We start from the raw sequence: 72089 nt of genomic DNA, 5'->3' as shown, positions 1-72089 counted from the left end.
CTTGTCTCAGCACAAGGCATTTTGGAAGGGCCATTCCAGCTCTAGAGCTCACCGTTGGATTAGTGAGATTTGCTGTGACTGTGCTGGGGTGCGGCCCCTCACTCTTTCCTCCTTTCCCTCCCACCCGTGCTGGTCCTTGAGGACACTCCCCAGTCGGCTTCCTGCAGGCAAATCTTTATGTCAGAGTCTGTTTCTGAACTGTTGATGCCAAGAGTTACATGAGGATGCAGATCCTAAGATGGGCTTTTGGAGCTGGCAGTGAGACCCAATCACTGTTAGAAGAAGGGGCGTGGATACCTTCCCACACGCTGCAGTAACTTGGTTGTGAGAACGTTCACCACGCTGAACTGCAGTTGGATATGGATAGGAAAGTCTTGCCAGAGGCAGTATCTTAGATGTTAGGGAAGTTTGAGAGGGGAGAAAATGAAAGATCTTGAATTCAGGCCCAGCTGAAAACCATTCCATGATGGGTAGAACCCTCCAGCCTTAGTGATACAGGCCTGGTTCTAGAAATTTCAACCAATTCAGTATATAGTAGTAAGAAATGAACAAAGACCTAATTACTCCTTAAGAACTTATGGCTAATTTCTGGAGAACCTTGATTTAATGATAACAAATCTTAATTACCTGAAACCTACAGAATTATCTAATCCCTGGATGATTTAAGGCGACATGCTCTATACAGCTTTCCCAGCAATGAGTTAAAATTCATTTTTAAGAAAAGCTATGAAATAATATCATTTTAAAGCTGAGAATAGCATGTAGAACACTTGATGCAAAGCTCTATCACAACCGAGCTCCCAAAGGGCAGTGACTCTAACCCCCCAGGTGAACAGAATGCTGGGAACTTAGTTTGTTAACTCAGCGCTGAGCCCCTGATGAGTCCCGCAGGTGTTACTCAACGCCCCCAAGGTCGGGTGGTGAGTTTGTGGCAATGCAGACCTGAGCCCAGTGCTGTAGCCATTGCTTTTTGAAAGATCTTTCTTCCCCATTGACTATTCCCTTAGTTCACTGAGAGATCGGCCATAAAAAGTAAATAGCCCTGAGAGAAGGCCGGCACATCCCCATTACTCATGTGGAAGTAGGTCTGTTTTCACCTTGGGTTAATGGGGTTTCATGAGGCGAGTCGATGATTAGAGACATTTGGATGAGTGCAAGAAGGTCTTTTCAGGCACCTCTCGAACGCCACCTCACTGATACTTCCTTCATCTGCCTTATCTCGAAAATCTGTGGTGTGTTTTGGTGGTGCTGATGGTCTTGGGGGAAGAGGGAGGAAAACAAGGTCAAAACATGCCACTGAGATCTTTTGTTGGGCAGCATAATGGTGACCCCAGATGTCGCCCCTCTTGTTCCGCTGTCACATGTATGTCAAACCCACATTTCTGTGGGCTGCTCCGTGTTCGTATGCAGGGAGGACAGCAATGGTGTGAAGGCACGTTTATTTTGGCAACATCACAGGACTCTTCCAGTGGAGGACTTTGGCTTTGGGACATCCCCCAATGGTCTTTTTCATTATTTTATTATGAAACTTGTATTCAATACAATTTTGCTTTTGTACTTTTTTGGGCATAACGTAAATCTGTGAACTTGAAATTTTAATTTTGTGTTAGAATTTTTTTGTGGTTTGTTCAGTCTTGTCTCTGATTTTATTATGTAAATACCATCATTCAAAGTTGCCTAAGTCGATTTAGAAATCTTAAAAAAAAAAAAAAAAGGAGGATTCTTTAAGTGAATTTATTGGCTTTTCTGATCCAATTTTGTTTGGACCAAAACCTAGTATCGTACAAAGTACAAGCCCCTGACTTCCTCTTCCCTGGAACACTCTTGGTTTTATCTGAATCTGTGTCTCCCAAGTTGTGACTCTTCAGACCCTCAAATGCAGTCTTTGCTTCCTTGCAGGCATCATTGTTTTGAAAGCAGTGGAAAAGCAAGACCACTAGACAAAGAAATTAAAAAAAAAAAAATTCAGTCAATGGGTGGTGTTACCGTGCATGTGTGCCCTTCCTCCGACAAGGTCTCATTTCTCTGCCGGCTTCCCAGTCCCCCTGACTCCTCTGACTTCCCTCATTTTCCTTCCCCATTCCCATACCTTGTTAAAAACTTTTGAGTTATAAGTGCCCATTTTATATTTGCTTGTTAAATCGTTATATTTCTTATACTCTATATATTTATTTTAAAATTTTATTCATTATTGTATTACTTTATTATATATATATTTTTTTGGCGGGGGGACTTATTAGGTTTTATTATTTATTTTTAGAGGAGGTACTGGGGATTGAACTCAGGACCTCATGCATTGCTAAGCATGCGCTTTATCACTGAGCTTTATCCTCCCCACTGTATACTCTTTGAACAAGGGTCAGTAGCAGGCCAAGTCTGATCTGCAGCCCATTTTGTAAATAAATTTTATCAGAACATGGTCCTGCCATTCATTTAGTATTATCTGTGTTTTTTGGAGTTGAGTAGTTGCAACAGACATAACATGGCCCCCAAAGCTTAATATCTTACTATCTGATGTTTTATAGAAAAAGTTAACTCAATGCTGTTGTGGAAAGTCTCCTGCATTTCCTTTTGGCCCCCCTGCCACACCCCCCCCCCCCACTTGTTACAGAAACTAAGTAGTTTTCCTGTAAAGTGATCCACATTCTTAAGTTGTCTGATTGCTTTTTCACAGTGTTGTCTAACTTTTTTCTCTATCTCCTCTGTTTCTCCATAAACTGGAGTTAGGTTTAAAATCTTAATTATGTTAACCAGATATATGTTTTCCTCAAGTCTGTAAATGTCCTTGTTATCCCCAAAGCCCTTTCTTATTTAATCAGACATGGATTTCTTAGAAAATGAATGAAAATAAGAAAGGTTAATATTTATTGCATGCTTACCATTTGCCAAATGTAGCTGTCAGTGTTGACTAGACAGTCAGGATGTGCAGGGGAATCTATTACATAGATGAAGGGAGGCGTCAGGCTTATGTATGTAGTAGAAATAAAAGGACTTAAGAAATCCAGGAGAAGATAGCCATTCAGTAAGACCTTGAAGAAAAACAGGAAAAAAAAAAAAAAAAAAGGAGGCAATTGCAGAATCTTTATATTCTTGTTATTTCAAAGAAAGATGTGCCTCAAACGCAGTAGAAATTTAACCAAGATCAGTTAGGGTTTGAGGAGAGATCCAGAGTAGAAATTTGTGACTCTTGGTTGCCTTGACAAAGGAATTCTGTGCTAGTTATTCTTTGTTTAATTTCTACCTTCTTGAATCCATTCATTACTTTCCTGCCCTGCTCTTTGCTATGGGAGGCTGATTTCTGTGGCCTGAGTCACCCAGCTCTCTTGCCTTCTGGCTGCTGATTGGGTTAGACCAGAGGAAGTTATCCAGAGGGAATCTACGCAGGTAATAGAGGACCGGCTAGTTATTATAATCCTATGAGTTTAGGTTACAGATTTTTATCAACCAGGTGCCTGGTAGATTTTATCCAAAGAAGGGGTGATATTTAGAAGTGTGAGCAGGGATAAAGGAACTAAGATAAGACTCCTGGACTAGTAGAAATGTGAAGTGGTTCCAGCCCTGATGGGGTGAAGTATGGGGTGAGAGCTAGGGCTGTGGGAGAGTGAGGTGGAGGGACGGTATGGGCTGCTAGAATGATGTCACGAAATGAATGATTTTCTGATGATCAGAGGTTGTCTCCTAAGAATTTTTCTGCTACAAGAGATCTTAGACATCAGCTAGGACCATATGCCTGCCACCCGTGAGGACATTTCTCCCTCAGTATTGAATTTAACCATCTGTTTTGATGATCAGGTTTTTCTTTCTCTGAAATAGCTGTCTTGGGGGGAAACCAGTTCCCTTTTAGTTTATCTGTTCCCTCTTCTCTTCAGGAAAGCTAAGAAGATAATACAGTACGACCAGGTCTGCCAAGCTCCCTTCCCTGCTCTGAGATTTCAGCTTTCCAGGGAAAATCGTCATACCGGTGAGTGACTATTTGGAGTCTGCAGAAACACTTCAAGGATTTCTGATCAATTGAAGAAAAAAAAAAGGCTAATTATCTTGAACCCAGAGCAGAGGAGAAATTTGCTTTGGGAACAAATCCAGTAGAACTGTTGGTCAATAATTAGTCTGCTAATTACGGCTTTTCCAATTTTATCTAAAAATTATCAGTGATGTAATCTGATGTGTAAAGCTGGTGCTTGGCCTGGGCAGAGAGATGGTCACAAACAAATGTTTACGTGGTATCACGTTTCTACCACAAGGGAACTTTAAACGGGCAATTAATTCTCTTAAATAAGTAAATCACTGGAGGTAGGACACAAGACATCGTTTAAAAATGGTGAAGTGGCTCTTACTTTGGGTAAAATTCCAGATTTTCTTTTGGCGTTTATCTCTGTCAACCTTGTGCTCATCATAAACAATTGAATATTGGTGGTGGTAAGGAGCAGTAAGTATAATGAATTGACATTCACCCCTTTAAAAAATCAAAGAGAAAAAAATCATCTCATCTGTATTAGTTTTTCATGGCTGCTGTAATAAATTCTCACAGTTGCAGTGGCTTAACACAACACAAATTTACTGTCTTACAATTCTATAGGTTTGAAGTCCAACATGAGTTTTAACTGGGCCAAAATTAGATGTCATTGGAGCTCTGTTCCTTCCCAGAGGCTCCAGAGGAGAACTCACTTCCTTGCCTTTTCCAGTTTCCAGAGGACATCTGCATTCCTTGTTTTGTGGTCCTCTTCCTCTATATTCCAAGTCAGTAACAGCTGGTCAAGAATTTCTCACATGACATCACTGGTACCTCTGCTTCTATGTCTATAACCTCCTTCTCTGACTATGACCCCTCTTCTTCCTCTGTCTTCCCCTTTTAAAGACCTCTGTGATTACATTGGGCACATGGATAATCCAGGATAATCTGCCTATTTTAATGTCAACTTTAATTTGCCTTTGCCATGTAGCATAACATGTTCACAGGTTCTGGGGTTTAGAATATGGACATCTTTGGGAGGGACATTATTCTGCCTGTGACATTAACCAACAATTAGTAATTCTTGGTGAGCATTTAATGTACCTATCTCTCTGCTAGACACTATGAAGGCTATAAGAGATGGATAAGATTGTGATGCCTGTTTTCAAGAAACATAGATACTAATTAATTGCAGAACAAGACTGACACATACAGGACAATGAATGGATACTTTGAGATGTAGAGGTCACAAATTGGCAGCCAGTGCAGCAAGCTTGGGTTATTCATATGTTTGGTTCAGACATGCACCTTCTAATCCACCACAATTCTCAGTTTTTCCTATTGTCTGATATCTGGACCATTGCACTTGTCCATATTACAAGTCATACCTTAGAAAGTATCTGAGGTTTTCAGCATGATTAACATATCCATGTGTATTCCGTGTGTAAGCAAAGTTTTGAAAAGAAAAGAACAATAAGAGAAGGCATTGTAAGACACTCAAAAACAGATCTTTTTTAGTGCCGAATTATTGATCCAACACTCCTTGCCTACCTTGAGCCCTTCAATCTTTGTTTGGAAATTTTCAAATCATGTAAATGCAAGAGTTGGAATTACTATAACAATCAATTTATAAATTTACTTTTAAACTATTTTTAATAGCATTTCATTTAACCAATGTGTTAAATAGAATCATTTCACCATGCAATTATTGAGGTGGTTTACAATCTCTGTGTGTGTGTGTGTGTGTGTGTGTGTGTGTGTGTGTGTGTGAGTGAGTATTGAAGTTCTACTCTCTTAGCAAATTTCAGCTGTGTGCTCCAGTGTTATTAACTATAGTCACCATCTTATATGTTAGATCTGCAAACCTTATTCATCTTATAACTGAAAGTTTGTATCCGTTTACCAGCTGTCCCTATTTCCCCCACCCCCTATCCCCTGGCAACCAGTGAAGTTATTTTTTTGATGCTATATGAACTGTTTTTATCTTTTACCTATATTCTTCCTAAATAAACAATAATTAACTGTTTAAGTGAATTTCTAAGAAAAAGATTAAAACTCAAGTCTGGATCTTGATGATTCTAGAATTATCTGGAAGAATAACGGGCTTTCTTTTATTAGCAGTTGACTCTTGCAATAAGAAGTGCAAAGATCTGGAATATTTTCTGAGTATCGGTTACTCAAAGGGTATATAGATGGCACATTTCCCAAGGGGAGCAGCATAGACAATGCTCATGGATAATGAAACAGGGCATTCCCTGTGCTTCAATAAAAATCGTTCAAACAAGCTCTTGAAGTTGTCTCCTGGGCTAAAGGATTAAGCCATTAACCTTAACAGTGCCAGTGTGTTCTCACTTTCAAATCCCATTTAATTAGTATCCAAGGTAATGTTAAGAACAAACTTCATACAGAGGAATGTGTAAAAGCATTAGCTGCTCATAAACAGGATGGTCTTTTGAGACACAGTGAAGGAAAAAGATGACAGGCAGAACATAAACTGTTATCTGTATAAATTGCAATGGAATTTGAGCCAGGAGGATATGTTGTTAGAAGGGTTAGCAGCATACTAGAGTATAGCCCTGTCTAAAAGAACTTTCTATGGTGATAGAAATGTTGTATATCTATGCTGTCCCATAGGACAGCCACTAGCCACATGTGGCTGTTGAGGACCAGAAGCATGGCTAGTGCGACTGAAGAACTAAATGTTACATTTTATCTCATTTTAATTTACGTTGAAATTAAATAGTCGCATGTGGCTAGGGGCTACCATACTGGACAGTGCAGGACTAATGCTTTAGTTTGCTCACGTGGTCTCACCCATTACCTTGATCCTTGCGTCGCTCTTCTCCAGACAACAACAGCAAAAACAATAGCAATAAAAGCCTTCCAGTTCACGTAATAAACCTGCACACTTGCCCAGAAGGGGCAGCAAGATCTGGTGCCTGTGTCAGGGGCCCTGCAGGTCCTGGGTGCGATGAAGCAGGACTGGGGATTTGGTACTGAATTGTCAAGGTGGGCAGCAAGAGAGGGTCCACCTCGGAGCTTGTCTCGGAGGATTAGAGCTGCGGGCGCCGTGGTTCTGGTGGACGGAGCAGAGGTAGGATGAGCACACTTGGGTCTGTGAACGTTGCCATGTGGAAACACAGAGCCACCTGCACAGACTGGAGGAAGAACTCTGGGGCTCCTTGTCCGTTTTGTTAACTCTTGCATTCCCAACACTGAAAACGTTTCTTCCTACAGAGTGGGGCCCATCCGGTTTGCATTGTTAAATTGTGGGAAGTGATGGTGTCTGTGTCCCATTCAGGTTGCACGGACCTTCTGTTAGAGTAATACTCACTTATGACTTATGGGCTTGACCAAAATGTCTACTTTCTGATTTATAGTTTGTTTCCATGAAGTCTTGCCAAGGTAGACAAACAAAAGCCCCCTTGGCTGTATGGTTAATTTATTGAGTATATTGAAATGAATACAGTTGCATGAAATGCTGATTGTCTCTGGGTGAACGATCGCCGTATTAATAGTTCTTTGCCTCCCTCCTCAAAAACTTTGCCTTCAAGTATAGTTTGCTTGAAGGTGTACTGGCTGTGTTGACGAGTCTTGTGCCTCAGGAGAAGCCAGATCTCAGGGCTGCTGTTTAGTTCAGAGACTACGTTGCTGGGGCCAAAATGGAATGAAGAGATGAAGCTATGTCTTAATGAAAATCTTTAAAAAATTATCTTCCTTAGGAAGTCATTTTTTTCCTTAAAATTTCCAGATCCTAAGTGTTAGATTGATTAGTTTCAGCCTAACACTGTTCTCCCCGTATTTGCTGGGCGGAGCGGTGAGCTGATGTGTTGTTAGCTTTGTATTCTGAGGTTGTGGCTAATTTGTCAGGGAGTTTTCTTTATTGCACAGTCTCTCGAAGAGGTTTATAGATGTATTTGAGATCTCTTTACGACTCCTAGGACATGCATATCTGAATCACAGCGTCACCCAAATCCAGTTGGCATAAAGATGTGCAGAACCGTCTATAAAACGAAGGACGAAGACAGTATTCTGAATACCCAGGGGCCAGTTATCTTCATAGCATCTATGTAGGTTCAGCTATGGATCAAGGTGCTTTCCAGCAACTCTGCTTACTTTGTATCTAACAGCCGCCCATGTGCCTAATGCAGGGAGTGTCTTTACAAACAAGGAACACGTTTAGCTAACCCTCCTCTCTCCTTTCTGCTGTCTTCCTCCCAGTAACCTTGAAGAGTAATTACCACTGTGTGGAAAAGCCCTGTGCTCTGCCTCGCCAAAGGGCCTGAGATGAAGCACGTTTGGTTTTTGCTCTCAGGTAGCCTAGAATTTGTCAGAGTTCCAGGTGCAAAGAAACTATGCTGTAAATCCTGGTTACCAGAATTGCAAATTCCTGGGGAGTTAATAAATTAGAGAAGTACTTATTGAAGCCCTAATAGAGGGGTTTTTTAAGTTGAAATATAGTTGATTTACAGTGTTGTGTTAGTTTCTGGTGTACAGCAGTAGTGATTCAGTGATACATATATATATGTGTATATATTTATTCTTTTTCATTATAGGTTATTACAAGATATTGAATACAGTTCCCTGTGCTGTGCAGTAGGGCTTTGTTGTTTATTTTTTATATAGCAGTTAGTTTGAATAAATATCATATACATCCTCTGCCTTCAGGGAGCTTGTAGTTTAGGCAGGGAGGGAGAAACAGGAGCACACAGTAAATAACTGCTGAACACTGAAATCTGAGCTGTGTGATGGTGATTATTCTCAACACAGACATTTAAAAGGAGTGAAATGAGAAAAGGAGTCGTTGGAAAGCCTACCGTGTAGAGGGGAGGAGATAGAAGAGGTCTCTGTTCGTATTTGGCTTCTGTACACAGGCAATGGCTTTGGTCTGTGATTAGGGAATAAACTAAGCAGATCAAATCCACAACCGCTGATGTGTCCCTTAACCATAAATTTATGGATGTCTTAAGGATAATTCTTACAGGTTTAAGACAACTATGTTAATCATGAACGTTTCCATGGAGGCTGGGGAACAGGGCTAGGCAGGGTATAATTGTGATGTAGCTCTCAGAGACATCCAGGAGCCCAAGGCCTAGAAGTACTGAAATCTGAGATAAAGGAAGATGCCTGCAGATTCTTTGGCTCCAGGGAACCTGTACGGGATGTCTTTGGTTGGTCCTCCACCACTATGCTAAGCCCTGCCCTGTGCCTGGGAGGTTGATGAGTACAGCCAGACTGGAGAGATGGCCTGGGCCTTCTGCCTTCCAGCTGGGTTTGGTCGATGGGGGATGCTGGCAGGACATCAGAGGGAGAGGGAGGAATGAAATCAGAGTATTGATCCATCTGGCTTTCTCCTTGGGGGTCATGATGGGCTGGCTGCCTTCATCAGCTGAAAGGTCACAGCTCCTGTTAGGTGGTCCTCTTTGTATGGCTGTCTCTCCATGTTCTGTGAACTGACTGCATTGTCCTGTCCCTTCAGGTCTGGAGATTGCGGCACTCACTAGTCCTAAGGGACTACACATACCCTTGTTGACTTCCTGATCCCTGCCCACTTCTTTGTAAATCGCACCGTCATTACACTCTCCTCAAGTGCCCAGCTACAGTGTGCTGCCAACTTCCAGTTTAATGCAGATTCTAGGATGGCACCGACTTCCAGTTTAATGCAGATTCTAGGATGACACCGACTTCCGGTTTAATGCAGATTCTAAGATGACACAGGGGCTTTCAATAGTTACGTGCACCCAGCAGTGTAGCCCATTGGTCCATTTCTTCCAAGTCATGCCGAAGTGCTAACCTGGATGGCAGGTGGGAGTGAGCCTGGAGTAAACCTAGTGGATGTGAGGACAGTTGGCAGTGGTCAGCTGACCAGTAACTTGCTTGAAAGTACTGTGTATTCACCGCAGACAGTTTTCTACCCCACCTCTCAAGAGAGGTACGGCCATCCAGGGAGCTAGAGCCATCCAGTTGTGGGCAAACGGTGCTGCTGACTGCCAGCCACTCTCTTCCAGTTCTCTGTAGCTATACCACTATCACTTCCCCCTTGTGCTTGCAAAACACATTGAATTCCACGGCCTGCTCAATTAGCTAACGCTCTCACAGCCCCATTTGCATGTGAAAATGCTGTTTGCACGAGAAAATACAGAGTTTTGTACACACAAATGATTTGCTTATACATAACTGTCTCCAAAATTTTTGGTTTTCAAAAACTTATTACTTAAAGCTGATGGTCTTAGAGCACTTATTACAGACAGGAAAACAACCTAATGACAGTCTTTCTTTTTCCATGTGTGTTTTTATCTCAGGCCTTCAAATCCTATCTGCTTGTCTCCACTGCTTTCCCCTTGAATCTGCCCAGGAGGTTCCAGGAGGTGGGGGGAGGGAGGAGGAGCAGGCTGACATCCTGCTTCACTTCCCACTGACAGCTGTGCCCTCATCCGACTCTTGCAACCAACAATGATGTGCAAATCAAGATCTCGTATGGATTTGCAAGTCTCATAGCAAAAGCATTTAAAAAACAAAACTGTCTTTTGACGTGTGAACTGATTAAGTGTGATGAGGCCTTCCCTTTGAGGATAAGCTTGGAGAACTCTGAAGAGCCACCGGATGGCTGCTCAGATGCCAGTCGCTTATTTTGACGTGGTATTTGAACATCCCAGAGGCAAACTTGGGGCTTTACCCTGGAGCTTAGTGAAATTACGACACTGGAGAACTTTGGGACTGTCCATAGCCTGCACAGTTTTGTTTTAGCCATAAAGTGATATTTCCTAGTCAAGTAAGGGATGTCTGGTACTGCAACTGGTAACTTGTTTTGAAAGCTTTCGGTTCCTTTAAATCAATCCACCAACTCTGTCAGGTAAATATTTATTCCCTACGGTGGAATGGGTACCATCTAGACTGCCAAAGAAATACAGTAAGTCATGATCCCTGACCTCAAGGAAATTAAAATCTTACTGGAGTTAAAAGAAGTATATATGAAATGAAATAAGTAAGGGAAAATACAGCAGAGTGTCCTATTCTTTTCAATATTGATTGAACACCTATTAAGTGTTAGCCATGGTAGTAGGGATAAAATGGCAGGCCTTTGATTCTGAGATGCTTACATTCCAGTGGTGACTGATGTGGGCGCAGGTTGTATGTGTTATAGAATTTATAGAGGGAAGAAGGCATATTAGGTTGGGATAGCTGAGAAATGACATGGAATCGGAGTTGTGGATGGGTAGGATTTAGGTGGGTGAAGATGAGGAGTTGGCTGTAAGGTAGGAGGGGGAATGCAGGACTGGAAAATGAATACACAGGATGGGATAGGTTAGAAAAGGAGTTGACTGGCTTCTTTTTTAAAGATGGGAGTTTGTTTGGAGAGTGGTGGGGAAAGTGTCCTGGTGTCTTTGACTGTTGCCCTAGAAAGTTTAAAGACAGGGACTGTCACGGTAATGCAGGTAAAGCATGATGGGGACATCAGGTAGGTGGCAGGTCATGCTGCCAGCCGCTGTGTTCCCTTCCACTTTTCTCTCTTTAATTGCCAGATGTCTGTCTTTTACAATAGCGTGTCTTTTCTTCTGCAGATAAGCGCTTGGTGAGCTCTCGCTTTATATGTGGGAACATTTCAGCAGTGTCCTTAGCAAAAGTCGTGTCATCCATCACGCTTGACAAAGTCGGGGACGAGGGAGGAGGAGGAGGAGTTTGCTTTTCATTTAGGGAGGCATAAAGGTCAGAGCCAGCGTTGCTCTCAGTAGGGTTTTCAGTCCCAATATTTCGGTGTATGTACACCTTTTCCTTTTCTCCTTGTCAGGCTTGTAGCGTGGGTTTTTTTCTTTTTCCCCGCCCTTTTCAACTTCTTTCTTATATGAAATGTATTTTACAAGTCTCTGTCAAGTTCCCTATGAAATATCCTTGATGCATGAGGTCTAGAGGGCTTTTTAAAAATTTCCTCATCTTGTACTATTCAGGGAACATTGATCAATCCTTTCTTGTCTTTATGTCCCCCTCTCTCAGCTCTGTGGTGAGGACAGTGCTAGGAGAGCCAGGATGTTGGGAGGGGAGCAGGAGGGATGGATGGATGGATGGCAAATAGAAAGTACTTCTGTGTCAGCCAGCCACTGGCTCGCTGACAGTGTGGGGCAGGTAGGACAGAACAGAGTGGAATGGCAGAGAAGTCTTGGACTGGGTTGGTGGGATGGGAGTAGTCCAAATTGAATGAGAGAGCGGACCTACTGAGTAATTCAGATCAGACCTCAGTCTCACCTGGATGATCAACATAAGTTAGAGAGTTAGAACCTGACTGCGGGCAAACAAGAGGCTTAGCACATGTCTGTGATGGTGAGTTAGGGCCAGGGATGGGTCAGAAGTCAGATCAACAGACAAAACCAGGAGGACATTGCAGCAGGAGGAAGAAGGATGGGGGAGACACAAGATTCAGGTGTAGAGATTGAAACCAGCTGCCTCCTGAGACCCACAACAGAGAGGAAGATGTGCTCTCTCCTAGGAACAGGACTTGGCAACACGGGGGACTAAGTCAGCTGTCTACAGGGCCAGGCAGGTACCTAAAGAGTGAGGAGAGTGAGGTGTGGGAAGGCATAAGGGAGTGGCAGGGACTGTGGCCAGCTGGAAGTCGCACATCCTGTCTGTCTGAAGGGAGTAGTTGCTCCTCAGCTCCAACAGATAACTCATTACCCAGAGGTAAACAAGCCTGGGATTGTCAGTTCCTATGATTTTTTTTTTTTAAGAGAAAATGAAAAATTAGATTTTTAAAACAAATCTACCTTTTAAAAAAATCTTGGAAACGAATTCATATTTGTTGAAAAACAGCATAAGGCCAGGATTGTACAGCTCAACGAAGCAATCTGCGGGCTGCCATGTGCCGCTTCTCCAAGTAGAAGGAGTGGGATCCCTGCAGGTGGACAGCATTTGCTTCTGTGCTACCCACTGCCTGGCTGTCCAGCTCTTTGAGCCTGTGTTACCTGCCCTTTCTGTCTCAGCTTCCTCATGGGCAAGAGGGAGACACTGATAATTTAGTCACAGAGTGTTGTAATGATTACCAGTAATATGTATCAAGTAGCTTATCTATTTTATTATTTTAAGATAAGACCTTGATATCTGAGGCAGCTTAGGTGTATCCATCCGAGGCGGAGCAGGTGACCAGAAGTCCTAAGAAGCTGTAGAAAGCAGCAGTGTAGCAGGTTGGCCCTGAGTGGAACATTGGATTCCATAGCTAATGGAAGAACAAGGAGAAAACAAGAAAAGATAACTTGGGAGGAGTTGTGTTCCTTTGAGTAGAGCCATGTGACCTTAATAATTTGGATTTCAACAAGAAAAACCCAAGTAGAGAAGGAGGAAGTAGCTTTCCCTCCTGTGCCAGGCAGATTCCATGCCTTAATGCCTTTAGTCAGATTGCCCAACACACATCTCTAGTGGGCTATTTATCCAGGACAGAGTCAGAGAGAGAGGGAGAGAGAGAGACCCTGCTTCCTTGACTCCAGGTCTGTATTTCTTTTCCAGCCCTATAGCACAGAGGGGATATTGGTTGCTCAATGCTCAGATAATAATAGTATCTTCTGGATAATAATGATTTTAGTTTTACATTCTTAGGTTCCTCTCTAATTTCAAAAGACACATGCATCCCAGTGTTCATAGCAGCACTATATACAATAGCCAAGACATGGAAGCAACCTAAATGTCCATCGATAGATGACTGGATAAAGAAGTTGCAGTATATTTATACAACGGAATACTACTCAGCCATAAAAAAGAATAAATGATGCCATTTGCAGCAACATGGATGAACCTATAGATCATCATTCTAAGTGAAGTAAGCCAGAAAGAGAAAGAAAAATACCATATGAAATCCCTCATATGTGGAATCTAAAAACAGTAAAAAGAGAACACTAGTGAACTCATCTACAAAACAGAAATAGACTTGCAGACATAGTAAACAATCATAATTATTGAGGGAAAGTGGGTGGGAAGGGATAAATTTGGGAGTTTGAGATTTGCGAATGTTAGCCACTATATATACAAATAGGTTAAAAAAACAAGTTTCTGTTGTATAACACAGGGAACTATATTCAACATCTTATAATAACCTTCAATGAAAAAGAATATGAAAATGAATATATGTGTATATATATATGCATGACTGGGACACTGTGCTGTACACCAGAAATTGACACATTGTAACTGACTGTACTTCAATTAAAAAAAAATTCAAATTAAATTCTTAGGTTCCTGCTCCATGTCAGACAGCATGTGGGTATCTGATATCCATTAGGTACTCAACTCTGAAGGTAAAGGATCTTGTCTCCATGTTGACTATTAGAGAAGTGAGGTTTTGGTTCACACAAACCTCACTGGTAGAACTGAGATTTGAATCTGAGTCTTTTTGAAGTTTTATACTGTTTATCGCTGCCTCCCATCAATGGGGGAATTTAAGAGGGTTGCTGTCAGGGCCTCTTTTTCTCCTTGAAGAACATGTATAATGTAAGTTCAGAGGGAAGACTTAAGAGGAAGATGATATTTTATTTCAGTGAGGATTGAGTAAGGCATCAGATTGCCCCAAGTCTGATGTAACCTGGGGAATTAGCATTTAGAAAGCCTTCAGATCATCCCGCACAGTCTATTCCTGGGCTGCCTTCCACCGTGGTTTTCTTCACCCCACTCCTGCCCCCCTGCCCACTACTCCACTTGAAGCAGGGCAGACGATTGTTAGGTACTTGTTCCCAAACTTTGAGTTCATTTTTCTTTTGAGGACAGCAGAGCTTGATGCTAAAGTCATGTTCTGCTGAGGTCACAGAGCCTGTTTGTTGGTTTGCAGAAGAAAATTGGTGAGTCAATTTGGAATGCCAAAAGTGTTTAGTGTTACAGAAAGTGTGACAATAGAACAGTATTTTAAATTGGTAACAATAAGAACAGCTACCTCAATTAAACAAAAAGAAAGAAAGAAAGAAAAGCAATTTAGTTTGACACATCTGCTAATTCTGCTTGGCTCCAGGAAAGACATCTAGGGACCAAGGGGAGGCTGATATGATAGAGAGTTGGTGGAGGTGGGAGGAGGGGGAGTCTCAGAAGGAAGGTAAGTCAACCAAATAATCAATTAAATAATGGTTATTTTCAGAGCACCTGGCAGAAACTAGGAGCCATGCCCTTTTCTCTGAGGGATACAAATATCAACCATGCCTATAGATTACTTCATTTGTGGGAGCAAGCCCTAGACAAATAAAAAGTAAATAAATAACCACAGAACACAAAGGTGCAAATGGTACCAACAGGTCGTATCGGATTAGTGCCCAAATCCTCATCTAATGTCTCCAACACCAGCAACAAATGCTCATTGATCTGGCCATGAATGTGGCACAAGTAACTTACGAGGTCAAAGACTGAAGGGATTATCTCTCTTCCTGAGTCTAAGACTGGAGACTCTACCACACTTAGGGACTAGTCACTGAGTGCTTTGCTCCCTCTGTCTGTGGTCCTACTGCCCACCCCCCACCCCGACCCACACCAGCTCGTCACCAGCTCCCCTTCTCTCTCAAGCCTGTTTCTTTTTCTCTTCCTGTCTTCCATCTGCTGTCTCGTCCTCCTTTTTTCTTTCATCCAAGCAGCCCTTACGTCCTGTTGCTTCTTCCTCCTACACACCTGTTCCCTCCTTTATATTCCTGGTGCCTCTAAATTTCTTTTTCCAGCTCCCGTTACTTGATCTAGAATTATGTGTCACCTTGATGTAATGTTCCTCCCCCCAAAAGCTGATGTGACTCTGCTGTCTGTTGGATGAAGGTCAAACTCCTTGTCACACTGTTCAAGGCCCTTCACACAGTTTTCTTCGCCTAGCCCACGGACCCGTTTGTCTGCTGCTCCCTTCCTTCTGTAAACCCTGAAGTCTTCACTTTAGAGACTCTTTGTTGGGAAAGACCCCCCCCCCCTCCCCGCCATAGATTACATTTATTGTTGCAGGTTATCTTTATTCTGTGATTTTTCAGGGATCTTACACTCAACCTGATCTGAAACGCATATTACTTTCTGCTAAGGAATATATGTTCTCCCCTAAAACATTTCTCCCATCCCCCATAATGTTAATAACTTTAATACATCCCAATAACTTAATCCATCATTAGCTAAGGCCTGTGTGGTAGTTTTTCTAAGAGCCATGCGTGCTTGATGTATTGTCCTCTACTGAGTCATGACAGTCCTGTGATGCATTATGTCACTCAGTATTTTCACCCCAGAATAATAAATTGGAGAAATGAGACATCTGCCTACAATTTATTCTTGTTATGTCTTTTCCTTCCTGAAGAGGAAATGACAACACTTCTAAAATGAGAGAGCTAGGTCCGCTTAACCCTTTGAAAAGCCACCCACAGATCCGTGGGGCAGTCACATCATTTTTGTGTGCCTTAATACATTTGGTTGCAACACAAAAATGTTTATGCCTTTCCCTGGAAAGGTGTTAGATTAATGAATTCAGAGAGCAGTGCAAACTTATGTGTCAGGCTTGTGCGAGCCACCGTGGCCCACAGACATGGTGGACTGGGCTCTTAAGGGAGGTGGTTGACTGTGGTCAGTGGTTGAGAGCAGGGTCTTTGGACTCAAGTCCTGCTTCTCTTGTTTACTCAGTGACTGCCCGTGGGTATCTGACTCTGCCTAAGTCATACCTTCTTCAGCTCAATAAATGACAATGACTGTCTATACCACATAGGGCCCGGGGTGGATGAAATGAGCTAATATGAGCAAAGTCCCTAGGCTATATAACAGGCTCTGAATAAATCATGTTATTTTTAATTTGGTAGACAAGTATACAGGCTATTATAACAGAGTAAGCCTTGCTACGTTAGAGATAAACACAGAGTATGGTAGCTGTAGAGAAGGGGCGTCTAGTAGAGTTTTGGGGTAGATTCCACTGATACTGTAGGTGTGTCTGATGTTTATTGAATGCTTATAATGGGCTAGGAAATGTTTAATTCTCACAGCAATTTTTGGGGGTAGATGCTGCTGCTATCTCTGTTTCACGAAGCATCTGAAGGCACAGAGAGGTTAAGTAACTTGTGTAAGATTACCCAGCTTCTTGCAGGGCTCAGGAAAGACTTCCAAAAAGAGGAACACCTGTGGCCACACCAGAAGATCCTTGTACACATGAAAATTAGTAATTGGATAAGTTTATGGGTAGGAGGCAAGTGATCACCTGTCAAGCAATCAAAGTGATGTCCTTAAGGTGTTGAGGGCCATGACAGCAGAGAAGGGAAAGAGGAGTCTACACGGGTCTGCAGGGGAGAGATCAGGGACCTGCTTCATGCTTCTTTCTTATGACTTGTGGGGGCTGTCAGAATGCTTTGAATAAAGTAGTTAACAATAAATTCATTAATCTAGAAAAGTAATCAGTAAAGGATAACTTGTTATAACTAGTAGACACATAGGAAACAGCAAGAAGCACCCACGTAAACTTTATGTTTTAAAAACTTGAATTATAAAATCCCTTGCATCTCCATTGAGAGATGTTTACTGTCTCAGGAGACAACTGTTTGCAGTAAAGAAGCTGGGAAGGAGCAACCTCTCATTATCTGTTGATGATTTTCTTTTTATAATGGAAGGAGCCTGGAGAACAGGGAGAGAGCAGAAGAGCCAAAGCTGGAAAGACTGAAAGCAGGCAGGAGAGGAGGGCATGCGGTGTGCGCTGTGCGGTGCTTTACTTTGAGACAGATCCTCTGGTTCACTGAATGGGGACAAGCAGGCTTGCTGAGCGATGTCAAAACAACCCACAGAACCTGGAGAACGCCTCCAAAATTGTCCAACTCAATAAAAATTGAATCTCTTCAGTTGTCTGACACCGAAGACAGAACAACTGGTTACCTTACAGTGGCTTCAAACTCTTTAGCAGCTTTTGTCAGGTGGTGCGCAGACACAGTCTTGCAGACTGGCTGCCAGAGCGCATACAGCTTGCAAGAGAAGTGCTATCATCTGGGGGCTGTGATCACAGGCATGCTCTGGGCTCTGCTTCTAGAGGAAGGTGTGACTAAAACGTCCAACTCATGTTAATAACATCAAGCTCTTAAGTAAAAACGTGCAGTCTACAAAGCGCCTTCTCACACTTTGTCCCCCGTCACTCTCATAGAATCCTTATGGGGTAGACATTGCCACCCCAGCTTTTATTTTATTTGAGGCACTGAGCCTCAGAGCTGTCGGTTGAGGTGTCTTGGGCCACACGGTTAGAGTGCAGAGCTGGGATGCCAGCCTCCATCTTCAGACTGGAGTTTAGTGCTTCTTCCTTTCCATCAAGGTTGCTTCTGCAAAGTGGTCATGGGGGAGGTTGTTTCCAGAGCAGAGGTCTGTTCTGAGGTCAGTGTCCAGAGAACCCACAAAAATAAAGATGGCATGTCCTCTGTGATGATTAAGTGAGCTTCATTAGTTAGGATTCTGTAATGATTACTAATTAATTAGTCTAGTAGAGTCCATCCAATGGGAGGATCTACATATACTAATTGCAGAATATTAAAAAAAAAAACTCTTTAAGAATGCCTGAATCCATTCTGTATGCTGATTACTATATGTGGCTAACCACACACACATATATTATAAGCTATAAGTTATACACTGTTATGAGTCTCTGGTTCCTTTTTGCTAAGGAAATTCCAAAAAGTATTAACAAATCTGTGCACCTAAGGGAGCGGTTAAAGTTCTCTCTAGACCAGTGCTGTCCATGGAAACATGATGTGAACCACAAATGTAGCTTTAAATTTGCTGGTAGCCACAGTAAAAAAAAAATTCACAGGTAAAATTAATTTGAATAATATATTATGGCTAGCCCAGTGTGCCCCAGATATTTTCATTTCAGCATGTAATCTGTATAAAGATTATTCATGAGCTGTTTTACATTTTTTAGATACTAAATCTTTAAAATCTGGTGTGTGTTTATTTTGTGCTACAGCACATCTTTATTTGGACTAGCCACATTTCAAGTGCTCCAAAGCCACTTGGGCTGAGGGGCTACTGTTGTGCAGGCCTGGATGACCACCTGTAGCTATCACATGACTTCTTGCTTCAGGCTTTGATGACTCAGCCTTAATCTTTACTCTTGTACTTGTTGAAAGCAATCTCTAATCTTAAATCTTTTACCAGTGGCTTTCAATGGAAGATGGAGCGGGTCTTAAATGTACAGTCCCCTGGTTATCCCTCTGTATCTATGGGGGTTGGTTCTTCCAGGACCCCCTGGAGATACCAGAATCCACAGATGCTCAAGTCCATTATATAAACTAGTGTAACCTTTGCATGTAACCTACACACATCCTCCCGCATACTTTTAATCATCTCTAGATTCCTTACAATGCCCAATACTACGTAAGTGCTTTATAAATAGTTGTAAATACAATGTCAATACTATGTATATAGTTACTTAGGGCAGCAAATTCAAGTTTTGCTTTTTGGAACTTTCTGGAATTTTTTTTTCCCGGAATATTTTCTGTCTGCAGCTGGTTGAATCCGCAGATGCAGAACCCACAGACATGGAGGACCAGCTGTTCTCGGAAAGATGCCTACTTGTAGCCTGTCTCTCCCAGGGTCTCAAACCTAAATTCTTAACATTGGTGTGTGGACCTGGCCAGGTGTGAGATAAAAGAAGTGGTTGAGTCTGCAGGGGATTTGGAAAATGTGGGCCCAGCCCAAGTTCAAAGTAAAACCAAAAACAAGAAAATTTTGTACCAGTCTAAAATATTTATCAGGACGGTATTATCCTCGAAATAACCCAGTGCATATGCCTGTGTTCTCTTTGGCGCCTAAGTACATTGATAATAGTGTCTTAACGTTCTTACCCTACATGGTGAATGCCATCCCTGCCTCCTGGTAACAATAGCTCACAGCATTATTGCTTGAGTCCATGATTAGTGTATTAACTCTACGCCATGTGTTACAACACACAGTCCCAGAGGATCCTGTGGGATTTCCCCCTATAGTATTTTCCTTCTTGGTTGTGATGAGGGGTTTGAACATGGTGACAAGTGGGAGTCGGGGAAGGTCTGTTTCCCTGGCTGATGAGGTTTTATCCAGGTGGCCTTGTGGAAGAATCCTTTCCTGGTCATTTAGGAAACTCAGCTGGGTGGCAGGGCTGATTGGTGTCCCTATTTGCCTGCCCCAGCTATGCACTGCCACTCAGGCTGTTGTGACTTACTATCAGCATGACAATAAAGTAGTGAGAAAAATCTATGTTTGGTCACAGCCAGAGGTGTGTGGCTGGTTATTATTTTTCCCCATCTGGGAAACAATTCTGTAGAACCCTGGAGACAGGGATCTATTTTCATCTCTCTCCTCTCATGCTTGCTTTCTCTGCAGCAACAAATGCACAGCTTCTTAAGCTAGTTTAGGTCTAAAATGCCACATTCTCAGGGAATGCGTCTAGATAATGAAGAGGTTAAAAAAAATCTGCCTCTCCCTTCCCATGTATTACATAAAAGTTGGTTATGCCAAATTTGCTTTCCTGTAGCCTGTTAGCAGTCTCCTCGTTATCCAGGCACAGTCTCAATGGCTAATCTATAGTCCCCCAGGGAACATTTGTACAATGTAAGGAAGGGAAAAATTCCAGTCAAACAGGGAAGTCAATTTGGCATCTTTAGGCAAACCCTTTACATGAATTTTTTTTTTTAAACAGTGAGTGTGTGTGTGTGTGTGTGTGTGTGTGTGTGTGTGTGTGTATGGGTGGATGGTGGGGAAAGATTTGGTCAAATGAGAACTCTGCTTAATCAATTTCCTTCTCATCCAAGCTTGGTCCCTCTGGTTACTGGCCTGGATCTTATAGTATGGGGTGGGTTGTCGGGGTGAGGGTGGGGTGGGCACTGTCGAAAGGAAGAAGAAAACAGAGAAGCTTCATGTTATAAATCTGTTCCTTATTGCTTACAGCTCCAGGCAGCCTTAAGAATCAACTTTTATTAGCTCCCTATTAGAGGACCATTTCCCTTATAATTTGATTATTAGAATGGATATATTTGAAATCTGCATTTCCATATAGATAGAACCACTCTGTTTTTATGACCCTGATGCACTGTTAAAAACTCACAGAGACGCCATCTAAATTTCCTCAGTTGATTGTTTTCAAGAATGAACTATGAATAAAATCCACTGAGCTAAGAGGGAGAAGGTCGAGGCCAGGGAGTGGGAAATGAAAAAGTTGATACTGTGAGCCTCGTTAGATGCAAGAAGTGATTTATTTTCTTGATCCTTGGCCAAGCACATCAATTAAGAGCGATTTACTCTTCGGATTTCCCCCACTTTGCTCTGTCCAACGATATGCTTATTTTCTCTTCCCTCTCCCTTTTCCTCTCCTCCTTGCTGCTTAATATGCACGCTAAGGATGCACAAACACCTGCAGAAGTCCTGCTGGCTCATCTAGTCCTAAGAGCTCATTTCCCAGTTCTGTGCTGGCGTTAATAATAGCTGACGCTCACTGACCTTTGCCTGTATGCCGGGCACTGACGGCATCATGCCATCTTCTCAACTACCTAAGTGGGAGGTGCAGCCGTTACTCCCATCCGACAGACAAGGAGCCTGTGGCTTAGAGCATTCAGGCAAATCACTGAAGCTTATATACGTAATTTATAAAGGGTGGGAGTCGAATTTAGGAAGCTAGTCCAGCGGCCAGGCTCTTGACCATTCTGCCTTACTGCCTGCAAAGTACGTCCATGACCATCATCTCATTTAATTGCCATATCGGCATCACTCTCGTTCTAAAGACACACGCTTAGGTTCAGTGATAGCACATCATTTGGACAAAGCCCACACAGCCAGCAGCTTGATGGAGTCAGTGTCTTCAAAGTCACTGCTTCTCACGTTGAAAGAGGAGGTCCAGATCCTGTCTCCAGTCGGCTGTGAGGAAGTTCCCAAGGGGACTCCAAGTCTCTCAGATGCACTTGAAGGTTAGAGTGATGTGGAAGGGGGAGCTCTGAAGAGACAGTGGGTGTCCTGTACCCCTTCCCCTGTACCCCAATCAGTTCTGCTTCTGCTTGATTATGATTGGAATATGCTGCCTCCCTTGAGACATTCAGAATGACAAGTGGAAAATTGTTCCATTAGCAGAGCAAGGGGAAATTAATCCCTTCTAGCATTTTTCCCCCTTTTGGCCAAAACTTTGACTTGAATGTGCAATAATGAGTAGAAAAAAATTGATTAAGTACAATCGTATAAAATCAGAATTGCTCCAAATTGATTCCCTTTGCTTCATTTTTTTTTAATTCCATTTTATGTTCCTGGGGAGCATTCACTGAGGGCAGAAGACATTCCCTTAAAGTATAATAATAGGGGTTGTTTAAAAAATTTGTATCAAAAAGAAAACATGATTTGGGTGGGTTGGAATATCGGTCCCTTTTTTGGAACTTCATTTTCACTATGTACTTCACAGATGGGCAGACAAATATTCAACTGCTGGCATCAAGTAAAACCTGAGAGTTAGGACTGAAATGTGTAATTCTCTCCCGGGAAGGGAAGACTTCCCTGGTAAGAATTCTCGTAATCATTTTCTTAATGATAATGCATAGGAGCTCAAAAGTGCATTAGGGGTAATCTCGTCCAAATCTCTTACTCGGTAGATGAGCGAACTGATACTTGGACAAACTGTCTTGCCCAGTCTGTTCTCAGGATGAGATGTGCAGGAAGGCAGGACTGGGTGGAAGTGGAGATAAACGGTGAGTGTCAGGTTGAGAGAGAAGCGTGTCCCGTTGGTTTTTCACGCAGAGGAAGCCTAAGAGAATATTCAGGAGCGAGAGAAGATGAGACCAGAGACATCAGGACTGAAACAGTGATCTGAGTGAATGCCCAAAGCAGTGGTATCCTCGTGTGCTCCCAGCGTGGGATCCATTCCCCTCCGGAACTGAATGGACAAGGCTTCATTCAACGGGTCGTGCAGAAAGTCTGAGCAGAACCGAGATAAAGTCCTAAGTTTCCTTGTTTCCCACTGCCCTGGGGTCCTAATACCGCAAAGGGTGTGTTGCGGGTTAACACCGGGAGGTTCCGGGAGGCCCAAGGGAGGCATGGGGTCAGCTTGCAGCTCTGTCATTCTGACCTTGGCAACTTAACTCGTCTTGGTTTTCTTAAGGTTAAGTTGGGATAATACCTCACAGGGTTGTGGAGATAAAATAAAGTAATATATGAAAAGCGTTTAATACAGCGTCTAGCACAAAGCGAGTTTGCAGTGACTGAAGACTGTTACAATCACTGTTGACTGAGAAGACATGACCAGCACTTTCTGCTTTGTATGGGGAGCTGTGCTTCACTCTGACGCTGATTTCCCTTTTCTTCCTTTTTTTTTTTTTTTTGGTTGGGAGGTAATTAGGTTTGTTTATTAATTTACTTTTTTTTTTTTTTTAAATGGAGGTACTGGGGATTGAACCCCAGGACCTGGTACATTGCTAAGCACACACTCTGCCCCTGAGCTGTACCCTCCCCCTGATCTCCTTCGTGATGGCAGAGACAGGCACTTCGGAGAGCAGTGGCTAGGGAGAGGTTGCCATCTGTGACTGTGTAAAGGGATTTCTCTGGGTGAAACTCTGCTTCCTGCAGGAATTGGCCTTTGGCTTTGTCATCAGTACTTTCTAACCAATGAACACGTGGCCCGGATGAGAATCCGCCTGTCAACTAAAGTCACAGTTCAGAGTTGGGAGGTGGAGTCCCGAGCAGCTAGTACTAGCTTGTAGCAAAAACCAGGATGTAACCTTCTGATTAGGGATTACGCAAAGTGAATGAGGGGAGATTCTTACAGCTTTTGTTTTGGACGCAGCCTTTTGTTTTGCCTCTCCTGATATATCAATAAAAATCAATTACGTGGACAAAAGGCCAGTTATTTATGTGAAAGAGAATTGACAATCCCTGTTTAGAAAGAGACCAGAGAGGAGACAGTTGACATCAAAATACTATTTATTTCACAACTCGAATGAAGAAATCATTCAAAAGTAATAGAATTTCTTAGTGAGGGGTTTGGAGAGAGAGTTTGCCTACTTTTTGTTTTTCTTTTTCCTCTTCACTGAAGTGTTAATTGACAAAGTTGTCATGTATTTAAAGTGTACGTGATTTGATATATGTGTTCATTGTGAGAGGATTCCCACCATTGAGTTAACACGTCCATCTGCTTCACATATTCGCATGTTGTTTACTTGTTTTGTTTTGTTTTTGGTGAGAACACAAGTTCTACTCTCTTAGCAAATTTAAGTTACATTATAACTATTATGAACTATAGTCACCTTGTTATACTCAGACCTTATTCATCTTCTGATTGAAAGTTTGTACTGTTTTACTAAACTGTCTCTATCCACCCCCCCACCCCCCCACCCCCCCAGTCCCTGACAACCTCCATGCTACTCTGTGTTACTCTGAGCCTGACTTTCTAAGACTTGGATTCCACGTATGAGTGAGACCACTTTGTCTTTCCTGTCTGGCTTATTTCACTCAGCACTCTCCACGTTCATCCACATTATCTCAAATGGTAGGATTTCCTTCTTTTTTGAAGACTAATACTCCATTATATACCACATTTTCTGTATTGATTCATCCTTCGATGGACTCTCAGGCTGTTTCCATGTCTTGGCTATTGTTAGTAACGGTGCAGTGAACATGGCGGTACGTGTATCTCTTTGAGATAATGACTTAGTTTCCTTTAAATATATTGACTGCTGCATCATGCTGTGTTCTAACACACGCTCTCTCCCAGAGAATGTTCCATGTGTATTTGTTCACTTTTTTTTTTTAATGGAGATACTGGGGATTGAACCCAGGACCTCGTGCATGCTAAGCATGCACTCTACCACTGAGCTATACCCTCCCCCATGTGTATTTGAGAAGAATGTGTACTCTGCTGCTGTTGGATGGAATGTTCTAAATATGTCTGTTAGTTCTGCCTGGTCTCATGTATAGTTTAAGTCCAATGTTTTCTTACTGGTTTCCTGCCTGAATGATCTATCCATTGTTTAAATCACGATATCCTATGATACTTTATTCCTGTCTCTTTCTCCCTTCAGATCTTCTACTATTTGCTTTATATAGTTAGGTACTCTGACAGTGGGTGTATGAATATTTATAATTGTTAACTCTCGAATTGGTCCCTTCATCATTATATAATGACCTGCTTTGTCTCTTGTTACAGTTTTTGGCTTAAATTCTATTTTGTCCGATATAAATATAGCTACCCTAGCTTTCTTTTGGTTTCCATTTGTGTGGAATGTCTTTTTCCATTCTTTCATTTTCAGTCTATGTGTGTCCTTACTGCTGAAGTGATCTCTTACAGGCAGCACGTAGCTAGGTCTTCCTTTTTCATCCATTCAGCCACTCTGTATTTGATTGCAGAAATGAATCCATTTACATTAAAGTAATTATTGATGAGTATAGATGTCCTACTGCCATTTTGTTTGCTGTTTTCTGGCTGTTTAGTAGTCCCTCTGTTCCTTTCTTCCTCTCTTCATTTGTCATTTGATGGCTCCCCCTGGTGGTGTGCTTGATTCATTTCTCTGTTTTTGTTTTTTTTTTGTTTTTTGGGAAAGATTTTACTTTATTTTACTTAATTTTTTAACATTTTTCTATTGAGTTACAATCATTTTAGAATGTTGTGTCAAACTCCAGGGTAGAGCAAAATTTTTCAGTTATACATGAACATACATATATTCATTGTCACATTTTTTTTTCGCTGTGGGTTACCACAAGATCTTACTAGATCAACATTTCTCCGTATTTTTTATGTATCTATGATACACTTTTGCTTTGTAGTTACAGTGGAGCTTACATAGAACATCTTATAGTTATAATAGTGTATTTTACTGATAACAGCTTAACTTTGAACAATACAAAACTCTACATTTTTACAGCCTCCCATTTTATGTTTCTGATGTCACAATTTATATCTTTTATGCTGTGTGTCTATTAACAAGTTACTGTGGTTATGTTACTTTTAATGCTTTGTCTGTTAATCCTTATACTGGAGTTTTAGGTGATCTACCAACCACCATGAACTTATTAGAGAATTCTAAATTTAACTATATATTTACCTTTGCCAGTGAGTTTTATACAATCATACGTTTTCATGTTACTAAATAGCAGCCTTTCATTTCAGCTTGAAAGACTTCTTTTAACATTTCTTGCAGAGATAAAGAGTTTCCGAGATAAATAAAAGCAGAAAATGGTGATGACTCTTTCTGCTTTTGTTTATCTGGGAAACTCTTTATCTTTCCTTCAATTCTGAAAGGCAACTCTGCTGGTAGATTTTTTTTTTTTTTTTTGGTTGATTTTTTTTTTTTTCGTTTTCCTTTCAGCACCTTGAATATAACATCCCATCCACTTCTGTACCGCAAAGTTTCTACTGAAAATTTCATTGCTAGTTTATATTGGTATCCTTGTCCTTAACAAATTATTTTTCTCTTGCTGCTTTTAATATTCTCTTATTGTCTTTAACTTGACAGTTTGACTATAATGTGTCTCTTTATGGTTAATGGCGCTGATAGATTCATCTTATTTGATCTTCTTTGGGCTTCCTGCTTCTGGATGTCTGTTTCTTCTCCCAAGTTGGAGTCATTTTCTGCCATTATTTCTTTGAATAGGCTTTCTGCTCCTCTGTCTTTTCCTTCTGGGATCCCTATAATGCATGTTTTGATCCTCTTTCTGATGTCCCATAAGTTCCTTAAATTGTCTTCCATCTTTTTCATTTTTTTTCCCCTTTTGTTCCTCTGATTGGATGTATTCCACTTGTCTGTTTTCAAGTTTGCTGATCATTTCTTCTGCTTGATCTAGTCTGTTGTTGAAGCCTTCTATGGAAAAAATTTTTTGGCTCAATTATTGTATTTTTCGACTTTCTTATTTCTGTAAAATATTTCCTATCTCTTTGTTTAAGTTCTCACTTTGTTCGTGCCTTGCTACATTGCTGGCCTAAACTGGTGAGCATTTTTATGACCATTATTTTGAACTCTCTGTTGGGTAAATCACTTAACAGCGTTTCATTAAGGATTGCTTTTAAAGATTTAGCTTATTCTATTATTTGGAACATATTCTCTCTTTCTTCATTTCGCTTGACTCTCTGTGTCAATTTCTGCACATTTGATAAAAATAGTCACCTATCCCAGTATTGAGAGACTGGTCTCGTGTGGGAGATGAACCTCCTCACTCAGCCTGACTGAAGCACCTTTGTGGTTGTCCAAGCTGCTGTCTTTGTTCTTAGTGTATCCCAGTAGTTGAGGGTGTGCCTAGACCCATCAGTATCCCAAAGGCACGGGAAATGCTCAAATGTCTGTTTAGGCTCCTGGAGGACTACTAATTGTCTGCCCCTTCACCTCCCTAATTGGAGGCCCAGGTTTCGGGCTGCAGCTGGGAAAGTCAGAATGTTAGATTTGTAGTCTAGTCTGTATCAGGAACAAAGCAGGAGTTGGGTTTTTCTGCTTACTCATTCTGCGCTGAGCTAGACTGAAGAGTCATTGGGAGTGCTTGTGCACCCAGCTAGAACTGTTTCTTTGTTTTATGTGGTCCTGGGGGACTCATGATTGCCAAGGCCTGTCAGCTCCCAGAGCTAGATGATTTGGGAACCTGTCCCTTGGGTGGCAGCTAGTAACAGTTGGGGTGCTAGATATGTTGACAGGTTCCTTCCAGGAAGAAGCTAGAGGCTTTGTTTTACTGTTGGAGCCGAGCAGAGACAGCAGGGGACATGACTACCAGTTTTATCAGGCTCCTGGAGGGTCCTAATAACTTCTACCTGTAGGCTTATTAGGAAATGCAGCCTCAGGCTGCAGCTGGGAAATCGTGCAGTCAGTTCCCTTCTGGGGAGAAACTGGGGATGGGTGTTTTCACTTGCTCTGTCTATGTTGAACCTGGGGAGGATAGCTACAGAAAGTACACCTATTTGAAAACTGCTTTTTGTTTGTTTGTTTCATTTACTATGGTCTTTGGGACTCATGAATGCTAAGCTCTGTTGGCTCTCAAAGATAAGCAAGGGACCATTACTCAGGTAGCAGCGGTAAAAGTTGAGGCACTAGTCGTGTGGACAAGCCTCTTCCAGGGAGATGCTGGTGACTTGGTTTGTTGTTGGAATGAGCTTGTGGGAGGATGTTGGAGAAGTGCCCACAGGCTCTTTTGGGCTTTAGGGAGGATCATAGTCATAACCTAGATTAGAGGCTCATAAGGAGCTGAACCTTCAGACAGCAGGTGGGAAAGTATGCAGTCAAACCCCTTCCCAGGTTGCTTGCTTCCTCTGTGCTGAGCTCACGTGTAGAGCTGTGGGCGTGGGGGTTCTCTTGCACCTATTTGAAAACTGCCTTTTTGTTTGCATGTTTTCTAAGTGAAGGGAACAGTTGCCCATAAACCCTGAAGAAAGAAGAGTCATGGCTTTTGGGGAACTACGCATGGTACAATATGTTTAAGGCATAGAGTAAAAGGTGGAGAGCAGTGATGTTTGAGGCAGGGAGGGAAATCAGAGTCTGAATTGTTAAGGGACTTTATCCAGAGAACAAAAGAAGGAATTTGAAGTAGAGTGGGCAGATTCGATTTGCTTTTTAGGGGATTTGACTGGTTATTCTGCGAAGGCTGAATTGGAGGTTGTCAGAGTGAAGGAAGGGAAACCAATTAGCAGATAGGGCAAGAGATGATGGTGGTTTGAACTCAGTGGCAATAGAAATAGGATAAATTAGAGAAATATCAAAGAGGGAGAATTGACAAGACCTGGGATTTCTTGGGTGTGGGGTAAGGGGAAGATGACTCAAAGGTGACTCCTAGTTTTCTGCTTTGGACAAGTGAGTGTATTAATATATTGTTCGCTGAGATACAGAGCACAGGGAGTTTGGAAGCCAAAGAGGAGATGTGTTTAGTTTTACATATGTTGACTACGAAGTGCCCATTGGTTTTCCAAATGGGATGTAGAAGTGTGTACATAAAAGCAAGAGATCGGAGCTTAAATATACATTCAGCATTTATCAGTAGACAGATAATAACTGAGGTCCTGGAGAATATGTGGAGTTGAAAGAGAAGAGGGCTGAATAAGAAAGCAAAGTTGGGGAAGGAGGCACTTAATGTGTGAAACGGAACTCCTGATCTTACCCTGTCTAAAACTTTGCTCCTTCTGCCTACATCTATAGTTAAGATTTTAAATTCTTTAATAAAGCAAAGATAGCCGTGTCTTAAAATAGAGACTTCTGAAATGCGAGGAGCCCATTACTGTAGATACAGATTAATTTTTAAGGCACGATAAGGTAATATCATAGATATTTAGAAATGATGATATGAACTCCAACCTACTAAAATAATGCTTAGGATCACCTTGGACAAAATAAAATAATCTTGCTGAATGTAGCAAGAAAATTAGAGTTACAACTATATACACAATATTAGGATGTAAAATAATAATAAAAGCATGCAAATAAATAATCACTACTCTTCAGATTTCAAACCCTAGAACTAGGTTAGTAACTCCTCTCTCCCAGGTATTATTAAATGTAATTACTTGAGCTTTGTAATTACCTGAAGTCTGAGCTTAAATCAGCCATGCTACAGAAGGATCTTATATAATCTATCACACAACAAACACACGTCTCAATCTATTTGTCCTCATTTGAGCAAGAATAACTGAGCATCAGGGAAAGTCAATCAGTAAACCAAAAACACACTGAAGATATAATGATACATGCATGACTAATTCAAAGAAGGGAAACAAATATCTAACAGAATTCTATCATTCTATTGGGAGATGGGCAGTATTTCACTTTCTGTCTTGCTAAGGTATTAATTAAGGTGTTAATTTCCTGCCTCAGTAGGATTGGCTCTAATGCCAGGTGGTTCCAAGGATTTTCAAATATGAGAATATAAAAATGCATCATGTACTAAATCATCACAGGTGGAGATCTCCTTTGAATTAAAGGCAACTTTAGAACCACAAGGATTAATATTAGAAAGATGGCAAATGTTTGGAAAAATGGAGCTATTTCAGAAATATCAACACCACGGACTTCTCCAAGATCAGTAGTATGCTTTATTGTGCACCATGACTATTAGTCAATCCTTCTCAGACATTTTCTAGAGTGCTGACTGAGGTGGCTTTGTCTCAGCAGGGCCATGGAGCTCACTTCAGGACTTGGGCAAAACCCCAGTGATTTGAAATGTTCCGCATCACCTGCCTTTGTCTTCAACATCGTGGAGCCATGCAGAGTCTGGGAGTCTCCTTTAGTTCCACATTTCTTTTCGTATTCTTTTTTCAGAAGGCACTTGTGTTTCTACAGCCATACTTGTCCACCCTTTTTTTCCTCACTCCCTCCCAAAAATCTAGAAGAGGACATATGTTATCTCCTCTCAGTCAAGCCCTCTAGGTAACAAGCCCTCTCCTCCCATTTCAAGGAGCCTGTATGAGCAGAAATGAAAGACAATCTCTGTCTGTTTTGGTTGCACACAGGAGGGGAAGTTTTTATACCAGAGGAGATGAAAGAAAAGAGGTCACCATTCCGTGGACCAATGTCTCGGTTAAGCAGCTCTGTTCTCAGCACTTTGTGAATGCTAGGGTCACCTCGCCCCCACGGCTACCAGAATATGGATTGTATGGCCTTGAACATGCCTAATGGTGCTAACTGTCCTTTTTAAGTTTGAAACTACATCACTCTTACAATCTAGCTTTGGTCTGCAGTGTTGGGTACCGGAAGGGCAGAAACTGAGCTGTTCTCACAGCTTGTGGTGAGAAGTGAACTGCTCAAGGCAGAAGATCATTGTTATAGATGTGGGGGTGGGAATCTCCAGTTGAATGGACATTTTACAGCTTTGTTTAGATTGGTTTATGTTCTTCCAGCTGAGCATCAGTGTCTTGAGAAGGATTATGGGGTTATGATCAGTGCTTGCCTCATCTTCAGTATCCTGAAGTATCGCATTTAAACTAGGATGTGCTGTTGGGGAGAAGAACTCAGAAAAAGACGATTTGAAATGGGAGTGCCATCAAATAGTTTACCAGTGCGAAGTGATCTCCCCAAGGCAGCTAAAGTTTTATCCGAGGTTTCAGATACATCTCAGAATGACTGCAGAAAGAGAAATCTCAGCTGTGCTGTCAGGATGGATTCAGAGACCTGCTGAAAGATTGTGTACATTAGCAAGATGAAGTTCATATGACAAGTTAGATCGTTTGTAGGAACAGAGGAGCAAAGAGCTTTGCAAGGTCAATGGGAAACTCATGTGTTTCTGTTGCATATACTCTGTGGCAGACACAGAGCCACTATGTCTGTCTGTGCCTCTATTTTCTCAAATCCAGAAAATTGGTGATGGAGCTAATTGATCCCTAAAGTCCCTTTTCATTCAGTCTGTGGTTCTGAGAGCTCGGAATTCTCAGTTACAGCACTGTTTTCTTGACCCACGACTGCGTGCTCTCATCTTGGATTTCTTGGAGGTATATCTGAGAATTGAGAGCAGTACCACCTGAGGACTGTTTGACATGTGCTTATTCATTTATTTTCATTCACTGCAGATAGTTATCCAGCACCTGTTATGTAATGGACACTGTTGTAGCCACTGGTGTTACACTTGATGAGAAAAAGATACTTTCTGTCATCAAGGAGGAGGTTTTAGGGAAGCATGGTCAAACAAGCTGCAATTCCAGCAGAGCTGAGGAGCGATGTCTGTATGACACTGTAGCAGTGGTTCTCAGTGGAAATGACTTTGCTCCCTAAGGAATATTTGGCAATATCTGGAGACATTTTTGGTTGTTAAAACTTGGTGGGTTGGGGGGCGCTACTGGTTTCTAGTGGGTAGAGGCCATGGATGCTGCTGAACATTGTACAATGTGTGGGACAGCCCCACGGCTAGATTATCCAGCCCAGAATGTCAGTAGTACTGAGATTGAGGAACAAAGAAAAGACGAAGCCAGCCTAAATAAAACCACAGGACCCTGGGGGATCATCGAGGTTTCAACGTAATTCTATGTGAGGATAGAGGGAAGGTGGCAAAAGGCCTCCCAATGATTTGATGTTTCAGTTGAGTCATGAAAGATGAGTAGACGTTGACCAGCTGGGCTGGTGAGAACGGAACACATAGAAAAGCTTTCCAGGGAGAGGAACCACGCAGACTTGGAGGGTGACAGATCCTGGCGTCATGACTGACCGGCAGGTGTTTTGATCGGCCCAGAGCACCTGGAGGATCTATATGGGCAGAGACGGTAAAAGGGCAAAGTGATGAGTGAAAGTTCTTGGATAAATTGCTGAAAAGGTTAGATTTCCTCTTGCAGGTGTTGGGCCCCAAGAATATTTTAAGTAAGATGATTTTAAGTAAGTGATTTGATCAAATCTCTGTCTTCTAATACTCAGTCTCTGGGGGAAGGTGGGACTAAAGGGTGGTGAGACTTTTGTATGTAGCCCAGGTGTGAAGCTCTGAGGGCCTGAGTGGGCAGTGACCATGTAAATGGAGACACAGTCACAGATTCAAGATCTTCAGAATCCAGGTTGTCAGGAGAGGTAGCCAGTTACCTGTGGATGTTTTAGAACAAAGTATATTAGAGGATGACTCTCAGGTTCCTGCTCTACCAGAGAAATAGTGGTGGCTTTTCCCAAGGTAAGGAATGCAAAAGAAGAGTGGCTTTGGGTGAAAGAGGGTAGGGGAGGAGACGGAATTCCTACCTTGTTGGTGGAAAATATGAAGCCAGCTTAATTAAAACCATTGGTCCCTAGGGCTTTCAAACTTGGCTTTGAGTGGAACACATGGAATGATTTCCTGAAAAATAACCTGACTTGTTGGCTTGATTTAAAGATGGAAATACAAGGAGGCATCTATTCTGGCAGGTTTACAACTCATAAGGACATCCCTGTCAGAACTGCATGCTTGGCATTTATTGGAAGCAATTATTCTGGACAACTGAAGCATATTTATAAGGGCACCGTCTAGAAGTGACTCAGGCTGCCTTATCTTGATTGCTGCTCACTCTTTGTCCTCCGACAGACAGTGATGGCGATCATGAGTGGAGGAGGCTCTGCCATCACGTGGCTCTGTCCTCCCCCGATTGGTTACTACAGTTGGGATGAAGGCTTGGACTTTCGTTGGGCTGATCAGTTTGGAGTACTCTTCTCTCAGTGCTCTGCAAGTTTCCTGGCCACCTAAACTTGCCAGAGACTTGAGCCTTTCTGAGATTGCTTCTGTTTTTTCTTACCACAAGCTTTTTTTTTTTTTTTTTTTAAAGGTATACAGCTATCCACCAGGAAATTGGTTTGTTCATAGTTTCTAAGATTAGAATTTATGAGCTTCAATGTGCTCTTTGGTGTTTCCTGCATAACTTGGGTGCCATCTTGAGTTTGTCCTCTTTTTGGTTTCCAGAAACTGGGTGGGATTTTATAGTTGGTGCAGGAAGGTTTATTTCACCTCACTTTTTAAAACAGCACCCTATGTAATAGCACTAGGAGATGGGCTTTTACTCTTGCCTGAAAAATTCTAATAAAGCAAGTGACATTATTCAGCACCTATATTTCAGTATAATTATGTCACTGTTATTTAAGGCAGCTCATTTAATTTTCAGCCCTCCCCACCAAATAGTCATTGTCCTTTTATAGATGAGGAAACTGAGACTCAGAAACATTAATGGCACTAGTAAGTGGTTGAGCATAACCCTTCCTCTTAGCTCCACCTGGCTCAATGTTCTCTTTCCTTTTATTGCCACTTGACCTCTTAGCACCCTCTGTCCAGGGACAACACAGATGGTGGATCTGTGATTTTGGTGCAGAGTCTCCCTGCATAGAAGGCAGTGTTCTCCCATCCTAAGTGACATTCTGTACCTCTCTCAGTTTGAAAGTTGCTCTGTTTTGAAGTGTGGTTATGTCTGTGCATGTCACCCCCTACTAGACTGATAGTTCAAATATACAGAATTGTTGCTAGGGCTGTTTCTTCTGTCTGTGGTTTTGTTCATGCTTGTGCAGTCTTGTTTTCCTGTATGAATGGTAATTATATAACTGCTTGCTGCTTCTTATTCTTGAACAGTTATTTGTGAGAGGAGAGAGGCTTTGTTTTGTTCCTGCCAGGTACTCGTAGGAGCCTCCAGATTCAACTGCTGTGGACCAGGCTCAGGGGTGGGGCGGCTCTGCATCCGCATCCTGCAGGTTTGACACCCAGCATCCCCAGCATCGTTGTGTGCTTCCCCAGGGCCACTGGGCAGCCACTGGAGAGGTCTTCCTTTCCTTTGCCTTCTGCTTTTCCTCTCCCCTTCAGGCCTGCCCCCAGGACAGTCCTCTCTGAATCTCCATTGGTTAGGGGAAGAAGAGGAACTGTTTAGGTCTAGTTCACCCTTAACTTGACAGAGCACCATCTGGGGCCCCAGCTGTATATGAGGAGGGTCACCCCAAAGCCTCCCTGAGCTCTACACCTCTACTCCGCCACCCTCCACTTCCTGTGGCCAACACTACCCACTGACGCACAAAGTTTGTGGCACCAGGAACTCCCCTCTGGGCAAATATAGCTCTGGCATCCTGACCTTCACCTTATCTCTCTGCTTACCTTCTGTCTTCCAAAAACTGTTTTTCAGATCTTTGGTGGTTTTGTGTATTCATTTATTGGAATAGCTTTTATCCAGCACTTTATCTTAGGTATCTGAAAATAAGTTAGAGAAATTTGAGTACTACTAACAATAGCAAGAATTATGTTGATAAAGCCAGAGGAATAAAGAAAAGAGGAGCTTTGCATTTTAAATTATACTAGAGGCTTATAAAGAATGAATTTGAGTGTAAAGGTACGTCATTGGGAGGAAGGAAAATGGGCTTAAGTTATTGGAAATCAACTGAGACCAGCGGTTGTTCCAAATCCTGGGATGTCATCAAGAGTACCAACTCGGTAGGACCCATCAAAGGCCATACTAATAAAATAAAGCGGCCAAGGCTTGGACAGAAAGCATAAGAGACAGACAGTCTTATTGGGGAGCAATAAAGGCAAATAATTCCTCTAGGAAAAGATTAGATTCCAGACAACCCAATGTCTACAATAATAACACAACTTTTATTTGCATTACATTGTGTTCTTTGCCAAGTACTTTCAAGTACTATATTCTTCGTTTCATTTAATTCTGACAGTGGCCTTATGAGGAAGGTTACCATTATCAGCATTTTACAGGAAATGTCACAGAAGGTTGGCCATTTGCCCAAGAGCACATAGTAAGTGGCAGAGCTTTGATAAGAGAGCCCTGGTCTTCTGACAGGAAGTTCAATATCCTCCCCTATATTCCACCCGTACCCTGGAGGAAAGTGATTCCTTGCGTCCTGAACTGTCTGTTGAGTGTGATGTTATTGATGAGTTCATACTGCAGAAGGGACACAGAATACAATTAAGGACAAGGATTCTGTTATTTGGGGATAGTAGTCTCTGTAACTCAAGGGATTCTTGTAGGTTATGAGAGTTTAATAGGAAAGTTATCGTAAAGCACAGTTCTGATTTCAGAGCTTCTCTGCTCTGAAAACTTACCAAGCTGTGGCTGAGGCTTTCTCCTCTCTGGCTGATGCCCACCATTCCAGCCGTTTCTTTTCTTATCGTATCTCCGGGTCACACAACCATGCCAGACTCCTGGTCAGTCTTTGCCTTTCCTTATCTCCATCATGTTACTGATGTGGTTCATTCTTTTAGGAATGCCCTTTTCCTGTATTTCCACCTGTACAATCCTGCTGGCCGCCAATTTCTGATTCATATGATGCTTTTCCCATATGGCCCCCATTTCCTCCTGCCCACCAACTGCCTGTCCGTTCTGTGGATTCCCGCTGCATTTTGTTGGCATCTTTGTAGCTCAGTTTGCAAATTTAAATATGTGCATGAACCAACCTGGTACTCTAAATAAAGGAGGCTGTTGAGTATTAAAAAAACGGGAACGAAGAAGACCATGGCAAGCCCCTGAGTTCTTCATCTAATAGGTAGCTACTGCTTAGTTCTGGGCATGAAATGAGCCCAATCGTGTGTGTGTTTGTGTGTGTGTGTTTGTGCACTTGTGTGTGAAATTACTTGGTTTTAACAATATTGGCAAATAAATAGCTCAAATATTTTTGAAAAACTGAGTGGGTTAAACAAAAATCTGCCTGTTTGGCTAATGGTCCTGGCTTATGATTTTACTCTCATAGACTTTGGGGACAAATAAATGATATAGATCAGGATATAACATCTCTAATATTAATTATAAATACACTGAGTGTGAGAACTACATGTGATCATCTTTCCAACTATATGGTGCCTTTTCTGGAATAGGTGCTTTGTATGTTTCTGTTGAATTGCAGGTAACTTTCGGAGGGTGAAGACTGGGGAAAATGAGCTGGCTGGGTTGAGAGTGCTATTTTAGGCAAGACAAGTTGAGACCACTTTTTGTAAACTGTTTCATTGGGATGTTTTATTAATCACTGCTGCTGGTGAATTTAAATATTTTAATGATGGGTATATTTTACTCTTTGCATGCCCTGGGGCTTTTTTTTTTTTTTTTTTAAAGAAATGACAGTTTAAAAAAATGACAATAGAGTCTCTGTTCAATCAGCACTCAAACTGCCTGGTGACACACAGGCCCCTACTCCACTCTGAATCTGGGTCAGTGTGGCATTTGGTGACTGGGAAACTTCTAAATTGCCTTCCCTAGCAGGTTTTAACGATGCTGAAATCAGGCTCCTTAAGTAATTTTATTTTTCATTTTAGAACCCTGAAAATTGTCATCCCATGAAACAATTCTCTCTTTGGAGTGTGAATCTCCATACTTCTAACAAAGCTTGGAGGAAAGGAGGAGAAAGAAAAAAAAAAAAAAACCACTTATCACCACCTCATTAAATCTTGCCTTTCTAACTATTAAAATATCTTTCCTAAATTATAGATTGTGTAACTTTGGGGAGTCTACTGAATACAAGCCTACTTCATTTTATTGAGCTTTGCAGATATTGACTGCATTTTTTTCACAAATTGAAGGTCTGTGGCAACCCTGCATTGGGCAAGTCTATCAGCACCATTTTCCCAACAGTGTTTGGTCACTTCATGTCTCTGTGTCGCATATTGGTTATTCTTACATTTCAAACCTTCCTCACCAAAAAAAATTACAACTTACTGAAAGCTCAGATGATAGCATTTTTTTTTTTAGCAGTAAAGTGTTTTTTTTTTTAATTGAAGTATAGTCGATTTACAATGTTGTGTTAGTTTTCGATGCACAGCATAGTGATTTAGTCATATATATATATTTTTTTCTTTTTCATTATAGGTTATTACAAGCTATTGAATATAGTTCCCTGTGCTCTATAGTAGAACCTTGTTGTTTATGTTTTTTGTACACAGGAGTTTGAGTATTTTTTAACTAGGGAGTATACATTTTTTTAGACCTAATGCTATTGCACACGTAATAGGCTGCAGTATAGTGTAAGCACTACTTTTCTATGCACTGGGAAACCAAAAAATCCGGGTGACTGGCTTTATTGCGATACTCGCTTTATTGTGGAACTGAACCCATGGTATCTCTGAGGTCTACCTGTTGTGAAGTTCAGATCTCAGTAAAGCTATTAAGCATTTATTAAAACAGAAGTTAGGGAAGGTGAATTTATTTACCGAATCTGAGAAGAATGTGACAGTGGAAGGATGGGCATTTTGGGGGTTTGATTTTAGTTATTTTGTTTTTTGCAGCAAGGGTCCTTGCTCCTGTGCCGGGATGCTAACGTAGTCACTCATGAAGAGATGTTGTCTTTTGCTTTGCTGCCTCTCTTTTCCCCACCAAGCATCGCTCTCACATAGAAGTTAGGGCACGGCTCTTGCTTATTCTTTGCTGTTGGTTGGCTCCCACCATGGAGGGTTCCAACTTGGTCTTTTTCTGCTCCCTTTCCTCCTGCAATTCATCCAGTGGCCACACTTGTGATCTATAACTGTCCCTGTGAATCCTTCCATCTCACGGGTCCTGTTTGTCATTTCCCATCACGACTGCGATCTTGCCTTTTTTCAGTGCCAGGATTATTTGCTAATTTCTCCCGCTCTGAGTTGCAGTCTAATTCTGTAAATCACTGACAGGCAGGGTGTGAAGCCTGAGCCCTGTTACAGAATTGCAATTTTTCATTCCCTCCCACTCAACCATTCTGAACTGTCGCTTTTCAGCCAGTTCTTAAACATGGAGTTTAAAAAACACGTAAATAGCTTTGTGGCTCACCTGAGGGACTCTTTGACCTTTTCTTTCCATTGTTTGCACTCCCTCCACCAACCCCCATCAGTTGGAAATCAACAGTCTACATTTTAAAACAAAACTCATTGCTCTCCTCTAATAAAGGCGAAACAAGAAGGGAGGATTTCAAAAGACTCCAAAGGGGAGAGTTTGGGAAGGTTATGAATAGGAAGAAAAAACTGTAGACCTGGATGTTTTAAAGAAAATAAAGATACTCCCCTGCAGGCGGGTCCCTGACTCCCACCCTCAGCCTCTTAACCACACAGAAGCACACACCCACATTATTCCGTCTTCACGAAAACAACATTTCCCTGAATTCTGACCTTGAGGAGGATAACCGTTGAGCTAATAAAGCCAAGGCCCTGAGAGAGGTCCCAGCTATGTGTTCACATGGTTATAGGCTCTGTAAGATTTGCAAAAGGAAGCTATTTTAAACTGCAGTTGGCCTTTTTCCAGTCTGACTTTCCCAATGACCCGCTCTCCCCAGTGACCCTCGGGCATTTTAAGGATCTCCCTTAAGGGAAGTTGAGTTGAGGATATATTTAGTTTGGGCTTAATAAGCTACATTTCTGTGATTATCTGCCCCTTCCACACATAGTTAAGTTACTGCCAGCCTGGCTTCCAGGAATACTTCCACCTTCTGTGCTGCCTCCAGGGCAAACTGGTTAATTAGACGGGTTGTCACTTAAAAGAGAATTTAAGTTAGTCACTACACAGGAAAATTTAAAATGTCCTGAGATCTCACAAATTCAATATGAAAGAATCTCTAAAGAGGTCTTTCCATACTTGGCAATCCTAAAATATGCGTGGCATCACTAATACTGAGTTGTGACGCTGAAATCTTTCTAAGCTATTGGTAATCAAAGGAAATTTTGAGCAAGCAAAGCTAAATGAAAGAGTCAATTATGTTTTCTATTCTCTTTGCAGAAAATAATTTTTCTAACATTATTATCATATGAAGAGGTGATCAAAGAGTAAGCAGTCAAAATTGTGGGGAAAATATAGTTGTGTGTCACAAGATGAGTTCATGAAAATATGTTATTTTCTGGATTTTTATCATGTTTGTGGCACTGGCCAGTTTTTAAAAATTTGTAATTTGTTATGATTTATTTTTCCATATATTTGTGTACCCTAATTTTTTGTTCTTTTTTCTTGAAAGGGGTCTTCAAAGTTGTAAAAGCTTCAGCCCCACAAAACCAGGACCCAGCCTTGATCTGATTTCTCTGTAGTCAGCTTGACAGGTTCTGAACATCAGCTGAATGTGGCTGACTGAGATGCCCAGTAGTTGCATGAGGTTAAAAGTTTTGAGCAGGCTTCAGATTCTGGGGAAAGAGACTCTAGCCTGTGTGTTAGTTACAACCTGGTGGCAATATGAGCCACGTTTCTCCTGGTTAATCCTGGATTAGCTACTTACCAGGTAGAAAAATGGAACGTTTTAGAAAATTTCTGGAAGTTGTAATCCTGATTGGTTTGGAAATTGAATGATGATCTATGTCATGGGGAATCAGTACAGACCATCCAGGATGTCTGTCTTGGCACTTTGAGTCTAAAAAGCACTTCTAGGTGAGCAGGAAAAAAAAAACCATCAGGACATGGTAGGGTTAAGAAAACAATCTTAATATGAAATTCACTAGAATTTCTTTCTAAGGATTAGAATTTGAAATGGTCTGATGTTTAAGTAGGTCTAGACCATGATCTGATAGAAGCTGGTGAAATTCTTTTCTCGTACTATCTTGCTTTGTGTGGAATTAATATACTTCAGTTTTCATTTGATTAGTATCAGCATGGTATATCTTTTGCCAACACTTTACTTCAAAAAAAATTTTTTTTTTCTGTGGGTAATTAGGTTTATTTATTTATTTTAGTGGAGGTACTAGTGATTGAACCCAGGGCCTTGTGCACGAGCACGCATCCTGCCGCTGAGCTATATCCTCCCCTACTCCATCCATTTACTTTTTTTTAAATTTCCCATTTACTTTTAATCTATCTACATCTTTAAAGGGGTTTCCTATAGACAATATATAGCTGAGTCTTGTGTTTTTTTTTTAATCTACTCTGACAGTCTCTGTCTTTTAATTGAAGTATTTTGACCATTCATGTTTAAAGTGTCTATTGAGATAGTTGGCTTGACACCTACAATATTTGTACTATATTCTGTTTGTTGCCCTTGATCTTCGTTTTTTTCCTTCCACACTTTCTCTGCCTTGATTTTGATCAAGCATTTTATATGATTCCATTTTCTCTCTTTTCTTAGCATATCCTTCTTGTCATTTATAACATTCCTGTCCTTCATTTCACTGATCCGTAGGCTGTAATCACTGAATACATAGCATAGCTCCTATCCTGGAGGTAAAACTCACTAAAGTGTTGAGGCCTACCTTTGACTGGACTCTCAAATTAGTCTGTACTGAGCCTCCAGTAATTGTTCAATTACACTTTTTAAAAGTTTCCTACCAATACTGGCTTCTGCTGTGGCTTCTGCTCCTAGACTTCTGCTCTGCAGAGCTGTGATTCTCTGGATCTGCCTGCCTATCTCCAGTTCACGGGGGCAGCATCTTCCCCTGTCACTTCAATTTTCTGATGGATCTAAGAAGAGTTGTTGATTTTCAGTTTGTTTAAAATTTTCCTTGTTGTGAAAATGTGAGTAATGATTTCCAAGCACTTTACAGGTTGGACCAGAAATTGGAACTCTTACTTTGTAAAATGGCTCCACCTTGGTGAAAAAAATATCTTACTTAAACATAATTAGTAATTTATTTGGTAAAAGAACGTCATCTACAGGGAGCTAGATGAGGGACTCGGGGCTGGCTGTTTTGTGTCTCATTTGATTTTACGTTAGATATTAACTATCTGAAATAAAAAGATCTCTGTCTTCCTTCTTTTCTCCCTTCTTCCCTCCTTCCTTCCTTCAAGAATTTTTTCTTTAACATATTTCCAATCTGTGTTAGGCACTGGAGACAAAGATAACAAGATATGAAAAGCTCTTGCCCCTTGTGAAACGTTTTTTTTTTTAATGGAATAAAATAATCCTAGTTGGAGAGGGGCTTCTGTTTATTTTCTGCAAAGTGCCCCTCTGTTAGTGGTGAGTGGTACACATGATGAATCACTCCTCCCTCTTCTTACTGTTTCCAGAGTCAACATCTTACGAATCTCAAGAGGTGTGAAGTATTGTTTCAGAAGAATCACCATGCAGATCAATTAAGTACTAGTGTAGAGTGATGCTAGAGGCACTCAGTTCTAGGACTGTTTCTGGGGGAAACGGTGGGAAAGGTGATTAGAGAAAACCACACTGACTCAGTCTTCACGGCCAGCACTGTCAAATAGATACCCTCAGCATCCCTCTTAAAGAAGAAAAAAATGAGGCTGAGAGACATCGTGTGACTAGTCCCAGTTACGCAGCAGCACCTAGTAGACTGCAACGTGGGTAATAAATTTGTGTCCAGAGTTTACCTGTTTATCTCTGAGGTCGTTCTGTCTTTTAATGGAAGACATTTGGGTTGGAGAGGTTTGGAGGGAAGAAAGGCTCTTCCCAGATGGTAAAGGAGGTTTGAAGTATTACAGAGTTACGGTGAGATTGTACCCAAAGCACTTAGGCCTCCTCTTTCTCTCTCTTGTATCTGAAAACAGATGTAAGACAGACCCCTCTTCCTCCTTGATGAGCCCCTTTTCTGAGTATCAGCTTCTGGGTTTGGTGTATTTGCTTGGCTTTACTATGCATTAGGGACTGGGGGTCAGCTGCTACCTATTATGGACTGAATTGTTTCCCCATTAAATTAATATATTGAAGTTGTAACTCCCAATGTGACTATGTTTGGAGATCAAGCCCATGAGGAGGTAGTAAAGGTTAAATGAGGTTGTAAGGCTGGGGCCTTAATCAGTAGGGCTCGTGTCCTTTTTAGAAGAGGAAGAGACATGAAAGAGGTCTCCCTCCGTCTCTGTCTCTGTCTCTGCTCGCACAGACGAAAGGCTGTGTAGGACACAGCAAGAAGGTGGCCGTCTATATGGCAGGATGAGAGGCCTCACAAAAAGCGATCTCTGACAGCGCACCTCACTCTCGGACGTCCCGCCTTCAGCGCTGTGCGAAAACGCGTTTCTACTGTTTAAGCCACCGAGCCTTTGATCCTCTGTTAAGGCAACCCAGGCAAACAAATGCGTTATCCATTTCAGACAATGCACTGGAAAAATGCAGAGCTGAGGAGTTTACTAGCTCAGAGGTGACTGACATATCCTAGAATTGAAATGATTACTTTCTAAGAACTTTCACTGTGTTAGATGCCTGCCTTCTTTGAAAGGAGTCCTTTGAAATAATTATTATCCAAATATGGGTTAGGGGGAAAAAAAACAAAGAAAACACTTCTATAACCAAATGAAGAGGAAAATATAGTCTCCACAAACTTTTTCATCACAATCACTTCTCAGATGAGGGCTGGAACCTCTGCACTGATGCTGATCAAACAGGCCACAAGGAGGCAGAGAAGGAGGGATGAAAGGTAGAACTGAAAGCTCATAAGGTAGATGAAACGAGTACAGTCAGCTCTTGTCACACAGAACATTGGCAGAAAGCACGTGAAGCGGGTGATAACGAAGCTGAGTGTTTTGGACAGAACCCAGGAGAAGGAGTCAGGTGCCCTGACGGGGAAGGGCGGCTCCGACGTTCACTAGCGCAGTGGTTTGGGGAAGTTTGTCTAACTCCTCTAGCTTTATTTTCTTTGGATAAATATGGGCACAACAACCCTGCCCTATCTACATCTCAGTGCATTTGAGGGGATTAAGTGAAACTGAGTGTGCCAAAGGGTCCTGGCCTCTCGCATCACTGGAGAATGCGTATTGCCAGGATGACAAAAGACACAACATAGGTAGAAGCTTCTAATACAGCACTCAGCTCAAAGTAGGCAGCAGTTATGGAAAAACTGATGACTATTGAATGGTCTCAATTGTAATGCTGATATTCTGGGTTCTAACATTCTAGGGACTTCAAAGAGATGATCGAGGGCTTTTGCAAACGTACCTGGTGAATGCAGAGCACTCGGGATGTAATCAAAACACAGTTCTATTTTTTAAATCAACACTGATGCGTTAACATTTTTCCCCCCATGGGTGAGTTATTTTTCTTTGTCCCTAGAGGGACAGTTTGGCACATCCCATAATTTTTCTGCTCATTCTTAGGTAACTGACAGTCATGGTCATGAGTCAGAAAGCATAAACACTGCTTTTCCTTGGTAACTGGAACGCATCTGACCCAAGACGTCAACCAGTCTTCTTCAGTCTTCCATTCAGAGCCCTCCTTTCCTTTCCCTGGGTGTGTAGTTGGTTGCAGCCCATCTTCAGGTTGGTTTCCTTTATCTCTCACTCACCTCCTTCACAATCTAGCAACATATTCTATTTTGGGCCCCTGGTTGGGGACCTAGGGGACTAAGAGATGAAGGGATAAGGTAAGCCTTACGTGGCTGGGCTCGGTCAAGCTCTCAGGGCGCGACCAGTGTTTAGAGCTGCCTCTCTTGGTTCTGCAGAGCTTACAGTTCTGGCAGCTCCTCAAACACAGGTGGAGTGTTCTGTTTCTCAGGCTGCCACACACCCCTCAGTACCTGATTCTCTTGTGTTTTAACCAGATTGCTTTTCTCCTGTGTTCCCACTGAAACATTTTGGGCAGGATTTTAAAGAGCTATGACTCCTCTCTCTTGTGAATAGTCCAGATTTGGTTCAAGGACACATTCTTATTACCTTTTTTACACTTTTTAAAATGTGATGATTAGAACATTTAAAATTATATATGTGGCTTCCACTTTACTTCTTTTGGACAGAGGTAATTGAGACCATTACATAAGAAAAAAAATGAATTCCAATCTTTTTAAAGCCATTGTATCTTTCTTTCTTTATTTTGCAACTAACCCTGTTTCAAAACAAATACAGTGTTTTTGCAATATTTTTCTTTGTGTTTGATATTCTTCAAAGTTTCACTGTAATTTGGCTGTGTGTAGATGTATTTTTATTTATTCTGCAGAGGATTTGGTGTGCTTCTTCTAATGTATCTTTTTTAAATCCTGGAAAATTCTTTTAAATTAGCTCTTTGAATACAAGTTCTCCCTTTATCTCTATTTTTTATCCTACTAGGAATGCTTATTTGATGTGTGTTACACCTTTCTAGCCAACAAGTCTTAATTATCATTATTATTTTCCACCTCTTTTTCTCTGTGCTGAATTATGGATGATTTTCTCAGATTTTTCTTCTAGTTCATTAATTTTACATTTGTCTGTGCTGTTAAATCCTTCTATGTTATTGTAAGTTCACTGACTGTACTGTTTGTTTATGGAATTTCCTTTGGTTCTTAGAAGTCTGCCACTTTTTTCATACCGTCCTGTACTTGCCTTAGGTTTCTATTCTCTCTGTAAACATTTTAAACATAATACTTTCAAAGCTTCTTTCATAATGGTTCATTGTTCTTAAATTTTAGGCTGCACGTTCTTCCATCTGCTTGCATTCCTGATTTTTTCTGATTATACTTCATTTCCTGATGTTACTTACAATATTTGGTTATGAACCCAGATTCAGTGATGGCCGTTTTCCATGGAAGTGATAGCTCTAAATCTTATCTCTAGATGCACCTTCACAGTGTGGTTTTGTACTGGTCTCTGATAAGATCTGGATCAGGTTTTAATTTGAATTCCTTCTCTTGGAATCTGTGTATCCTTTGAGTGTGTGAATTCAAATCCCACTCCTGCAAATGGACTGGCCTGGATTCAGACTCTTTTCCTGAATACGGACCTGAATGTGGAAGTCTTCCTTGTCACGTCCCTCAATGTCGAGTGGGGTTCTTGCGGTCCCTGTTTTACAGATAGGATACGTCTTTGTGACTCTTAGCTTTATGTATGTAGTGCAGCTCTGAGTCCCTCTGCTCTTAAAGGTTATAGCCTGGACTCCCCTCTCTGTAAGTCAGACAGCATCCCATGCCCTTGTTCTGAAGGCCTGTTCTAGTTTTCAAAATACTGCGAGACGTTTTGTTTTCAGTTCATACTCACTGTTGTGACTTCCAGCTCCTTTTGTTTCCAGCACCTGAGGATTTTCCTTTCTTGGTGACAAGTTTTGTTATATTTTCTAAAACTGTAATTGTAATGTTTTATTCAACTTTCTCAAGTGGTTTGAGCTGATGGTATATGTAAATCTCTACATCAGCTTTGTAAACCATTCCAGAAGGATCCTTGCTGGTGGCATTTTCTATCTTTCCAGTAATCACAGTGAAGTCTTCCATGATTTTGCTATGGCTTAATCATAAAAGTTGAAAACAAATGAACAGAATTTACATTATTATAACTATGCAAACTGTTATTTACTTCAAAGCCATCCAGTGAGCTCAGATCAGATTTATTTCTTTTTTAAATGTAATATCATTCCCCTTGTGCCATCAAAGGTTAATTATTTTATTTTATATCAAATTTAAATACAGAAGATTATAGCCATAGGTTGTGATCTTGGCTTAAGAGACTTTGCTGAGAGATAGTTGGGGTTTCTCAAGGTTCTGCATGTCTTAGAAAGAGAGACACTGGTGGCCCCCCCTTTTTTTCCCTAGATCACTTTTTCAAGAATATAAAGTGATTCCTCTTGGAAGATACAGATGGTGTTTCTTTCTGGAGCAAATGCAGGCATGTCTACTGCCCATTGCAAAAGAGTGGGGTCCCTTAAGCTCAGGGTTTTTTTCTTGTAAAACAACCAATGCCTTGTGCAGGCATCTGTCTGGGCCCATTGCTGGCACCCGCTGTGGTACAGGGACAAAAGGGTCTTGCACAAATATACTGATACTCATGCTGCATTGGCTGATGAAGTTCTTTATCAAGAGTCTCATGTTTTTCTTCCAACATCCATGAACCTTAACAGGTTAAGGTGTTAGCTTGTAAGTAGGGTTAGTTTTCAGACCTTTCCAGTTCTTGACAGAGATCTACAAGAAGTTATGCTAAGAAGTTTTTTTTTTTTTTTTTGGTAGAGGGGGTAACTTTAAAAAAGGAACAGGTTTTGGCACAACTTTTCTCTTTTCTGCCTGCCTCCTGCCAATTGTAAGCCTGGATGTGAAGTCTGGAGGAATGGCATCTACCTTGAGATCATTAAGTAGAGATGGATTCTGAGGTCCCTAAGTCATTTACCAAATGTCACCAGCTTCTCAGTACTTTGTGATAACATTAAGAAAAAAAGACAATGCATGAAAACAACCCCTCACGCCAACAAAAACCAAAACAAAACTAGCTACTGTTAGAGCTTGTATTTCTTTCACCAGCACCTTCAATACTGTTGTCATCGATCATTTCCCTGAGAAATTGATTTTTAATCTGCGTAAAATATTGAGCTAGGTGTGAATAGGATAAGAAATGTTCATTGTTATCCTGCCCTTGAGGAGGATACAGCTTTTTGGAGAAAATAGCAATTAGCAACATTAGGCAGTGCTATAAATTTCCAAGAAAGTGGAACAGGTAATAAAAGGGATTGGAACTGAGAGAGAGGGGCACGACTGAACTTTACATACGTGGAGGACTTCAAAACTATGACGTGTGGGGAAGCCATTTCCTCATGCATAAGATGAGAAAGTTGACTAGAATCAAATGTTTTTGAACTGCAGTTTTATAGCAGAACTATTTTTATTAAAGAACTTCTACAAAGACTTTCAGTCTGTAAACCAGGCAAAAGCATAGATTCCTTGAAGCATAAAACCAGAGTCAGATCCCTGGGTGCTGTGTCCCCACACCCTCCCAAAGTCCAAAATGCACCACTCGGAAACCCTAAAGTCACAGAATGCAGTCTGAAAATTATCAGGCATGGTGACTGCAGAGAGTTACAGAACTAAAAGGGATGCATTCCTTAAAGATCAAGCGTGTCTGTCTGAGCTTCAGTGGGTAGCCATGTGGACCTTGTGGACACAGTGCGAGAGCCCAGCCAGCCCCCCACCCCTGGGTAACCTGGCTGAGCGCCTGGTCACAGACAGCAGTCTGAGCAGAACTAGCTGCCCTCGAGACACACATCATCTGAGAAGGTGAGTGAATCAGTTTGAAATCCATCATCACTAACTTGAGAAACAGCTCACAGCTCACTCCTCCCTTACTGTGGGTGGGTGACCTTACTTCCATTCAGTAAGGGAGGCAAGTGCTCACTTGGAAATCAGCATTTTGAACACCGTGAAAGGAAAAAGGCTTTTTAGATTAGCTTCTCCCCCGCTGTACCCAGAGGGGAAGGCCATTGTGGTCATTAGTTTTGCCGGCTTTAAATCTGCTTGGTCTGACTAGTTCATTTGATTTCAGGTTTATCCTAAAGCCACAGAAATCGAGTTGCTGGGTATTTACTTGGGATTAATGACCAGTTAGGAGACGCTGTGCTTTATACCATTAACCCGAGCCAGGTGCTAATTCCTGGAACATGTTCTGCAAACAGAGGTCATTATTGCTCTTTGAAAGTGTGAATGCTGCCTTAGAGACCACAGGCTTTATTCAAAGACGAAGCCATTTTGATTAGTCAACACGGCATATTTCTGGAGATTGATGCCCCATGTATAAGCCAGTCTGATTGCCTGGAAACATCTCCCGTGCTCTTGCTGTTCGGCCGATAATCCACTTCTAGACACGGGGCAGCCGGCTGGAAACTGTAGCACGTTCTATTTTCGGCATCTAAAATCAATGCCCCACTCCAGCAGCCCAGGCTGCTGCCTCGTTATCCCCCCTGCCCCGCTCCCTGAGCCACAGCTTCCCTTTGCGGGAGATTAAAGCAAGTCTGGGAGTGTGATAAATGCCTTCAGTCATATCTGCTGTCATTTGAATAATACTCAGTGTCAGGAAGAAATACGTCCCCAGCCAGTTTTAACCAACCAAACTCTTGTGACACTCATTTCCCCCTCAGTGTCGTAAGAAGCAGCAACTTGGAAAACTGCGACCCTCTCCTTTCCCTGCCCTACCAAACAAAGCACATTCTGTTTATATCTCCAGGCTGGGTTGGATAGTGTCTCTGGAAAAGATTCTCTGTTCATTTATCCAGCAAAAGCCAGAAAGTTTCTGCTAGGTTGGGGAGGAGCATTTCCTCTATTACCCAGAAGAGAAAGTGAAGTGGGTTCATTTTGCCAGAAACTTCCAAGTTTTGGGACCACCATGTCCCATTTTTTGGACTAAACCTCAATCTGTATGTGTTTTAATTGGCCTCAGTGAATACGCTTAGTCATGCTTTGGTTTTTCCACTGATAAAATAGGGGAAAAAAAGGTGTAATGAAAGGACAGTTGGATGAAGGCATAGGAGGCATGAGTCTGGGTCCTTCCTCTCAGGTCACACCAGGCTGTGACTACCTATACTGCCATTTGTGCAGCCAGAGCCAGCCACGGGCAGCATGGAGGCAGGATAAGCTGTGGCCCCAGGGTCCCCTTTTGAGGCTGTTTGCCACACAAATGAGTCTCAGCAAGCCAGGATCCTCAGTTCTATCCCCTGTCCCTGTTGGGACCAGATCTCAGGAAGGGACCTGATGTATTTGCTCTCAGCGTGATGTGGATGGCAGGAATCTTCACTAGGCAGGAGGAGCCTGGCACACTTTGAGTGTGGACTGGGTGGATGTCTGGTCGTTTAAAATCTGTGACTGGCTCTCAGACATTGGTATCAGGCATTCTTGGATTCCAGGGATGAGTGCCCACGGGTTCTTTCTACCGTGTGTGCTGCTAAATTGGCTCACTGGGAAAAGAAAGCCCTGATTTGTAGCTTTTGCTGAGTTCAGTAGTATAACTATTCCCATGATGGCTGAGTTCAAGCCACCCACGTAAAGGCGCTGAACTAGGAGTTGGAAAGAGATGCATGTGATCGGCTCCTGTGAGTCACTGTGAATCTTTTCCAGGCCCTTTGTAAGGGATTTGTCCAGAGTGGATTTTGCATTTTTCTTTATAGCTCTCTGACTCTGCTGGAAGTAAGATAGAGTAGTATTAAGGTTTAGACTGAGAACCTTAGCTTTGAATCTTGGATCTCTCCATTACTTCAAACTTTATGGTTCTGGACAATTTAATATCACTGAGCCTTTATTTCCCCGACTACAGAAATAAAGATAATATAGAACGTTCAGAGGTATTCTGAGAATGAAATCATATAAAATATGTGAAAGAAGCCAGCACGTGTTAGTGGCTCAAAAATGTTTGCAGAATCTGCCTTTTTTTTTTTTTAAAGTAATGTAATGCCTATCATATTTATTTACTTCCATTTAATCCTAATTTTAGAGAAAGAAGTAGGAGACAGCAGTCACTGAGGACGTATCTGAAAGTCGCCATGCTTCTGCGTAGGGAGGCTGGATCCTTTCCTTCTCTGATTTTCCTTTTCTTGCACCTGCTCTGGTCCTGGGTGAATCCTTTGATGTGGAGCTTAGTCATGGACAAACATCCTCCCTTTTCTGGATGGTGATATATATGATACGTATGATCATTTCTCTCTCTTCTTGCCTAAAAGACAGCTCTGTATCATGGTTTTAGCAGTTGCTCTATTTGGTATTCAGAACTTTTCAGTACATCTGTGAGAAGATTTTGCTTTTTAGGCAGGATAAGGATTTTGAGTCAAGTGAACAGATATCATAACTAAAATCCACTCATGCTTACTGCGTGTCTGGGACTGTATTGAGCCTTTTTACGGGAACTGTCTCATTTAGTCCTCACAACAACCCTATGAGATGGGCACTGCTACCCCAGTTTACAAATGAAGAATCTGAGACTTGGAAATCTCAATTTGCTCAAGGTCACAGGGCTGGGGAGTGATTGAGCCTTAGTTATGAAATTTCAAGCATCAGCAAATTTGTACATGAGGTAAAATGGGTAAAAAGAAATCTCTTTAGGGCTCTAACAGTCATGCCTCCTGGGCAATCTTTGCATGGTTAATTCTATTAATACTTGACTATAAGAAACTCTTTGGGGCCAGGTTCTGTTCATCCCAATATCTTCTCATCAGTGCCTGGCATGTGCTTTCCACAAAGTAGGTGCTCAGTGAGGGACTGTTGAGCTGAATCTTTAACTTATTCAGTGTATTTTCTTAAAACACTTATTAAGTGATAGGTACATTTCTAGGCACTGAAGGTAGGATAGTAGAAAAACAAAACAAAACAAAAATTTCTTTGTTCTCTTAGAGCTTATATTCTATTTAAAAAGAGACAATGTAATTAATAAGTAAATTATTTCACATATCAGAAGATGATAATTGATATAAGAAAATAAGGTAGAATAAAGGAGAAGGAAATTGGAGTGGGGAGTTTCAATAAAAGTCTGGTATTTGGGTAAAGACTTGAAAGAGTAAAGGAGTGAGCTGCGTGGACACGCAAGGGAGGGTGTTCTAGGCAGTGAGAAGGCCTTGACTGGGAAGAGCAAGGAGGTCTCTGTGCCTGGAGCAGGACAGACAGGTGGGAGGGTAGGAGGAGGTGAGTCAGAGAGAGATGGGAGTTGTGCATCTTGTAAGGTCTGTGAAGACTGGCTTTTACTATGATGCGATGAAAAGCCACTGGAGGGTTTGGAGCTGATCATCAACGATCTGACTTACATCTTAAAAGGATCACTCTGGCTGCTGTGTTGAGTGCAGACTCCAAAGAGGAAAAGGTTGGAAGCAGGAAGACCAATCAGGAGGCCGTAGTAATTATCTAGGGAGTAATGATGGCGGCTGGGACCAGGGAGGTAGAAATAGTCAATGGAATGTGAACGAGAGGAGTCAAAGGTGATTCCAAGCAGTGGAAGGTGGGATTGCCATAACCTGAGCTAGGGAAGACTGCTGATGGAGCAGGTGTTGGGGGAAGATCAGGATTTCAAATCTTGACACGTTAAGTTTGAGCTGTCTAGTGGGCATCTGTCTAGTCAGTGAAGGATACAAAGTTTAGAGATGACTAGGTTGGAGACTTTTAAAAATAATTGGGAGTGACCAGCATCTGGATGAAACTTAAAGCCAAGAGTTAGGAAGAAAACAAGAGTTTACAAAGAGTATTAAGAAAGTGTGGTCGGAGTCTGGAGAAGAATCAGAACTATATGGTGTCCTGGAAGAAAATTAAAAATAAAAAGTGTATCTAAGAGGAAGTAATGAACAACTGTGTTAAATGCTGCTGGTGAGTCAATTAAGATGAGAACTAATCATTGACCCAGGATCTGACAATATGGAGGTCACTGGTGACCTTGACAGTGGAGTTTTGGTGTCAAAAGCCTAAGTGGAATGAGTTTAAGAAAGAGTGGAGTAAGACAAATTAAACATAGAAATAACTCTTCCAAGGACTTTTAATGTAAAGGGGAGCTGAGAAATGGGACAGCAGCTGGAAGGGGAGAAGGGACTAAGAAAAGATTTATTATGATCATTATCTCTTATTGGAGAAGCAATAAGGTACTTTATGCTAATTGGAAAAATACAATAGAGGTGAAAATGGATGATGTAAGAGACGGGTTACATGTCCTTGTAGGAGGGGGCAGATGGGAGCTTGTGCAGATGTGGAAGGAGAAGCAGGAACTGCCTGATCACAGTAACAGGAGGGAAGACAGAATTTATGTGTACTGATTCTTCTAGGCTTCTTTGGTTGAAGATTGCTCAAAGACTGTTTATTCATATTATTTGTTCAAAATTTATTTTTTTTTCTGTGAGGTATGTCTCTTTGAGTGTGTATTACAAATAGACATATATGTATACATAATACAATGCAGAGATTGTCCATATAATATATATATACACACATATACATACGTATGTAGTGATACTCTGTAAGGTGGAAAACAATAACAAAACAAATGAATTCTCATTCAGTGAGATTTCCAAACTCTTTAGCAATATAAAGCCTACTTAAAAATTTCTAACCTTTCAAAGGCATATTGTTAAAGCTCAATTATGGTTTTTTTTTTTTTCCGTGGACCTCCTAGTATTAAATTAAAACAAAAGAGCAGTTAAGTATATTTGGGACACTTTATTTAAAGTGTTTTTCAATCAGGAAACAATGATTTTTTTTTTTTTTTTAAGAGTGAATCTTTGAAGTGAGTCAGCTGCTGCTTCTCTCTCCCATAATTGAAGAGAGAGAATTATATAGAAAGAGTCCAGGGCACTTGAGTCCTGACAAAGCTGTGATGATTAGGAGGATGAATTGTAAATGAGGAAGACAATAGGGAAGAAGGTTCCTTTATGGAGGGAGAGAGGATGGGTGTTGCTGAAAGGACTCTTAATAATTACAATCCAGGCTTAGAAAGCACTTGGGGATGTGAATAATTCAGCAGCCATTAGGAAAAAGGAAACCTTTGGTGACTGTCAATCTGTGGACACCAAGTTGTACAGTGTGGGCTCAACATCTGTGCCCTCCCCAGAATGAGCCTCGCTGATAATGGGTAGAAAATGACAAATGCATCCTGCTTATTAAGCACTCTCAATTAAGAAAGGGACAAACATGAAATGATTTTATTTTTCTATGATGACCGGTCCCAACCGTTCTGTGCCAAATCTCCCTTCCCTTTGGGGAGCAGATCCAATTCATTTTGGTCAGATTCCATAACTTTCAGATACTTTCAGTTACTAAAAGACTGTCCATTTTGAACTGGACTGTCATATCTCATTCAAAGATTTCCCTGTTATCATTATATGTCAGGCTTATAAGCAGGTTGGTAGGAAGTGGGGAGGCACAACATTCCAATACTATGTCGAGCCAGCTGCTTCCTGATGGTCTGATACGACCAGGGACTCCTGTGGTCATGGCACTCCCCAGATCCTCCTTCATGGGTCCCTTGGTTAAATGCTACATTGTGTGTGGTTCTATGATGCTGCGATTCTGTTGGCCTCTGGATGGTGGTGCTGGCTGAGGCTCTGCCAGCAGGAAAGGCAAACCCATATCCAGAGAAAGTATCTGTTTTTGTGAGAATGTATCACAGACTCTTTGAGATTGAAGGGGACCCATTGTAGCCGACTTGCCACCGTGTGGCCAGTTGATCTCAAGGAATCATGCCAATCCCAGTTTGTGTCTCTGTTGCTTCCACGTTAGACATTCAGAGGCGACAGCAGCTAGATCAGCCTTGGTAAGTGGGAGTCTCTGCTGTTGGTCCCACGCATAGCTCTCTCTCTCTGCCACTTTGCTCATGAGCCTCTTTTCCAGGCAGCTGACAAAGGCTGGCTAAAATATATATATATTATATATAAAATATATGTAACACAAAATACACCGTTAAAAATGTGGTGTTAATTATATTCATAACCATTACCACTATTTTCAAAACATTTCCATATGGAAGCTCTGCATTCATTAAGCAATAACTCTCCCCTGGTACCTCTACTGTACTTTATGTCTCCATTAATTTGCTAATTCTGGACATCTCATGTCAGTGGAATCATAAAATATTTGTCCTTTTGTTTCAGGCTTATTTCATCTGGCACAGTGTTTAAAGGGCTCATCCATGCCATGGCATCTATCAGAATGCCATTCCTTTTTATGGCTGAATAATATTACACTGCATTTATATACTGTATTTTGTTAATCCACTCGTCTCTTGATGGATACTTGGATTGTTTTCATCTTTGATTTTTGTGAATAGTTCTGCTATGAACATTGGTGCACAAGTATCTGCCTAAGCCTCTGTTCTGAGTTTTGGGGGTATGTACCTAAGTATGGAATTGGCAGTTCATAGGGTAAATCTACATTTAACATTTTGAGGAACTGCCAAGTGGGTGCTAGCTGTCAGTCCTTTTACCCTGTCCAGCTACATAGCTCAAACCAGGCTATCTTGTTAGTTTTCCACTTGACCCGTAGGGAACCCTCTCATTCCTACTGTATCAAATGTGGGAATATAACTGCAATACACCTGTTCCTTCTTGATGTCTTGACATCTCCATCCATGAAGCTTCCCATGTTTAACTAGGTGTAGAACAATAGGACCAGTTCTCTGTTTATATGAGATGAGCAAATGGGTATCATGCCATTTTCTTCTTCTTGCAGTCACCTCTCATCTTTACTAGGGCACTTGGCTCCGAAGAGTGTAGAACACCTCTTTACTTTCCCCTACAGGGAACAGCCTGGTCCCACCACTGAGGAATCTCAGTACCATATGGGACACCGATTGCTTCTTTGTCTTCAGCTTTAGTCTCTAGTCACCAATTCTAGGAGAACAGAAATGCCACTAACAGTAATAGAGAACAAATAGGCAGGAGAGCTTAAGGAGTCTGTGTTCTGTGCTGTAAATACACAGAAGTCTGTTCAGCTTGACATCTTGGCTGGTGGTCACAGAGAATAGAGCCCCATCCTGAGTGATGGCTGTTTCTCCAGTAGCAGGACAGTGATGCCTGGGAGGGGAGGGGTGTGGTGGTGGGAAGAGCCCACACGGTCATCATCAGGAAACTTGGACTGAAATCCAACTCTGCCACGTAACTTACTGCTTGGCGTTGGGAAAGTCACTTACCCTTTGTGAGCTGTTTCCCTGGTTTTTGAAATGGATAAATCACATTTTCTCACTATGTCCTAAAAGACTGTTTTGAGGATTAAACTGGGTTATGGGTATGCAAACACATTGCAAAGTAATAAAGTGTTTTCTAAAGGTAAGGTGATATGCTTGTGAAAGTAGATGGTACCCAAGGCCATTTTTGAGGGTGTTGGTTCTAAGGGTGAAAGTTGATTGAAAAACTATACTTGTATGCTACTCTTTTCACCTACTCACTCACCACCCACCCATCCACCCATTCATCCATTTGTTGGTTTATTCATGCATTTGCTCACTCACTCCTGCAACAATAACGGAGCAACTGTCATGTGCTTGGTCCTAGAGATTCAAAGATGAAAGAAACATGCCTCCTGTCCTCAAAGGAGTGCCAATCTAGTAAGAGAGGATTGCATGTAAACAGACAAATGTAACGTGGTGGGATAAAGGGTTTGATGGGGTAAGTTGGAGGGTACTGGGAGCATCTAACTCCTGAGAGAGTCAGAGGAGGTAAAGATCCCAGCACATGTGAAAGCTGGGAGAGTGAACACATTTTGAATTAGGCTGGACATCTTCTGAGAATTTTCCCATGATGAAAATTACCTCCTGGTTTGTGTTCTCAGATGCCGCCAATTTTCCTGCCAGGCAACATCTGCTGTAGCACCTGTATGCTTCACGCTAATGATTATTAATGACACTCTCTTCCTGCATTAGAGGCAGTTGCCGGGGAGGCAGCAACCCTGGCCCCTCCACACAGCTTGTGCCTCGGCCGCTGCTGAAGGGACCCGGGCTTACTCTGGTGCTGCTGGGATCAGCCTACCCGGTTTGGATTGTTCCTGCCTGCAGCTAGTAGGGCCTTAGCTTTCCTTTCTCTTGTCTTCTCTTACTTGAATGTTCATTTTGTATCTTTGGATTTCCAGCTCTCAGCAAAGGGGAGATAACATTTATTTATTTATGATCCCCTCCCCCATGTTATCCATTAAAAACAACACCAACCACAAAACCAAAACAGATTCCCATAGGGACTCACTCATTCCACCGATTTTTGCAACAGTGGGTATGAATTTCATGTTGTTGATTCCCTAACCAGAATGGCACCTGCATTAGCCTCTTCTATGTGAGAAACAGGGACGTTCTAACTTTGATGTAAAATATGGGTTTAAGAGACTTTTTTCTGGAGTCAAGTAGAAGTGGCCTTAGGATCTTGGATCCAATACTTTCTACTACTGTGACCTTGGACAAGTTGCTTACTTCTGCAAACCTTAGTTCTCTTCTAAACTCCTGTTTCCATGGGCTATTCAGGAGAATTAAATGAGATAAGGCATGAAAAATCACTTACCATAATGCGGGAACATCGCAGGAACACAATAAATGAAAATACTACAACTGCTGCCCCTGCTGGTGTCCTGACTCCCCGGTACCCGTTTTCTTCCTCTGGGGTTAGGGTTATCCCAAAGCACAGGAGAGGAATTGCTGGGGAAATCACCTATTTTCAGCAGCGGGAAAAGTTGAACTCTTTACTCCCTAAGACAAACATCTACATCGAAGCATTTGCCAAACACACACTCTGGGAGCCTTTACATATATGTTGTCTTCACCCTTTTAAATCGTGTGCTTCTTAGAGATTGCCAGCTCATGAAAATGGGGCTGTCCTCCCATCCCGTGCTGAGTAGCAGGAGGTGCATTGACTCGATCATTCACTGGTCTCATCAGCACAACCTGAGAGTCCTGTGGTCCTTCCACCCGTGGTGAGACAAGGCAGTTCTCAAAGTGGGTATTGAGATGTACTTCCAGAGAAAATGATGCTGAACAATTGGTGTTAAACAACTAGGCTGTGCTCTAGCTGGAGAACATTCCTTCCTTCCTGCAAAGCAGTCCTTATACATAATTGGACCTTACTTTTAAATTCCAAGTCTGTGGGATTATTTACACACACTGTTTATTTCCTTTTTTAAGAGAGACTTGACTTTGGGTGGCACCATCATTTCCTTTCTATCACTTGTCTCTTCTCTTTACTCACATTGCTGTCACTATTATTACTCAACAAAAACAGTTACATAACAACAGTAGCTGTCATGTAAGTAGTGCTTGCAGTGTGCCAGGCACTAGTCTAAACAGTGAGTGAACCGTTACAGCATCATGACGCCTACATTTTACAGAAGGGAAATTGAGACACTAAGGGGTCAAGGATTCCCCAATCACACAGCTAGGAAGTGGTGGAGTGATATCTCCCATCCAGGCAGCCCAGCTGTGGAATCCCCTGTCTTTACTGCTGTTTGATTGTCTTTCATAAGTAGCATTTTACAGTCTATAAAGCAATTTCATATACAGAATTCATTTAATCCTCATAGCCAGCTTACGAGGCAGGTGTTAATATTTCCTCATTTTATAGATGAGGAAACAGGGCTTTAGAAAGTCTTTTGCGATTGGCTCAAAATATCACAGCTAGTAGCTGGAACTTGGAACTAAGGTTTCTAACTACAAATAATATTTCTATGTAGAATGTTTATCTAGTTTGACAGAAGATGTCAAAGAGGGTATTAGTATAGAAACTGCTCATTTAAGGAGTATTTGAATCTTGGACCCATTCATCATTTTACTGCAGTTTTGCCCCCCACCCCCACCCCCTGGCCTTGTGGGGGGAGAAAAACTGCATGCTGACATTGAAAAGTTTTCCCCTAAATCCTGTTCTCCAAGGTCTGCTTTTTCTTTTTTCTTTTTTTCCTTTCACACAGGAAGAAAAGCCAATTGAAATGCATGCCATGGTCATATGAACTATGAGTCAGAAGAAAAGAAACACTTGATCACTTAATGCAATGATTGTCTTTTCAAGTAAGCAAAAGGGAATAGGATGGAGGTGGGGTGCAGAGAAGAGAAGAGTGTGTAAGATATCTTATAGGAAACTCTTTGAAAACATGACTCCTTGATCTTTGCAGTTTTTTTGGAGTCCTCCTGTGTAACTCCATATGCTCCTTTCTTATCCGCTATCCAATAAAGAGAAAGCTAGCTGACGATAGTTCTGTATCGGCTTCTGAGTCAAAAGACAAAGTCAAGTGTGTGTGTTGATACACCAGGGTCGAGCCTTCTTTATGAGAGTCCATCCAACTGGGACGATGGGCGCCATTACCCGTCTGAGCTACCCGGGTTCCTTCTGTGTTGCTTACGGGGCCAGGTTAGATTTGTTTCTTAGAGGCAAGCTTAGCTAGTAGGAGGGCAGACACTGTCTTTAACTACTTTCTGCCCATCCCCTTGCCCTGTCACCTGTTCTCTCCCTTTGTAGTTAGGCTCCAAAGTCATGGTTTATGTATGTATGTAGTTACAACTACCCTAGAAGAATCCCTCAGATTCCCCTTGAAGAACACACTCTATGAGTCTATGCAGATTACACTGTCCTAATAAATCCAATGCACAGCCAGGGTTTCCCTCTAGTGTTGAAATGAATTTCTGTTTCTTTAGCTTCTGTACTAGATGAAGTGGTTCACTTGTGTTTTGAACGGTGTGGTTTAAACATGCTTATTGTTAAAAATGTTATTTTTATCTGACCTTGCATATTTGAATTTGCATGAGTAAATGTCATCATGTTGTATGTACCTGGGCTTGAGGCACCTGTACGTGTGGCATATGTTGAAGATAACTGATATAGCACGTTGAGTTATGCCGTGATTAAGGCAGAAGAGTTAGACCGCCATGCACTGCCAAGGATGTAACACAGTAGGGAGGATTAGGGGATTAGAGTCCAGGAATATTTTGCAGCTTGGACTGTTCATGTTTGCATTAGACTTCTCTGAACTTCCTTTTTGTATAGTAGCTAAAAGAATATGTCGTGTTCTGTCATTGACTGTTGATTCGTGTTACTCTGCTTAGTAACAGCCCTCTCAAAGTTATTTGTTCTTTATCTGCAGTTGAGAGGATTTATGTTCCCCTGCTTTTATGAAGAATTGTGTTTGTGTATGAGATATAAATACTGTAGGTATACGTAGCATTTTGAAAAGGAGCTCAAGATATAGAAAGGTTGCATATTCAAGTGAGTCTAGAGTATGTACCCGTAGTTTCTAAACTCAAGATGGTGTGACCTGGTAGACATCAGAAATTCCTTGAGCCTCGATTTCTTCATTTGTAAAATGGGGATAAACATACTTGACTCATCAGCTTCAGATCTGTTGTAAGGATTTAAATAAAGCAACATGTGGGAAAGCGTTTTATGAAATGAGTGCAGTTGCCAAAATGTAGTGATTTCCTATTATAAATATCAGAATGTTTATTTTATAATCTTAGGATATGATTTGGAACTATTTGTTGATATCTCTATGTATTAAAAGCTCTTTTATGTTAGAGAAAAGAAGTCACTGCATTTTTAGAGGAATTATTGAAAGGAAAAAAGAAACCCAACTAATTGTATTAGACTGTACTAAATTAGTTAAATTTTATAAACATGAAGGAGAAGGAAAATAAGAATGGAAGAAGAAATGTAAGTTATGTTTAAGGCTATTAGTTTCACTGTTAGTTAAAGATTATGACTGTCTTGGAACATGCGGAGAGAAGTTTATTCATGAATTGAGTTGATACGTATGACAGATCAGTTGGTAACATTGCACATGGAAAATAGGTAATGGACAAAAGAGATGGTACTTTGCATGCTTTTCCTAGCCTCCAGGATTTGGATAACTTGGAAGATTTCTAGTATATGTGAATGTGTCACACTTCTCAGGATCTTTTGTTTTCAAAGATGGTCTGCTTTTTTGAATGTTACGTCTCTGGAGTCATATGTTTTGATGATGCATTACTTATTCAGTCATCAGACATTGAATTATCCCTTAGATACTGTTTTTCCCAAAGGAGCGAATGGACTGTTATAGCAGCTCATGAATGGAACTGACTAGCACACCAACAGATGCTCCACTCTTCCAGGTTCAAGTGAAAGGGAAAAAGGCTCAGTCCATTCTGTCTTAATGTCTAGCAAACTTCCTAGTGATTCAGACAGTTTTTCAATATTACAAACAGAAATGATCTTAAAGAACTTTTAGACAAATTTCTTCATCTTATTTGTATATGATCACATAGCTAATTTGTTAAAAGTCTGGCATCCATTTTCTACTTAGCTACTAATTCGACAAAAAATAAAATGAAAATAAAAATAAGACACAGTAAATTTGGGACAGCAATTTTCTGGTTTGATTGAACACATTGTTTGGATTAATTATAAACTTGCCAAGTTTCCACCTTAACCTGTGCTATGAAGGAAACCTACTGGCATTTACCTTAGAAATATGAGCTTTCTTTGAGTAAAATAGCATTAAAGTTTATTCTTTTTTATTAAAGCAACAAGAACATAATTTTTAATGCCAGAAAGGTCAGCTGTAGTACAGCTACCAAAAGAAAAGTCAAGAGGAGTTTATTTTATTCTAACTTGAAGGTCTTTCGGTGTTAGATGGCAGGAGTAGCTACTAAATCAGCTCCTAGGAAGGTTCTGAATTTGAAGAAAACATTGGGAGCTGTGATAGTTTAAATATAGTTTAAAATTTAAATGTCAAAGACTCTTTGACATTCCTCCCTTAATCTCCCTCTACTGTGGGCTGGACTTAGTGACTGTCCTCTAACAAATCGAATAAAGCACAAGTACTGATGTGTGGCTTTGAAGGCGAGGTCATAAAAAGGCTTGCAGCTTCCTCCCTGATCCCTTTCTTCTATTGCTGGGTCTGGGTTATGTTAGCTTCCGTATTGTGAGGCTAATCATGTGCCCACTCACGGAGAGGACCATGTAAGTGAGAAACTGGTCTTCTGCCAGTAGCTGGAGGCATCTGTCCCATAGCCATGTAAGTGCACCATCTTGGAAGCAGATCGTTTAGCCCCAGTCAGTAGACCCTACTGAAATCTGGCTACATCTACCTGAGACACATTGTGCCTGAACCGCTTAGCTAAGCCCAAGGTGATTAGCTCATCCTGGCTTGCCTAGAACTTTTTTGGTTTTAGCACTGAAAATCCCATGTCCCAGGAACCCCCTGAGTCCTAGGAAAACTAGGATGTTGTGTCACTGTAATCTTTCCTCAATTCCTAACCCACAGAAACTGTGAAATAATCGTTGTTGTTTTAAGCAACTACGTTTTTTTAGAATTTTTTTCCTTCCTTTGTAAAAAATTGATATATAATTGATTTATAATGTTTCAAGTATACAGCAAAGTGATTCAGTTTTAAATATATATATATTTCAAATTCTTTCTCATTATAGGTTATTACTATATTGAATATTGAATATTGAATATTGTTCCCTGTGCTATACAGTAGGTTCTTGTCTATCTGTTTTATACATAGTAGTAATGTGTATCTTCTGATCCCAAATTCTCAATTTATCCCTACCCCTCTTCCCCTTTGGTAACTGTAAATTTGTTTTCTATGTCTGTGAGTCTATTTTTGTTTTGTAGATAAATTCCTTTGTATCATTTTTCAGATTTCATGTGTAAGTGATACCTTATGGTATTTGCCCTTCCCTGTCTGACTTACTTTTCATAGTATAATAATCTCTGGGTCCACCCATGGTTGCTGCAAATGTTAAGCCGCTACATTTTAGGTTAGTTTGTTATGCAGCAATAGATACTCATACCAGAGCCACTGTTTAATACTGGTGGTGGTTGAAGCACCAAAATGCAGAAATGAAAATTTGTCTCAGCTACTCCTTTACACAGTCTTGAAATTCAGACACTGACTCTAGTCTTCATAATCTAACATATAACTGGCTGAAAATCCAGTCATTTTATCCAATGTCTTACGATTTTTTTCCCCCTAAATTTTATAGTTGTTTTGACACCTGGTGGATACTTATACTTCCTAGCAGTGTTAATATATAGTGTATGCAGACTCCCTACCTTAGGGTCATCTGGACAATATGTTAAGATGCAGATTCCCAGCCCCATTCTATTCTGGGGTGGGTGAGGATCAGAATTTCGTGTGCTAGTTAGACTTTTCAGGTGGTTCTTAGACACCGATTTAAGAAAAAATGATTTTAAAAATCCTGCTACTATCCACTAACTTTCAAGCTGATCACAGAAGTAATACTTTGACGATAATGTGTAATGAAAGAGCTGTTATTGATAATAGGATTACAATTACCCTCCGTTTCAATCTTCTTAATTTCACCGGGGGAGGCAGAGGAATGCATACTGACAGAGCAGATGGATGAGTTCAATGATTGCTTTCAGGAGATGGTTTAATAGTTCAGCAAACCTGCTGTGGACTCATTTTGGGAAGCGCCTGGTGTTGTCTGGTGATGAGAGGAGAGGAAACAATTGGAAGTCCACTGGCTGGGAGGCACTGGTGCATGTTTCCCCTTCCTCGTGAAATGATACAGACATCAAAGGCCCAACTCATCTGTTACAAATCCAAACAATTGTTACTGCAGTCAGGCTGTTTTTGAAGGGAGATGAGTAAACGGAAGACAAATTGAGGAGGCACAGAAGAGTCCAAATGAGAAAAACGATTGCAGTTCCAGCCTGATGACAAATATGAGTAATAAACACACCCCATTGCTAGGATACGCATCTTCACTAATGAAACGCTCTACAGGTTGTACAAATGTGTCCATCATGAAGGAGGAGAGTATACCAAAGTGAAATCACTAGGGAAAGCAGCTCCTCTCAGGAAGGATGTGATATAGCGGAAGCACAGATGGACGCTAGTGGAAGAAAAGGCAAAGGGAGGCTGTGAGGTGCACCTTGTGCTAATAGACACGCAGAGCAGGAGGTCAAGGAGATAGAACAGAGCCGGAAGGAAATGAATCTCAAATAGCATATTTTTCTCCTTCTGATGCACACATTTAGTTAGCAGATATTTGATTAGCTTCAATTCCATTAAATTGAATTCAACTCAATTCAACATTATTAACTTCAAAACTTCATTTAGGCGCTGAGCTTATCCAGGAATGAGTAAGGTAATATTCATATCCTGAAGGAGTTTAGAATCCAGAGGGCAAGGGTGAGGAAGAGTAAATAAATATATAAACACCTAGTGTGAGGTTTATACCAGTCTCTGCTAGGAGATAAACTCACGCCCTCCTGGGCACCCTGAAGTGTGTTTCCTGTGTCCTTCCGCGTGAATGACGGAGGAAACAATCCGCGGAACTAACCCAACGCATCTACGAAATTCAGACAATTGTGTTGTCGTTGAGTTGTTGTCTCAGATTTTTGAAGTTGCTGCTTTTTATTTCTCCAGAAGGAAAATATTAGAGGAGTTTATTTAGTGAAAATTATCTGGAGAAAGTATTTCTTTCTGACACCTCTTCTTTACACTGTAGCAGATGTTTATAAGCATACAGATTTCTCTAATCCTCAGAATAGTTATGTGGAGTAGCTACCATTAGCCACATTTTAGAGATGATGAAAAGAGGTTGAGACAGTTTAAATGGAATATGTTGCCCAAGGTCACCCAGCTAGAAAAGGGTGAAGCTGCTGTTGTAACCCATGCCTTTCTAATGTCATTATCTGCCTCTTGAAAGCTCTTCTGTTGCCTTTGTAGATAGCATGGGAGGGGAAAGAAGTAAGTGCTAAGTAAATGTACAAATAAGCTAAAGGCATCCAAATGAAGAGGCAGTTTTTTTCTGACATGGGGTTAGCTAATCCAAAGGCATAGTGGTAACTGAATTGGGTCTTGAAGAATAAGAAGGATTTTAAAAAAGACTTGAGAATTGAGAATGCAGCAGGAGCAAAAATATCAAGACACACAAGTTAAGGGTCCGTTTTGAAACTGATTAGAGCATAGGGCACAGAGCATTATGTAGAGAGGGCCAAGACTAGAATGATAATTTGCAATTAGATATTTTAACACCCATGATAAGAACTTGGGTTTTATTCTAGAGGCAATGAGGAAGCTGTGCAGTTTTTGAAGAGGGAAATGAACTATCTTGATTTATATGGTTGGTTGATAAAGGATGGGAAATAGCTGTCAAACCCAAGTTTGTGTGCCTGACACACAATGAGGCCAAACAGACAAAAATGTCAGAGTTTGGAGCATATAAGTGTTTTTTTTTTTTGCAAGGGCCACGCAAGGTGCAGCTTGTGCTTAAAAGACTTAAGTTCCCCAATGGGTTTCAGAGAAGCATTTTTAAAGGCCAGATGAGAGAGGGGAGTTGCAGGGTGTGTGATCAGCTCATGAACAGTTCTCTGATTGGTTAATGATGAGTTAACCGGGAGGTGTCGCAGGGGTTAACAATTTCAATCCAAGCTCCAGTAGGTCTGGAGGCAGTGTGCTCACAGTCTTCAAGTAGTTAACTTCTTCCGTTTGGTGGGGGGTTTTGCATCTGTAAAACAACTCAGGAAATGTGAATGGGATGCTATTATCTAGGTACTTCAAGGAGGAACTAAAGATTCTGTGACTGCCAATGGCTGATTTACTGTTTAAATTCTTACCAGTTCTCCTAGTCCAACTGCTATTTTTATCATTACATGTTCACATCCTTTCAATCATTTAATTCTTGAGACAGGATTTTGTGACTCAGGGGAGGCCTGGGAGACTATAGCGTTTCTACAAACAATAGACAGGCAGAGGGCATAGGGAGTCTGTCCTGGGAAAGCCCCACAGGGTCCTGCTCAGTTACAATACGATGGGCAAGACAGGCAATTATGGAGAGTTTGTGAGACTAATTAGGAAGCTACTGAAGTAGCCTAAGCTGAAACAAAAATAAACAAACAAGCAAACAGAAAACCCCCAAGAGTACAGTCCAGAGCAGAAGTGTTACAGAGAATAGAATCATCAGGGCTTGTTGAGTTCCCTGTATGCAATGGATGAAGAAGAGAAAGCTGTTGAAGATCTCTGCCAGATTTGCACATGTGTTTAGGATATAAAGGTGTTATTAAACAAGGCAGAGAATTCAGCAGAGATGCAGTTTACAGGAAGGGGATGATGACGAGTTCAACTTTACAACAGCAGAGTTTTAGAAACAGAAAACTCGTTTTGGAGGACGAGAGAGATTAGAATTTGTGATATGGAAGGGAGCATTTAAAAAGCTCATTGAGTGATTTTTAAGATATTTCCATTTTATCTATAGGAAACTTGAGGGAGAAACAGGAACATTCACTTCCCTATGAGTGTATAGCATCTATGTTAAAAAAAAAGTTAATCTCCACCACATTTAATGGGGAAAGGTGGAGCCTGCCGCCATAATATGCCTTCTGTCCAAGGAGGAGAAAAGAAATAATTCATATTTACCAATATTCTGAAAGTTCCTTTGGAAATTTCATGGAGTTAGAGATTGTCAGCCCCTGAGGAGCCTTAATGAACATGCGGCAGCATGCAGGGTAGGAGAATGAGAGTCCTGTGGGTCCAGGTGATGCTGGTTTTACTCTCTATTCAGACTGGAATCAGGCCCTGGTATAGGATGCCACAGGCATTTCCATAGCTCAGCAGTCATGCCCTAAAATTTTTGCTGACTCTTATCATTCCTTCAGTATTTAGTTGAGGACCGACTTTGCCAAACACAGTGTTTCATGCTCTGTCTTGAAAGCCTTTTTGAAATCTTGATGTTTTCCTTTCTACAACCTCTCAAGAAATTTATAAGTAGAAACAGTGTGCATCCCAATTAAGAAATGTTTTTCCTCTCCAAAATTAAAAGAAAGCTATTCTTGCAGCTCTCATTATGAAGATTATCTTGTATGTCACACGTATGGCATTATTATCACATTATTTTAGAAACACTGGGAGTATTATTTTAGTCAGTATGCTATAATGCTTAAAGTATAATTATTATAATTGTTTAAAATCTTTTCTGATAGAGTTTAAATGGACCTACATGATTTTGTAGCAAAAGTTATAGTTCTTGAAAGTTGTTTGCAGTCTGACTTGTAGATTTTAGTTTTTGAAGTTTAGGAATAGGAAATTTTTTCCATTAGTTTATAGGAGTCCTGTAGATTACAGCTTTCCTGGAAGTTAGCTTCTGAAATTGGGGTCAGCCAAGAGAATATCCAAAAAATTCATATCGTGTGACAAGTACCTTGTAAATACCATCTTTTTGACTTTTCTGAATAGCTTTTTGGCTTCTGAATAGCCACTAGCTTCAGGAAAGATGGTACTTACCCCAGAGAGAGCGTGTGGGGAGAGGAAGCCAAGATGCTCACTTCAAAGCTGTTTTGAGGGTGGGGGTGAGTTTCATAAATGGGCACATTCAACTTCAGCCACCGGGGAAAAGACGTTGTAAAAAATTTGTTTTTCAGTTACTACTATGTGCAATTTATTGTATGTATCAATGTGTTTTTGTAATCCTGTAATATAATTGTCACTTCTTCAACATGGGAGATTAATTTCCTAAAGCTTGGATAATTTAATTTTCTCAAGATTACACATCTAGAAACTTCCAAAGTCATGGTTTAATTTCTGAGCTGTGATGGTAGAGTTCATGAACTCTCCATTGTTTGTAACCCTGCTTCCCTCACCTGCTTGCATGCACTGGACACAGGACTGAGAGAAATGGGTTAAGGAAGGTAATATGGTAATATGATGGATGCTTTGGCCAAGAGAACCCTACTGGAAGGATCAAGGTAGTTTCACCAATGTCTCTAAAGAGACCCCATCTCAACCCCCCTTTCTAAGGTGCTGAGACACCGTACATCTGTGAGTCCACAGCAATAACCCACAGAAGTGCAACAACACTGCCCAGAGCTGAAGCAGGACTCATCAGGGTGCTACGTGCTGACTGAAGGCTGGAAACAGGTTTGGGGAGGGAGAGCACGTCCTCTGAATCTCGGAGGACTGGAAACACAGATATAACTTAGACAAGACAGACTGTGGCCAGAACAGTTCTGAGTAGTCTGAATTCTGTTTTGTAATTCTGAATTCCAGTCTACAAAACTTGTAACTAAGAAAGCTTTCCCTTGCTTGTAAACCCATCCATTTCTCACAGGCTTTGGAGGCACCCTTGTGTTTTCTTTGTTTGCCAGGGGTTTCTAAGCAAACTTAACTGGTCAGGGGTAAAGTAGCTTGTGGGTCTGTCAAAGGGTAAAAAACAGTCTTGTCAAACCTCAGTTGGTGTAATGAGACATCACAAACGCACGACCTCACAGGTCCTTCTAGGGGCAGGTGATTACGGCAGACTTGAGACTGGCTGCTTTGTCCAGGGAGATGACTGCATTGGGGAAACGGAAAACCCAGAGACAGCTCTACCCGTGGCCCCTGCCTCCCCAGGCTCTGTCCTTTTGTACTGTAGTCATTCATTGTCTCAACAAGTACTCAGGGAGCACTACCTGTGCCCGAGCAGCCGTGCTGGATGGTGGGCAGATAGCAATGAACAGCTCAGAAGATGCCCCTCATGGTGCTTATGTGTCTGTGGCTGGGTGGGCAGGGGACAGACCATTAAAAGACACAGCCAGATGTAATATAAGTTTAGTCTGTGATAAGAAAAATAAAGATAAGTAAGGAAGAGTCAACGAGCGATGGAAGAGAAGGAGCTGTGGGGAAAAATGCGGGTCTAGGTTAAGCGAGGTGGTTAGGGCAGATTTCCTTGAGGAGGTGGCCGCTGCTGTTTGGACAGATCCTCTGGAAGGGAAAGGATGAAAAAGCAGAAAGGGAATGAGTGAGAATCCTTCTGGACCAGAGGAGGGTGACATTGTGTGAGAGAGGGAGAGAGAGAGCAGTGGCAGCGATTTACAAGAGAAACAGAGAAGAGCTTGGATTCTCAGATACATGCAGATGTGTTTTGATCTGTGTTTTTATTCTAACTTATAACAAATAAAGCCAGATCAATTTAGTAGCATGTTTCTTTCATCTGAATATATCCTTTCCCCCACCCTTCCTTCACTTCCTCCCAGAAGGATGTATTGGCGGAGAAGTTAATTTAACTAGAAAAGCTGAAACTGACAATGTGGAACCTTGATTCTCTTGCAAATGCAACCCTGATTATTACAAAATCTGCCTATGACAAGTCTAATATGTCTCTCTTTACTGGTAAATTGTCATTCATCCTGAAAGGTGTGAGGACTTAATCCTTTGCATGTAAGGAGCTCAGAGCCTGAGCACTGCAATTATAAACCCATTTCTTTTCCTTGAAAGGCTCCAAAAAGTGCTTAAAATGTGCCCATATCCCTTCCCTTGGCGACACTGTAGACTGAAGTCTGCTGACTGAGGACTCACCCACTTGTTAGGTGCACTTTCTCTCTGGTCCTCTGGATGTTGCTGGGTGTTTTGGCTGGAGCTTCACTTGCTTAGTACCTCAGTAAAGCAAAACAAAGTAGTTCCCCTGGTACCATTTCCACAAGCACTTCAGATACTTTAGGAGGTGGCACAAAATAATGGCAAGAGTGGGGATGCTGGAGTCAGACCAATGTAAACAGCTCCATCACTTACTAGCTGTGGAGCTTGAGCAAGTCAGTTGACCTCCCTGAGCCTCAGCTTCCTCTTGTATGAAGTAGAGCTGATAAGACCTACCTTGTCTGGTTGCTTAAAGGAAGATGTGGACTGTGGTACCTGGATGTCAGGCAATGGGATACGGCTAAGTCATTTAGTTGGTATTAACTCGTCCTTTAAAATTCATCATTAAATACTGCAGTGGTGAAAATGTGTCATCATACACTTGTCAAAACCTGTAGAATGTACAAGAGCAAGACTGAACCTTAAGGTAAACTATGGACCTTGGGTGATAACGATGTGCATTGTAGGTTCATCAGTTGTAACAAATATACCAGTGTGGTGCAGGGTGTCCATAGTGAGGGAGGTTGTGTGTGCGGGAGACAGAGGTGCATGGGGACCCTGTGCTCTCTGCTTAATTTTGCTGTGAGCCAAAGACTGCTTTTAAAAAACAAAGCTTATTAATTTAAAAAATAACACAAATAAATGTTACTGGATCACCCATCCATCATATGTTGGCTAGCCCAGCATCCCTCCAGGTATCTTGCAGGTTTTGGAGAATTTTCTTGTCTTGCCTGGGCTCTTCTGGCTTTAACCTCTGGTTCTGCTGCATTGCCAACCTCAGCTCTGCCTTCTCTGCCTGCCCTGTTTCTTGTTAAATGGCCCTGACCAGTACACATGCTGTGTGAGCAGGAGAATGTATTAAAGGATTGGGAGTAATGAGTGGGAGAGGGGAAAAAAAAAGCACAGCCAATCAAAAGTATTAGCTCTTCCAGACTCTCTAAGTCTCTAGGTTATCCCTGCCATGGGGACAGTTTGCTGGTCTCTTCATGTAAAGCTTTATCTTCTTGTCATGATTTACTAACTCTGACACCTACCATCTCTTTCTCCCTCTCCTCCCCCCTGCCATCTACCTGGAGACACTAAAAATTCTTACTTTCCTATGCAGATCAGTTTTCTTTCCTTGGTTTTGTGAAAGAATATATGTATATTTAATGGCAAAAAATCACAATTTTAATAAGTTAAAAAACATAACAAATGGTTTATTTATCTCATGATTTAATGGAAGACAAGTAACACGGAAGGCATGGTACAGCTGGTTCAAAGGAAAATTCAAAGAATCACACGTATATAATGGTGAAATTGGTCAACATTCACTGCGCAGTAAGAAACTGTCTTCTCCATAGAATTTACATGTCTATGGGCAAGGATTATTTGCATCACTGTCAATATTCTGCAAATTACAGAGTTTAAAAAAAACCCTCAAAGATAATGAAAGGAGGAGATAACCTGGAAGAGTATGCCAGACAGGTCTCCTCTCCCTGATTTTTTTTTTTTCCTATTTCAAAGTCATTCACAGTTTTCCTTGACAGCTCACTCCTAGCTTATCTTGCGTGTGCACAAGTGGACCATTTTCACACTGTCTAAATTGTTCATCATTACACAGTGGAGCTAAACAAAGATCTGTTCTTTCTTCCCAGAGGAATGGTGCTACCATCTTTGTTTCCCTTTTTCTACTATGTAAATAAAATACTACCTGATCCATTATACATGGTCAATAAACGTGACTTCCCCTTTGCCCTTCCTGATGTGTTCTCAGCTCAGTGTGTCTGCGATGCACCTTGCAGTCTTCCCCTGACTGAGAGCATTCTTCCCTCTCTGAGCAGCCACATATCTGTGCTGTTGCTGCCCCATCACAAAGTTAAGAGTATTAAGTGTCATAGGAGATATACGTGTCTTAGGAAGCTTGATTTGATTATAAAGATTGAAATCTCATTTTAGCACCAGAAGATGACTTTAAAAAAATAGGCATGAGTTGATGGCATAGAATCTGGAAAGAAGCAGACAAGATAGGACTATAAGTCCTTTGAAATCTTTCTAATTATAGTTTCATTGAGAAGATAAAAAAATGCTTCTATTCAGGTAGTGAGGTCAATGCAGGGAGAAGTTATTTAACTGCCTTTCATAAAATAGAAAAAGAATCTTGTTGTTTCTCAATCCACTGATCAGTGTTGTAATCAGTCATGTAGAATTGTGTTTCTCAACATGGGTTTCATGGTCAGACTGCATTAGAATCGTCCATGGGCTTATTAAAAATAGATTTTTAAACTAGTTTTTTTAGGGGGGTATCACCTACTCCATCAGAATATCTGGGGGGCAAATCTCTAGAATCTGAGTTTTTATTAATGACCTTAGATAATTCTTATGCCCACTATGGACACTAGGGTTATAGAAGTATTTTTGTATTCAAGGGGAACGATGAGGAGCTCCAACGAATACAGCCAGTGAAGTCCAGTAAAAAGAGCAACGTTACAACTTTCAGAAGACCTAGAATCTGACCAGTGCTCGGTCAAGAATTGGCAGGTCGCCTGGACAAGTCTCTGAACCTCACTGGTCCTGGGTTTTTCAGAAAAAGAGTTGAACTAAATGGTCTCTAATTCTCTTCCAGTCCTAAACTTTGGTTTTTTTCTTATCCTAAGTAAGCTTGAGGGTAAACTTGTTCTCCTGATAAAGGTATGTTCAGAGAATGCTATTTTGCGGCAGGGGCATGGGGAGGGGCTCATAAACATTAACTCAAAACTGCCTGGTAACCGATCACTACGGAGAAAATCACCATGCAGGTTTCATTGATAGCATTTCATGAACCATTAGCCATGCTGGTTCTGTTCACGTGACGGGTGTGTGTGTGTGTGTGTGTGCGCGTGTGTGTGTGTGCGCGCGCGCTTGTCTTCATTTGCTAGGTCTACATAGCACCCTTTTCTCTTGAAGGAACGGAAGCAGAAACCTACTTCTGCACTTCCTCCTCTGGTGGTGGGGCGGGCAGGGCACCAGAAGGCTAAGAAAGAATTAAACAAGAGTACAGGCACTCAGCATTACGGGCAAAAAAAAGCCCCATTGTTCTTTCGGAAATGGAATGAATGGCAGTGTTCATCCTCCCTTCTACTTGAGCTCAATTAATTCAGTTAGACTAATTTTTCTTCCTTTATTAACTGTCCTCTGGGCTTAATGGGACCAAATGTGAGATGGAAAGAGGAAGTATTCAGGCGTCTCTAGGACTAATTTTAGCATCAGGGACTGTTGTGTGGGGCTTGGAGCCAGGTGCATTTCAGTCCTAATGAGATGGCACCTCCTTGATGCTTTTGACCTTGTCCAGTGTAGGTGGGCATTTGTAGAAACCATTTAGACGGCTCCCAGTGCCGTTGACAGAGCTGTCTGCACCACTCATCCTTATCCATTTTAGCAGCACACGAGCAGGCCAAGTGCCATTTTCTGTAAATAGGAAGTAACATACATTTATCCAGTCATAGAACAGAGACAAACGCAGGTTGACACCTCCTGCTGGCTCGCTCGCCCAGTGTGAAATCAGCATTAATAAATCCCAAGTGGTCCTTATTTTGCTTAGAGTCACACACTAGGGTTGACAAGTTTCTTTAATAGCATCACCAAATCTGTGGCCAATACAGGACAACAGATACCATAAAGTAAAGCTTATCAAAAGAAGTTGTGTGTCCAGGGTGGTTACTTCCAGGGATGTGTCCGATCACCTCCCCAGAGGGACCTTCTGGCTTGTCCTTCATCCCAAATCAGAAAGATCAGAAACAGCAGACGGTACCCTTCCTATCTGTAAATCCTTGCTTACAAACCTTTGTGACCCACCCTCAGGACTATTTCTAAAGCGTTTCCCAAGAGGAAAGGTGATGGTGACCTCTGAACTTCGCTAACGCTTGACCAGTCCTCCTCCTGAGTGTTCTTGAGAAGCGTATGAACTAAGATGGCCGCAGTTTCGTACAGTCTGATGTTAGTTTTTTATTTGTTTTATTTTCTCCCCAGTGTGTCCCTCTCACACCTTTTCAGTGGCAACTATCGTTTTCATAATTCAAAAACAGTAAAACAGACAAATGGAACCTTTTCCCACCACCATTCCCTTTCTCTCACTGAGCAGTTGCCTCGAAAGACAAAAGTAGATAATTGGCACAACCCACTTCAACAGAAAAGCTCTTCAAGGGCACAGACTTTGTGATAAGTTCTCTTGAGATGAACACAAGACAGGTTGAATAATTTGATGGTTTCATGGCTGTTGGGCTTAGTAGTAAGTCACTGATACAATAGTGATGTTAAAGACTTGCTAGCTTTGCTCAAAACATTTTGTTAATGTCTACATTACCTGAGGAGGGAAAAAAAAGGATTTTTCCTTTCTGTTAGAAATAGAAAATCTTAGAAGGGGAAGACACATGTCTAGTGACAGAGTAAGAACCGGGATCCAGAAATGCTGTACGCTATTCTTGGCTCATCGGAACATTCTAGCTTCAACAGTTCTGAAGATATCAAGAAGCCACTACCTGTAAAATACTC

Source organism: Camelus ferus, chromosome 26 (genome assembly GCF_009834535.1).
Source record: "Camelus ferus isolate YT-003-E chromosome 26, BCGSAC_Cfer_1.0, whole genome shotgun sequence".
In the NCBI taxonomy this organism is placed as follows: domain Eukaryota; kingdom Metazoa; phylum Chordata; class Mammalia; order Artiodactyla; family Camelidae; genus Camelus; species Camelus ferus.
The sequence above is the reverse complement of the archived record's forward strand: the minus strand, read 5'-3'. Positions refer to the sequence as shown.